At 36.4% G+C, this 72,089-nt stretch overlaps 2 protein-coding genes, 1 long non-coding RNA gene, 1 other non-coding gene and 1 pseudogene across 9 annotated transcripts in view; 3 read left to right on the forward strand and 2 right to left on the reverse strand.

The window, feature by feature from the left end:
* Window positions 1-1,436: 1,436 nt before the first annotated feature.
* On the reverse strand, window positions 1,437-28,729 carry LOC145581039 (uncharacterized). Its single transcript, XM_081638110.1, has 4 exons — window positions 28,489-28,729; window positions 27,915-28,227; window positions 27,692-27,818; window positions 1,437-1,628 (listed from the first exon to the last, which is right to left on the reverse strand). Exons 1-4 carry the CDS (start codon window positions 28,727-28,729, stop codon window positions 1,437-1,439), a joined length of 873 nt encoding a protein of 290 aa, XP_081494236.1.
* Window positions 28,730-31,535: 2,806 nt separating this feature from the next.
* LOC145582118 (uncharacterized) lies at window positions 31,536-43,913 on the forward strand. 2 transcript variants are annotated; one of them, XR_014099774.1, is made up of 4 exons: window positions 31,536-31,732; window positions 31,867-32,017; window positions 38,721-38,932; window positions 43,394-43,913. It is a non-coding gene; the product is annotated as an uncharacterized LOC145582118 (long non-coding RNA). The 2 variants fall into 2 exon arrangements; XR_014099773.1 differs by lacking the exons at window positions 38,721-38,932; window positions 43,394-43,913 and adding an exon at window positions 32,575-32,822.
* Window positions 33,326-33,409, forward strand: LOC145583628 (small nucleolar RNA R71; annotated as a pseudogene).
* Window positions 43,914-45,216: 1,303 nt separating the features above from the next.
* On the reverse strand, window positions 45,217-45,322 carry LOC145583503 (small nucleolar RNA R71). The gene has a single exon (XR_014100146.1). It is a non-coding gene; the product is annotated as a small nucleolar RNA R71 (small nucleolar RNA).
* Window positions 45,323-68,028: 22,706 nt separating this feature from the next.
* The window catches only part of LOC145582119 (uncharacterized), a 13,845-nt gene continuing 9,784 nt past the window's right edge, over window positions 68,029-72,089 (forward strand). For all 5 annotated transcript variants that reach the window (XR_014099775.1, XR_014099777.1, XR_014099776.1 and 2 more), the window contains exon 1: window positions 68,029-71,496. The gene's annotated coding sequence lies outside the window, so the exon portion shown is untranslated. The remainder of the gene's footprint in view (window positions 71,497-72,089) is intronic.

Below are 72,089 nucleotides of genomic sequence, written 5' to 3' on the forward strand. Positions count from 1 at the left end.
GTGAGTCTTTCCGTGTGTTAACGGATTGTTTGCTGATTATGGAACGTAATAACCATTTATTTGTTCCAGCCTTAACTTAAAAGGTTTTTAAACATAGCATACAACCTTACAACTGATGTAGCTCTTCTTGCTTCATTCTAAGCTTGTAAGTCAATAACTTAGCTTAAATTCAATAGTTTGAGGTCACTTTCAAAGTGGAACATTCAAGCAGTATCCGATACTTGTGAAGATGATGAGTTGCTAAGTTAACAGTAATAACATGAACTCTTTAGTAGAAATGGAATCTTATTCCTTTTCTTTGTTCCTTGTTTCCTATACTCATAATCTTTAAGAACCGTTTCTTTAAGTGTTTCGACTTTTATACTTTGTTAGGCATATTTAAGCATCCAGTGCGCCGTAAAACAAAGTTCCATCTTTTCCTTTAATTCGTACTAGAATTACTACATCAATGAGTTGTACTCATTAGTGTATGAAGCGAAAAGATATGTTGGTTGTCAACTTCTGATAATTTGAGTTTCAACTCAATACTTCATGTCCAACCGTCCTTACGGAATTAGTTTATAAAAGTCATTTATGAGAATTGTATTTTAGAAATGCCTTTCCTTTCTTTGAGAACTATTCTCAAAGATTTCCTTTACCAATCATTGAAAATAATATAATTTGATTTAGAATTCTACGAATATAAGTGCAAAGTATTACCATTTATCAAGATAATAACATAATAAGTTTGAAATTTAAAAGCATTCATGCAAAGTTTCAATCTTATTAGGCGTCTTATCCACGCATTTAATTTGTCCCCATTTGGCGAGAATAAGGTGATTCCAAGATCGAAAGAATCAATGAGTGATTAAGCATGCTTTTGGCTTGTCTTAACACTTATTACTCTAAGGTAAGCAACTCTTTGCTAATGGCCTCCAAGCCACTCTTGCACTAGCACAAAAATGGGAATATATAACGCCTAAAACAAGTAATATAGAACGGCTCAAAGGCGTTCTTCTGGTGGGGTGCCTTATAAAGTCTACAGAACGCCTCGTTGAGGCGTTCTTTATCTAACACAATACACATCATATATCAAAGATAGACGCTTCTTATTTTATGGAAAAGCTAAATAAAAAAAAAAGGAAAAGAGTCCTGTCATCTTAGCATAGGCGCTCTATAGCTTATAAAAACAGAACGCCTATCATAGATAGGCGTTCTCTATTCCTCACTTTATTAATAAAAAAAATTATTATTATTATTGTTATTATTATTATTTATAAATAATAATAATTAAGTTCATAATAATAATTCATACGTAATAAATAAAAAAATAATAAAAAAAACCATAACAATAACATTTTATTTATAAAAAAATTAAAATACAAGTATTTGAATGATACTCGTAACAACTAAATTCCGTAAGAAAAAGAAATTACATTATAAGTTTTCTAACACAACTAATTAATTATCAACATGCTAACAACTTTAGAAGTGCACCGACTTGAATTACCCTTGAAAGTCGAAACCTCCACACCAACCACCACACCACCAGCAGTGTTTCCACCAATCTCTACAACCGCACAGCCTCCACTAACCTCAATCACCTTTTTCATTAATAAGGCACAAAATAGAGAAGCCGCACCAAACACCTGCAAATCAAAAGATGAAAAATAAGACATTAATCCAAATTATAACATATAAATCAATTGATAAAAGAAAAAAATCAAAAATTATAAATGAAAATCTATTGATAAGAGATGAAGATCAAAATAAGGACATGAAAATCAGAAAATAAAACATGAAAATCAGTTGACAAAAGATAAAAATCAGAAATTATAACATAAAACCAAACACCTACCAAAAGATCTAAAATAATTGAGAAGCAATACGAAATTTTAAAATGAAGATCAAAATTTTGAATTAGAATTAAATCATGTACTATAGATCGATAGAAAAAACATAAAAATCGTATCAATCACTTTAAAACAACCAAAAAACAAAATCAAACATTGAAATTCGAACACAAATGAGATTACATTTCATTTTCTGGCTCCAAACCTTCCACATTCCTTCGATCTTTAATTCTCAGATCTAGATTGAATGCATTCGAATTTAATTTTTGAAAACTTGAGGGAAATTATACGAATGACCACGTGTTGATCTTCATTTTTAAACCGAAAAACGGATTTACATGCCCAATTATGATTTTTACCTCATAGGGTAAGAATTTTATTTTTAGTTTGAGAAGATGAGAGGAGAAAGAAAAAGAAGAGAGGGGAGAGCGGAGAGCGGCGGGTTGAGGGGTAGGTTTTTATTTCGCAATTCATAGGGTAAGACTTTTATTTTATTTTTTATTTTTTAAATTATGCTAAAACTTATAGATCGGTTATCAAAGAAAGGCGACCTATAACTATAATCATTTTTTTTATACAAAATATATAGAACGGTTAACATGACAGGCGCTCTATAAGTCTTAACATACAAAGCGCTCATCTTACATAGGCATTCTATAGAATTCTAGGGATCACCTATCTAACTTGACAGCTCTATATTGTGCGTTATGTATTCCCTATTTTGTGGTAATGTTGGTTTGACAAATCGTCGCATCTAATGCTCTCGCGACAATTTATCTCTTTTTCCATGACATGTTAGGACTCCATCACTAATATCATTGAGTTTAACCAAAAACAACATGCATACCCGGTATACCTTACGTTCCTAGGAAAGTAGTGATGCCTCGCTTTGGCATAACCCATCACTATTCTCATTAGTTCGGTAAGTGTTGTTTTAGAATGACAAGTTTTACTCAATATTTTAGGGACCTAGGGTTTCTATGTTGGTTTATTTAAGTGAACTTAATTAATCATCGCAACATTTTGAAATCCTAAGCATGCATCTAACATATCATTCATAATATAAGCATAAATATATATCAAAGACATAAGTAAATGATGCATTTGGCAACTATAATGACCCCTTGAATCTTCAAGTCTTCAAGGGTCTTCATTGCAACTTTAAGGTTTCGTCTCAAAAGAACGCCGTCTTCAAGACATCACCATCATTTATGAAACTACTAGTATCTACGATTAGGACTAATCTAAATATAAAGGTACAAAAATACGCAACGGTTCGCAGACCGTATTTAGATTTACAAAAATACATGACGGAACGCAGTCCGTATTTTCTATCCTAATCGAGCCCTACTACTTTCCATTTTCATAAACCTAATATACATTCCATTCATCCATTCACTATATGTGACTGGCCCATGCATTTTACAACGAAAAACAAGTAACAATGCAACATTTTGCGCAAACTAGTAACTAATTACGGTGGTTAATTCGATTAACGCGCCTAATTAAAACTATTCAAAGTTGTTAATCAATTATGTGATTAAACGCGATAAACAATGAAGCTCCCACTAAATTCCGCATCCAACTTAATTAATCCGATTAATTAAGCCGGTAAACCCATAATTTTGCCAAATAAAATATTTTGCAAATGTCGCTCACAACCTGAGGCCTAGCCTCCATTTTTAATTATAATAATTTAAACACAATTAAAATAATTAAATCGGCAAAAATATGCAAAAGATATAGCCCCTACGACGCTTAAGTGCTAGCTGCTGCCACACATTGCAGCACTTCACGCACCAAGTGCATCATCGTAACACCAAGCATGCGGCCCCACGCACACATCGCTCAAGCAACGCAAAGCCCAGGCACCAGCCCGCATCCCTTGGCAGCCATATGCGGGCTGCGCAAGCAGCCCAGCTTGGCGAGAGATTTTGTGTGGGTGAGTGCTTCGGTTTTCGTGCTCTCACCTCGGATTTTTATCCCGATTTCGTGTAACGTATACAATTAATTCTAAATTATTTTTAGAACTAAATTTGGGCAAAAATGAAAAATAAAATAAGTTTAACCCAAATAAATTCAATTTCAAGTGCATAACCAAAATTAATTCCAAGAACCAATCTTTAATAATTTTGCTTTAATTTGGTGCAACAAAATTGATAAGGGCTAATCTCATAATTTATTTAACCATGCATAAATTAACAATGAGTTTTTGAAAAAATTAAAATAAGATGGAAATATGAACTCAAACAAGTTTGAAAAATTACATCTTCCAACATGAAGACTAATTACATTTTATTCACAAGTTTGAAACTTTATGACTTTAATCAACTTGAATAAATGATTAAATCAATAAATTTCAATAAACAATCATAGAATCTAGTAATATATAACTTTCCCACCACTTAAAATAATTAAAGATTGAAACATTAATACTTTGAAAACTTCAAATTCAAACCTTTTCACACACAAAGCAATTAATTTGCAATTTGTGAAAAAATAGCTAACTACTTGAGCACTAATTATAACTTGCTAATAATGCTCAAAATAGGCTAATATATGCAGTAGGTTAACAATAATAACCAAACATATAATGAACAATTAATATGTCATTAAACAATCAAGGTTTAAAGATTCAAAATTTTTGATAAAACGAAAAAAGCCTCGAAAACAGTGTTTCCGAGCAGAATTTGGCTTCTGGACTATTCTAAAAGGGTCAAAAGAGTTCCAGAATATCGATTCCACCCAAACTCACTAGTCTTGGGTCGAAATCTGGGTTCTTGAGCCAAAATTTGATATAAATCGAGCTTAAAATAAATAAACGAGCTTCTAATCTAATTAGCGAGCATAACAAGAAATTAAATGCCATTTTAATCATCTTGATAAAATAGTTACAAAAATTAAATGAGCGAAGCTCCGTTACCGCTGTTGGGTTTCGGAAAGTCTGACTTTCTGCGGAAATAAAACCCGACCCCAAGACCCGCACATAAATAAATGCAACTAAATATAAGCATACTAATTAACATAATTAATAACATAATTTATAAGAGAAAAGAAAGACGATCTTACCCTTGTAGCGTGCTTCGCTCACCAGATCTTTTACTTAAACGAACACGGACTCAAGAACGGAAAGAGCCCCAAATGTGGCCCCTCCAACGGAGTCCACCCTCAAGCATGACCCGTACGACCCCTACCCCGGGGTTTAGCCGGGGCTAGACCAAGAAAGACTAGAGTATTACGAACTTAAAGGTTTTCTCACCTAATGGGAGATGCCTTATTGAGTTCATCTCAACTGACTAATTCCCAAGGTATGGCTTGGGTACTTATACGGAATGCTTCCTTGTGAAATCCTCTTATTTTTCAATGTGGGACTTTTTCTCATAAATATCTCACATGGAATGAATGTTAAATGCAATTCCTAGTTAAATTAACCAAGGAATCACTAAGTAACAAATATCACATGGTTAGGTGAGGACTAGTTCCTCACTTGCTCCCCAAGGAAACTCACATCCATTTCGAGTTAACCATGTGGCACCCAACCTTGAACCCTAAGATGGGTTTGGTTGGGCCGCCACGCATTGGCTCGCATCCATGACCTATCACCCGGGTTCGCGGCCAGCTGCCACGTGGCGCACCACCGCTGCCACTTGGCGTGCTTCCATTTGGCGCGCTTACCTAGACTTTCACGTGGCTAGGCCATTGCGAGGCTAGGGTTTTACTTGTTACTTGAAGCATTTTCTCGTCTCGCCAATTCCTAAATTTTGGCTCGACTCTTGAGATTCGGTTCCGACGCTCTAAGATCTGAATCCGACATCTTTCTTCGTAATACTCTAATGACTCACTAATTCCTTTTGGATTAATTCGTCGACACGGATCGTTAACTTGATTGGGTGTGACCCGAAGGGTTCAGTCAAGATTAAGTTGTATTAATTATACATTAATATTACTGATTGAAAGTGGCCTCTAAATAGGCATTTTGATCACTTGACCTTGCTGAATAATTAGCTCTATAATTGATTTCGAACCCTTTATTGGAATAATACACTTGTTCGAAGGATACCATTCCTTTCAAGTACTTACATTGAAAAGGTATTGGCACGATTCAAAATGGAGGAAGCCAAGAGAGGTCACCTACCTATGTCACATGGCATAACCCTAAGCAAGAAGCAGTGTCCAAAGACACCTGATTAGCGAGAAAAGATGAATCAGATTCCATATGCTTCGCTTATTGAATCGATCATGTATGCCATGATATGTATTAGGCCAGATGTATTGTATGCCTTGAGTGCTATGAGCCGATACCATTCAGACCCAGAAGAGGCACATTGGACAGCGGCCAAGAATATCCTAAAGTACCTGAAAAGGAACAAGTATAAATTCCTAGTATATGGTGGCTCAAATGAATTAGTTATTGAAGGTTACACCGACATAAGCTTCGAAACAAACAGAGACGATTTCAAATCGCAGTCAGGATATGTATTCTATCTAAATGGAGGAGCATTTAGTTGGAAGAGTGCTAAGAAAAGCACAACTGCAGATTCTACAACTAAAGCCGAATACTAAGCAGCTAAGGAGGCAGTTTGGATTCGTAAGTTTGTTGGTGAACTTGATGTTGTACCCTCCATCAAGAGTCCAATAGCCCTCTATTGTGACAACAATGGAGCTATTGCTCAAGCCAGAGAGCCAAAGGAACATCAGAAGGTCAAACATATCAAGCGGCGATTTCACATGGTAAAGGAATGGAAGTCAGAGGGTGAAATCAGAATTTGTAAAGTTAGAACGGACGACAATATAGCCGATCCACTTACTAAACTTTTGCCTCAAGTGAAACACAATAAGCACGTTGAGGCAATGGGAATCAGGCACATTGGTGATTGGCTTTGATTTCCTTGTTTGGTGTTTTAATTAATTTTAGAATATTTTAATGTAAAACACTATGATGAACCATTCAAATTTTGGAGTAATTTAATTTCATGCAATTTTATCACTCTATTTCTACTTAATTGTGGTTCAGGATTAAATATTGAGTCCATTCGATTTTGAGAATATTCAAAATAGGGTATCAAGACCAGTCTTGGATAAAGAAACACCTATTAAGTGAACATTGAATATTGTAATCGAAAATTATCCTTCATCGAAGTCATTTAAATAATGGACGATTAATGACCACTTGAGATTAGTGTGTAGTTTGATTGTCATAAATCATATGCACTGGTATTGGTTTAGAACCATACCGGATCGACCTATGAGAATACTTTAAGAGATTTAAAAATCGTCATAAGTATTCCTCTCATTATGGCTATCGGAACCTCTTCCCTCGACCATGAGTATTGTGAGTTCTCTTGTTTGAGTATTAGTTCGTTTTGATTTTTGTCAAACGTCTGCCGTACATGGGGATTATAACGGCAACACTCGGGCGGCTAGGTCCTCTTAGTAAGAGAAGCTGACAGTACAAGACTGGGAATGTCGCCCTATTAACAATAGGGAACATGTCTTTGTTGTTTACAAGGCCTATTGAAGAGCGAGACTGTGAAAATACATGGCCGTGCTCAGATAGATTTTTAGAAATCATTAGCTTATTGACAGTCGAACTCCGATTTCGAGAAACACTTCTGGACATTATAAGGATGACGAATAATCTTACCTTATAATTCATGAAGAGACATTAAGTGACATAAGAAATATGGCTATACACAAAAAGCGCACTTGCCCGGAAGGACAAGTGGGAGATTGATAAGAACGATGTCCTTTGAACAAGTGTATTATTCCGATAGAGGGTTTGGAATTATTAGAAAGATAATTATTTAGTGAGGTCAAGTGATCAGAATGCCTAGTTGGAGGCCGCTTCCGATCAGTAATATTAATGTATAACTAATATTACAGCTTAATCTTGATTGAACTCTTCGGGTCACACCCAAGCAACTAACGATCTGTCACGACGAATTAATCTGAAAGGAATTAATGAGTCACTCGAGTATTATGAACATAGACGCGGAAATCGAGCTAAGAGCGTCAAGATCAAGCGTCGCAAGTCGAGTCGAATTAATAAAAAGACGAGACTGTAAAAACCAATTAATCAACAAGTCAGTGCTCGAAAAATCCTAGCATCGTATTGGCCTAGCCTATCAATGTCAAGGGTGACTGGCATAGGATAGCCAAAGCCATTGCCGCAAGGTAAGGCTTGGTTGCAAGCTCAACATACCTAACATGGCCGAGCTAGCTTTCCGTGCAAGGCTAGGCTACCGCAGCCATGCGCACCAAGCTAAGCATGGCTAGTAGCCAGCCCGCACATCGTAGCAAGGCCAGCCGCATTGATTGTTGGGCCTTGTGTGCGTAAATGTGGAGTGTTGGGCCGAGCCAAGCGCAAGCACATCAGTAGCACCGCAAGCACGCAATGCGTGCGGGCTGCGTGTTGTGCGATCCGGCGCGCTTGGCTTCTAGGTCGAACCCGCACACGCACACGCCGACAGGCCCAGCCAAGCACAAGGCCGCCAGCTGGGCGCACCTTGGTTCCCAAGGTTGGGTGCCACGTGGCGTCGTGTGAGTGAGCTGGTTGGTTAGGCTTGGGGAGCAAGTCTTTGGTCTCCCCATTGTGGTCCTCACCTACTTTCTCCCTCCTTACTTGACACTTGTTGATTAATTATTGCATTGCTTTTTCTTTTGACTTAAAAATAAAAGGGAAAAAAGATTTTTACCGACTCTCCCACAAATGTGTAGAGTTGAATGTTAGTGGAAATTCTCTATAAATACTAAAGTATTGGGATTTGAGAAACCGACTTTAGTTGAACTCAATAAGGAATCTCCAAAAGAGAGAAAACCTTTAATTTCAGAAAAACTCGAGTAAGTTTATTTTTTGTCTAGCTCGGCTAAACTCCAACTAGAGACCGGACGGGTCGTGTTGCGGGTGAATTTCCGTTGGAGGTCTACGCACTTGTGGGACTTGAAGCTTTCGAAGTAAGAGCTCGTAAAGCGAGGGAAGCGCGCATTAAGGATGATATTGTCTTTCTCCTTATCTTGTTAATTATGCTTATTAGTTATAATAATTGTGAGCGGGTCTTGGGTCGGGTTTTGTTTCCGCGGAAAGTCGGACTTTTCGAAACCCAACACCAGTTTCTCTTGTATATTAAGTAAGTGACATATCTTTTTTCTTGTGTCGTAAATTTTTTTTCTCTCCTCCGTTTATATATCATTCAAATTAATTTATTAATTGTTGTTATTTATTTTCTCTCTTCAATAATACTATATTGCATTTTTTTTTTCTATTCTCTATTGTAGATATTCTAATCTTACCTCTCTTTAATATAAATACACCATAATCTATCAATTTAAAATGAACTTGGAATCACAATCAATCGAAATTCATAATAAACTTAGTATCTCAATTGAATTAAATCAATAATTCGAAAGTGTATGGACCAGACAAGTGCAGCACCATCGTTGTCGACCTCCGTTGAAATTTAAGCTTTTTCCATGTATGATTCAATAACTTGTATGAGTTATGTGTAATTTGTTATAAGTATATTTCGTATGAGGTTATTATTTCATAGGGGTTGAGTACCCCATATATGTTCATGAATCATTGTTGAAATTAAGATTCTGCCATTTTGTGTACTGAATTTCTCTCTTCTCCATTTCTCCATTGCATTTTTCTACAATTCTCTCTCTTCTAAATTCTTGTTATTTGTTTATTTAAAAAAAAAATCATGTTTTTGTTATGAAATAAGGGGAATAGAAATAAATTGGGAGAGAATAGATCAGTCATTCTTATTCCATCGAGTAGAGATATATATACATACAATATAACTAGGGTTTGGTTGAATAAGAATATAAACCCTAGTTCTATATTGTTCCGAAATGATACAAGGGAGGATAATGGATATCCACAAATATTTCATAGCACTCCCCCTTGGATGTCCATTATCGAAGATTGTGCCTCGTTAAAACCTTAATAAAAAAAAACCCTATGGGATAAAAACCTATTTAAGGAAAAAGAGTACAACATTCCTTATAATACGTTCAAGGTGCTGCCTCATTTAAAACCTTACTAGTAAAACCCAATGTGGGACAAAACCTTGGTAAGGGAAAAAGAGTGCAACACGTATTTTTTCCCCCTGATGAATACATAAGTAACATAACTTGAGATCTTCTAGTCCTGCATCAATGAATCCAAATTAGTTGAGTATCTTCTCACAAAGCGCAGAATAGTATCATTCCTTGATCTTCGATCCTCCTAAATCTTCACATCTTTCACACAAACAAGTGAGTCTTCATATCACCATAATTATGATAATAATACATGTGTTTGTCCACATTTCATTCGAAATCTTTGTTTAAATTTGCCTTAACCATTATACTTTATGCCTTCTTTTGGAGGCCGTGAATAATAGAAATATATATTGATGATCATTATTATTTGATCAAACATTTCTTAATAATTATATGGCAACACATGCTATTATTAATGTTATTCTCCAATCTTGTATGAATTAAAAATATAACACATGTAATTATATACATTGATCATGGTTCTTCTGGATCATAATAAAACAATCTCACGCATAACTATCCCGTTGATATTCTTTAGAATTTTCATAATTGGCATGATAATTCTCATGCAAATACAAATAGTAATTCTCGATCTCACTAATTCTCATATGCTCAAACTTCAGGTTGAGATGTCAACAATATAGTCACATAGACCAAAGTTTGATATAATTACAATATTCAAAATATAAAATTTGTAGGGCTGGATATATAAGTACGTTGTACATAAGTTTTTCGGGAACTCTAATTCATAAGATGCTATAAAATCCACGTCATCAATAATTTCATTACAACTATAAGCCCATTGGAATATAAATATTTCTTCGTAATTTTCCATCAAAGTTACAAACATTCACACATACCACAATAATCATATAGAAATTAGTGCATGCAATATGAGATATAGAAATCATGATAAGATATTGAACAAAATATACCATGAGTAATGCATCTAACAACTTCCTACACATGCAATAAGTATCCATTAACCTATGACTCACAGATGCACATGAACATAAGACTCAAAATAATGCAAGACATTGTACAGTGTAGATTTTAAAAATCCATATTTCATTGGACTTCTGGTCTATGATAAACTTTAATTATTATTATTATGTCGATATTAAAATGGACATATATTCCAAATCCCTTGTTCACTAGTCCATTATATCATGCATATGCATTATTTATCAGTTCCATCATATACCGGTATCATCATATAATTCCTCAAGGTACAATTTTAATTTACATGCTATTTTGACAATGATATCTGGATACATTTTTCATTGGTACCATCATAATTTTCTTACATCATAGGCCATCTATTGTAATAATTCAAATATCTACACAACTTCAAGAGTATTTCATACACCTGGTATTAATATACTATTACACTATTAAAAGTGTCAACTGCACTATCTTGCCCTATATCACATCTTTATTTTGGAACCGATCATATAATCTACACTTCAGGTGTAGTGATTCAAGTATATACAATTGGCAAGCTTTATCTCAATGTGTAACATATCTTGATAACATATGGATGAAAGTTGGCTAGATAACATTTCAAATTACCATTATATATATAGGGATCATCAGTTTAATTAATTTTTGCCAACTTACTCCAATTCTCCCCCTAAGTTGGTATAATATCTCATATATAGGGGCATCACAATTCTTCACCAACTTAGTATACAAATTTGCAACAAAATTCATTTCATGGGAGGATCATAATCAACAAAATTTATCTCTCAGAAGAATTATATTAAACAAGTTTTTATCTCTTCTAAAGAGCAATTTTAAATCATTTCTTCCTTAACTATACGTTGCATAATGCATATGTATTTATTATTAAATCTTTCATAATTTGTTCTCTTCAGGAGATCAATAATTCAACATTAATGGGGAGACATATGTTAAGCAGGTGAATTTACTTCTTTTCTCATTTCTTATGTGCTGACATATAATAGCCCAAATCAAAAGAATTGTTATACACGCATAAATCACTTGCTTGTAATTCTACTAGGTGGTGATCTTTTGGATCTTTAAAAACTTAAATAGTGTATTTGGTGAGCTTCTGGTCACTTAATAGTTGACAGTAATATATAAGTTATTTTGGTGAACTTCTGGTCACCCATTACTATTTTATATTAGAAATCAAAACCTATTAACTCTAGAAATTTTCATCAATACAAATTATTATGAATCACAACCCAAATATAGCCCAATCTCAATGTTATGTCTTGTCATTCAATTCATTTCATATAATCTAACATTGAGAGAGCGTCAGCACATTACTTCAGGTTTTTATAACGGGTAATTATTAAACCCGGATGGCCTATTTTAGTTATCACATCCAATCACTTCTCTAAATTTGAATTAACTCGATCTGGTCATTTTTAATACTAGTTATCACTTATCAAACGAACTTTATGCATGGCCATGATATGATGTGGTATTATAACACCAACATGTGTTTTTTCATACAATTGGCAAGACAATCAATTAATATTTTATCCAATAATTACTTATACTTTGCTGGAGTTTTGACTATAACTTGATACATGTCAATCTTGTTGGACATTTCTTGCTCTTCTGGAGTCTTTATATAATCATGGAGCATAAGAATTTTACAAACAGTTATTTCTTCTAGAAATGTTGGGATTTATCACTTCCTTAAGTTTGTCATGTCCTGGCTCCTTTTCTTTTCGAAGATACTTAATTATCTTTAGAACTTATTGATCTATCATGCTTCAGGCGTGCTATAGGTTTATCAGTAATCGATGTTGTCCTCCTTTTTGGACATCAATTTTAATTGGAGCATTTGCAAATAGTATATATACGATTAATGACATTTATTTTTTATCCATCTTCAGGATGGTATCATTTCGAAATATATGAATTAATATGTAGCCACTTCTATTAAATAAATCATTGACATAATGTATGTACCAAACTAACCATCAATATACTTTGTTATTGATGTGCAAGGATTACATAAAATAATGGAATAGATATAATCTCCCCCCTAATCCTTCCATAAAGGGCATGAAATGAATCCAACAATATTCAAATCTCTATCACCTTTAAAAGCGTAAATTCTATTAGCAATGTTGTATCAAGCATAATAAAATTATTCATATAAACTCTTGCTTGTAACTCTTGCCCAATTATATTAATCTCTTATAGGTATGGGCATAATAAGTATATTTTACAGCTAAGTTTGCCACAACGTCATCCATCTCTTGCTCAAAAAAAATATTGTGCAATCATGTTTAATTTACAGATCTTATAAGTTTTGCATGAATTATATTCATCACGAAAACATGCATGTATCATTTCAATCATACAATTATTTCTCATTTATTTTTGGGAATAAGATTCTAGTAATCTATGAATCAATAATACTAACCCAAAGTGTGATATCTATAATAACTACCAAATTAAAAGACAGTATGTCATCATTTCTAAACTTTTGTACTTATGTAGTGGACATCTAAGCAACATGCTTTACCTTTATAGATCATGCAAATTTCATTATAATATTCTTAAATCATAATATATTAGCAATAAGTTACAAGAAGGTGAGAAATTATATTGTTGTTTATGTACAATGAACGTCTAAAACATCAATTGAAGTTAAATTGAATCAAACATGATCATTATGTAGTATAAATATGAAAATCCATCACTCCATCGTCAAAGTTACATAATTTTCTCCAAAGCATTATACTAGTTTAATGTATTATAAACTTATATATATATATAGTCCAAAGACTATGCATAATATATAAGAAAATTGTCATACAAATATACCACCCAATTGAAAATATATATCTAATTAAACAAAATTAATTAAAACATAACACAGATGAGTAGCGCACGAGAGTAAAGGGTGAAATTCATAATAAAGTTGATTTAGAACAAATACGGCTTAGTAATGCTAAATTGCGGCAAGACATGAAATTTCACTAATAAAAAGTTATTAGTAGGCGTCTTGCGCTTTCGAGGTAAAATAAATAAGACATCAACACCTTAACAATATATCAACCACTATCCAATAATACTTACTAAAATTATCTATTATAGAAGAGTTACTAACAATAATGATAATACGATAGATATAGTACATCAAACATATTAATCATGAAATCAGTTATTAATACCTATGCAAAGTAATTAAGAGGTGCGAAACTACAAATTACATTCAGTGAATATGAGGGGAGTCAAGAGACTATACGAAATAAGGTTATTTAATCAAATTCAATAAAATTAATGAAGTATTCATTAAAATCAATAAAGTATGCAACAATCATTTTTATCGGCAGCGGCAGTAGCACATCAAAGAGCAAACCCCTGACTTTACTTTGCATCAATGAAATAACACGTATATCTTACTTGATCTACTCAACTATACTTGCCAAAATAAAGATTAGGAAACAAAAGCAATCACATGAGCACATAAGATTAACATGTCATATGTTTGTGGAAAAATCTGTCATACTTGAGATATCAAGTTCACACATAAAAATTTGTAGCACATAATTCAACATCACCCATAATAAGGTATGACAACTAACTTTAACGTAATATACAAACAACAAGAATGATTTATTTACTACCCCAGATTACAATAGTTCACGCACAAAACATTCATAAACATTTAAGGTTTAATACCAATAATAATTCTAAATTTCTATAAGAGACAAACTAGTAGGGATAATCACATACTACGCTTCATGCTCAATAACCATTGTCCAAGAAGACTATCAAGAGATAACAAAAACATCTGAATCAATTAGAAAAATTATAGAGTTCATGATCATACAAGATAACAAGATTTAAGAAAGGATACAACAAGTATTACGTATTAGAAAAGCAAATAACCTACCAAGTATACAAATCAACAAGTCAACTATATACTTGCCACGTACGTATATCATAGAAGAATTCCTCCTAACACACTCACCGAGATGAGTTCAATTCAAAATCTATCAGTTGTCTGCATATTCACTAGCATAGCACTATATAACTTCTTGCAAATTTTGATTTAAATAAAGTAACAGTTCTTTTACTTCTTTGTGAAAGTATATCTAGCGAGGTTGTAGAATAAGAAGAAAGACTGGGTTGGGATGATATTGTTTAATCATCAATAATTCAAGATGCCAATAAAGCTGCTTTGATATTATAGACATAGAATATTTTAGAGCTTTCAAAAGATTAGATAATAATAATAATAATAATAATAATAATCAAAACGAACTAAATCATTGAAGCTGCTATGATATTATAGAGAAACATACTAATGTTTACCTTTGTTTTTGAAGGCCACGAGGAACAAGCCTTTGAAGACCTAACCCAAAACGCTTTCCCTAAATCCAACGCAACCACCAAGTAATTAAGCTGCATCTGCGAGATTCCGAGTATCACCTTCATCTTCAACGAATTCGCCGAGAAATCGGAGTTTGTTCTGTTGAATGCCTGCAATCATATCGTTGCTAATAGGATCGCCCATTTTCGAGTGCCCTGCCATTGATAGACACACTATTAAATTTACAAAATATAAAAGGGCGTTGTTTTTGGGTTTGAAATCAGGATTGCTTCAACTTCGATGATGGTGATGGTGTTGCCGCGGTGTTGGATAACGGAACATGAAGAAATTTGGGGATTTTAATATGGTTTTCTTGGCTTAATTTTAAGCGTAATTTTGATGCTAAATTGATTGCTTTTCAAGGTCATCAATTTTTTTTTTCTTTCTTTCGCAAATGAATCAACAGTATGATAATTGTGATTGAAATATAATCTTAATTGATGGTTTAGAGCTATGGTGCTGATAACGAGTTATGAAATAAAGGGAATAGAAATAAATTGGGAGAGAATAGATCAGTCATTCTTATTCCATCGAGTAGAGATATATATACATACAATATAACTAGGGTTTGGTTGGATAAGAATATAAACCCTAGTTCTAGATTGTTCCGAAATGATATAAAGGAGGATAATGGATATCCACAAATATTTCATAACAGTTCTTCGTTTATTCAAAATAAAAAATAAAAAACTTCTTGTTCTTCGTTACACTATGACTAAATATAAGGATTACTTGTTTACAAAAATGGGGTTACTCGTTAGTAAAAGTGAGGTACTTGGTTACTTGCTAATAAAGTGGGGTTACTTCTTGTTAGTAATATATAGGGCTGGCAAAAGCTGACCCGACCCGAACTCAATCCGAATTAAATAGGTTTTGATTAAAATTTTCAACTCGTTTATGTAATTGGATCAACTCAAATCCGACCTGAAAATAAATGGGTTAGGTTCAGGTTAGAAATCTCAACCCGAAAATAACCCGCCTTAACCTGTTTAACTAATTAGGTCAGTTTTAGGTTGGGTCAACCCGAAACACACCTGTCTAAACCAATTAGTTTAAATTATCATTAGTTATTTTTTATTTAAAAAAAATAAAAAATTGGGCCCAACCCATAAGTGGCTATCTCTATTCTCTAAAGTAAAATAGCTAACCCGAATTGTAAAACGCCGTTCTCCCTTAATCTCTCCTCCCTTTCCTTTCTCCTCTTTCCTCTCTCCTGTTTTTAATTTTCCTCATCAATTGTTGGTTTAAGGTAAATCCAAACTTGTTAATCTTCCTCAACTAACTCATTAAGGTAATTCACTCATAAACTTCATTCTTTTTAAAATTATGTCGTTTAATCTTGTTAAGAAACATTAAAAATGCTTATTATTACCTTGTTAAGGGGGTGAAGATTCTAAAAACGAGGGAATCCTTGTATGGTTTTTACTTTAAATAGGCATATGTTTCATTTTATTATTATTATTCTGAAAGATAAAGGGTAATGTGATTTTTTTCATTTTATATTTCACCTTTCATCTGCTTTAGTCTGAGTTTTGATAATTTGTTCTTATTTTAGGGTTTAATTTATGGCACAAATGGCTGGCTTTCCTCCTGACACCATTGAAGTTGGACCACAAAGAACAATACTCGTTGATTCAAAGAAGAAGATTTTAATATGATTTTTCAACCCAGACTTCACTATATTTGTAACTTTTACTTGTACAGTTTGATACTTTATCATCTGTTAATGAAAAATATTTAGTTCATTTATTCAAGTAGTATGTTATTGGACCATAATTAAAGGGGTTGTTAAATATCGCCCTCGAATATCTAACTAACGCCCGCAAAATAAAATAAAATTACCTATTTATCCTTATAATAATGATTATAAAAATAATTAAGTTTACCTCAATTTCACACTTTTACTGTACACAAAACTTTTTACTATTCTCTCTAGTGGTCAACGGCCACTAACGCTCATCGAACAACCACCCCAACCACCGTGAGTTTCAAAATCAAACAAATTTTTAAAATTTTGCAAAATCAAATTCGTTAGATCTTATGGACAACGACGAAATACCAGAAACACAACCTTAGACGCTCTCCAAAGGCTCGTCGAATTGTACGAAATCAGTACGTCGCAATAATTTTTTTAAAAAAATTAGAAACGCCTAGAATTCTCGAATACCCTTGGCTAAAACGCCTAGTTTTTTCGAAACATCCTAGGCTATTCGAAAAAACTAGGCGTTTCAGCCTAGGATATTCTAAAAATCTAGGCGTTTCACCTCAAACACCCAGATTTTTCATACAACCACATGGTTGTTTGTACGAACAAGGCGTTTGAGCCAGGACGTGCGAAAAATCTAAGTGTTTGCAGCAAATTTTGAAAATAAAAAAAAAATAAACATTTTTCTCCGCTGGCGATCGACTTCCCTTTGTCCTCACTCGTCATTACCGCGGCTGTGTAGATCGTGAACCGGAGGTAAGGAGTTGGTGGTTAAAAGAGGAGGAGGAGGAGGAGGTGGTGGTGGTGGTAGTGGTGGTTAGTATGAAGAGGTGGTAGTGGTGGGTAGTATGAAGGGGGGTAAATTGAGGGGGTAATTTTTTTGATTAAAAAAGGGTAAATTTGTAATTTTAGTTTATTTTGCGGGCGTTAGTTAGATATTCGAGGGCAACGTTTAGCTTTCCACTAATTGAAAGTTAAAAAATTAACACATAAAATTAGGTCGGCTTCAAGTCAACCCGTTTATTAGCAGGTTAGGTTTGGGTTCCATTGTCTAACTTGTTGTCATAAACAGGTCGGGTTCAGGTTGGGGTTGTCGACTTGTTTATCTAAACAGATCAACCTGAACCCGACCTGTTTGCCACCCCTAGTAATATAGGGATAACTTATTTAATTACGTTACTTGCTAAGTTAAAAAGGAGTTACCTACTTATAAGTAATACATAAGTTAAGTTAGTTAGTATTTATGGGGTCACTTGATCAGTAATTGTAGGGTTAATCCCGGAGCAAGTAAATACCTTGGGTTTCAAGCAAGCCGCTGCTATATCCATTTCATTAGGAATTGATGATCTTTTCACAATACATTCTAAAGGACGGCTAGTCCAAGATGTTGAACAACAAAGTTTTCTCTTTTTTTGAATTGAAAAAATAATTTATTAATTAATTAAAAGCCATACTACATCTGCAATAGAGATTCGACATTAACAAATACATAAGATATTGAATCAAATAAAATTTTACTTCATAAAAATTATGATCGTCGAGTAGACCTTGCACCGTGGAACATCTCCCGCTAATATCGTAAGAAAACACAGTCTTGTTAGAGAGACAATCTAACGATCCTTTGTAGCCGTGAGCATGTTTTCCTTTTGATTCATCTGTCTGAATTTTAATACTTGATAACTTTTTTTACCAACGAAATAATTTCATGACAATCCATTAGATCTAATAACATGGATTAAAAAATAAGAACTTTCTCCCTCGAAAAGTGGAGATAAACCTTGTTTTTTTTAAGGAGGTAAAAAAACCTTTGTCTTTTGAAGGAGATCGAAAACCCTTTCATTTGAGAGAGAAATGTTCCTCCCAAACGAAGGAAGCATTTTTATAAACCTAAAAAACTTTAAAGAAACAAAGAATGGGGCGTTCCACTGGTTAAAACCGATGGAAGCCCCTTCAAAAATCAACAATATAATGGAGGCTAAGGTTTTGGAGAGAGGAAGGAGGAGAGAGGAGAGAATAAACATAAGGTGATTACATTATTCATGCAATAATGCGTCATTTAAAACAGATCCAGCCATTACTATTTAACCTATTAGACATCAATGGCATTGGAGTGCATATCTTCACGAAGGTGATTTAAGTACGAAATGCCTTAAAATGGAATATAGTTGGCAAAGTATACGACTTACTAGCAATCTCCCACTCCCATCACCAAGAGACTTTTCTAACTATAGCATGCCAGAAACGGAGAGTTAATTGATGTGGTTAGACCTATACCCTAAAATGCTCTTAATATAGAGAAAAAACACTGCTCAATTAGATACATTTACTTTGAAAAACGTGCAATCGAATGTCGATTGATTTTATTTAAGTTTTAACGATTCTCAATATTTTTAAAATTTATTTCTTATTTCATTATGCTAGTTTTAAACACATCTTTCGTTCCTATAATATTACGTGTATCATTTTATTAGGTATTTTTGACAATAAGTCCTTACTTAATACCAAATAAGAGAGAAAAACAGTCACAAACATTGCACCAAAACTCTAAGTCACCAACTCACCCACTAGCACCACGGCACTCGCATAGTCGAACTCACTTAAACCCTAAGGTTCGAGCCCTATTTTATTTCATTTTACTTTTTGTTAATTTTAATTTCTTATTAATATCTTTTTGTCATTTAATAAATTTTTATTTTTATAGATGACATTACCACTTAATATCAATAGCATTGTTAGATTAACTACCCAAACTATAGAGGAAGAAAAAGGCAAAGCTATTTCGATGAATAAAACTTGTACTGACAATATTCTTGTGAAACAATGATACTATTCTGATTTTTAAGTGCGGTCATGTGGTAGATGCATTAATGATGCACAAACCAATTCCGCTTATAGTTTAGTTCAAAAATGATGTAATTTCAAGCAATTTTAAATATAAATTCACTTGGACAATGCTAATTAAGAAGTTGCTCTAATCTACGGTTATGAACCCAAACAAAGCACTTAATATGCTTGAATCAAATAATTTCAATTTCGATAAACAATATATATGATCATTTATCTTTATTGGATCGTATCCTTACAACTTTCTATTTCTAAATTAGCAATGATATAATACACATAAAATTTACGTTTCATGTAATTTGTTAATTTTTTAAAAATGTAAACGTAATTAGTTTCAACTTTAAATCTAGAATGTCTTTTAATGATTACCATAAATAAATTTATTTATATTTTATTATAGAATTAACTTTTGTTGATTTGAATCAATAATAAATGTTTCTCATATTGTCATTGCAAAATATCCTGTGTTATTTTATGGTCAAGAAATTAGTGCTCTTAATTTGTTTAAATAGAAAATATTCAATTAGGAGTACCCATCACTATGATTAAATTTACAATGAATTATTTCTAATGTCAGTGTTCATGCTAATTAAATAAAAAGGAATGATATAGAAACTCTAATTGTCATGGATATTTTTAATGTTACCGAATCTTCTGGTGCATCCGTTTTCAATTATTATGATGAAATCATAGGGATATACGTATAAAACATAATGCCTTTATAAATTTTTTTTTCCAACCCACATGATTTCCTTAGCTATAGTGATGGTGTGATCAAATATCCTAAGAAATATGTGGATGTTATAAATCACATAATATTATATTAGATGCCTAATTGTATAACCTAAATGACAATTTTAAGAGATTACTACTTTGTATAACTTAAGTAAAATAGTTAAGTGATGCAAGTATGAAAGATTCTTCTGAAGTTTGATTTGATGATTTTCTTATACATGTCAAAAGGTCTAGGAGCAAGGATAATGTATCATTTTGACTATTTTGGGATACTGATAGGTATTTACTTTGTTTAAATTTATTTAATGTTTCTGTGGTAAACATCCACGATTTTATAAAATTTTTGGTGGTTATTCTTTAGTTATTAATGTGAACATCTATGGTTGTCGTTCGGGAGAGAATGGAGAAGGATAGTTGCAAAGAAGAGATCCTTCTATATTCAATAGGATCTAATAGAGTACCATGAATCTTTTTATTCTCCTACAATGGAGATTATGTTTATGTATTCATATCTAAGTGAAACATTTTTGCTCCCTTTATGGAGTGATGAGAAAAATGAATTTTGGAAAAGTATACAATAGACGATTAGAGCACTCAACATCACCAAATTGTGACTAGGTACAATATATGACTAGGTTCACGTTCATTAGCTAATAATAAGAGATATCTTTTACTATCAATCTAAATGTGTTAATAAAATAATTTGAAATTGATGATCATTTTCTACCATCTTAACTAGAGAATAAACTAAGATGTACATTCTAATCACCGCTAGAGAAATGAAAAAAACAAAGCATCTCGGTTGCTACACACTATTATATACTTCGCATATATCTAGAATTTTTATTGCTCTTGTTTATGTCTAAATTACAAGGAGATAAGATACTCTAAAGCATATAACAAATAATGTTGGCGCCGCTGTAGAGAGTTAGAATTCTCTGCGAGCTGGTTATAGAGTTTTAACTTTCCATAATAATCGGAAAAGTGTAACGCGTCGATTTCTCATGAAAAACATTTATGAGGACTTTTCTTATGCCACTGCAAGTTACATCATGCAGAATCACGAGTTGAAGTAATCAAAACTAAGGATCGATGATGTCAAATTGGCGAAGAGTTCTGATTTTTAAGCTGGGAATCTGATAGCAAATTGCAGTTGAATATTAACGAATAGAGTAAAATACATTATAGGGGATTCACCTTTTCTACTTTTCATCATTTGGGAACTCACCTTTCACTTTTCTTTGTTTGGGGATTGTCGTGAGGTATTAAAATTTTTAAGTAGATTATTTAATATTTTTTTATAGCTAGCTCCATAAATAGTTTAACTTAGTTAAATAAAAATTACAACACATACTCCTAATAAAATAAAGGAAAATTGATTTTAATAATCCCAACTTTAATCGATTTTCTTTAAATAATACCAACTTTTGATTATTCTAGAATAATCTCAACTTATATAGGTGTCTTTCTAAAATAATTTAAAGTGTTATTTATGTTGTTTTTGCTGATTCCTTTTGGGACTATAATTTTTTTTTTAAAAAGTTGGGATTATTAAAACCAATTTTCCTAATTATATTTCATAAAAAATGTTTTAAAATAAATTAGAAAATAACACCACAAATTTCTAAAAAATTTGATTATAACACCACAAAATCTCAAAAAAAAAAAAAGTAAAAAAAAACCACCCCAATAATTGGATTTCACCACCATCTCACGGTTTTTTTGGATGAAATCCTTTAGTGGGACCCATCAAGTGAACGTATCACACATTGATTGGTTTTAAAAAGAAAAAAAAATTAAAAAAAAATCGAAACCCTAACCTAGGACCAGCCCAACCACGACACTACCGCCGGCAACCCAACTCCAGCCGAAAACCACCACTGCCCCACCTTGACCGGCGAAATCGAGCGACAACCACCCTACACTGGTGGCTTTACCCGTTCACCCCTTCCTTCACCCCGAAAATAGCTTAACTTCTGCAAACCACAGTGCAAAACTATCATGAAAAACCACCCCCTTCTGCCCCACCCTTGAAACGACCAAATTGACCATCGAAATTTACCATTTTGGGTTTCCATGGTCGATTCCGGCCATTTTAAGGGTGAAAGGGTAAAGGAGAGGTGGTTTTTGGCCGTTAGAAATTCGAGCGTTGTAGTTTTTGGTGGCTAGGTGTTTCAAGGTTCGGTTAGGTGGATTTTTCAGTGGCTAGGGTGTTTCAAGGTCGGCTAATGTGAGTTTTTTGTAGAGGATTTATGTCTTCAGCAAGTGCAATTACTAAATATATAAATGGATCAAATCATGGAGATAATAAGTTCCTTCTATTGGGTCGTCATTGTCTGTTGCTAGACGTGATAAATAATCTTTAGACTAGTCAAATAGTTCAATGCCTAATAGAATGGATCCTATGAGGTCACACATAAGGCTGATAGATTAGATAGAAAGTATTTTGGGCTTGGTTTGGACTCTAATTATACATGTGATGAATAAAAAAAGGCCTTGCCTAGGGTTTGATATAACACACTAGTAGTCAATTGAGAATCGACTAGCTAGCAACCGAACCCTAGCCTCACTACTACTTAATGCTTATATTCTCGACGCTTTACCTTCGACACTAGGGAAGACCGTCACAATTAAATTGAGAGTTCCGTGTTTCATCGACGCTTTTAAGCGTCCTTTGATTTTCTCGTCTATTTTCCGCGTCGAGAAACATAATCACATGCCCTGCACGTGATAATACGTTGCAGCTTAGGGTTATCATTTCTCAATCTTTCTATTTTCAACCACCGCCCCTCTCATCTTCTCTATTCTCTCTCTCGCTCTTGTCACTACTCAAATTCTTCCCATTCTTTGCTTCCAAATTCAAGATCTACTTATAAAAATTAATGAATTTATTTGTCTTCACAAGATCTGTACTTCTCAAGGAATTTCTAGCAGGTGCAATTTTTTTTCCACATCTCGATTTTTGATTCTAATTGTTGAAGTCGATCGACAATCCATTTTTGTTTGTCTTCTAATTTCTATAGTTTACCCTTAACTTCACTCGTTTTAATTTGTTTTCTGGTGTGATTCTTTAGTTTCGTGTTTTAATTTTGCCATTTTTAAGGTTTTCTCTAATTTGTGTTTATCTAGGCTTCATCGATTTCATTTCAGTTTACAATGCGTAGAAATAAATACACATTTATTGTTCAAATTCAATTTTAAAGTCTAAGGTTTGGTTAACCAATTTCTTTGTTAGTAATATCATTGACAACTTTTAGCCTCCATTGCAGTTTTAGAGGTTGGGCTATAAAGATGGGTAATTGACTTTCCGTTGCTTTTTTTTTTTAATTTTTAATTTTTTTTTGTTTTTTTTATTTTATCTATTGTATATTATTAGGTTTAACTATTTTCTATATCGATATCATATAGAGTAGTATTTATGGTGAATGGATGCTCTGATTGTATATTTCGGTCTTGCAATTGTCTGTTGAAAACCACTATGATTTTTATGACCAAGTGTATTAATACAGTGATTGCTAGGAAGTTAGAACTATAAACAGGCCTAAATGTATAATATGTTGAGTTTTTCACTCCGGTCAAGCAAGCAATAGATGATTAAGATTTGGTAAGCAAATAGATGTCTCAAATTTGGTGTTGGTGTTGTTCTTAATTATTTGTGGTTATGGTAGATAGGATAAAGTGTAGGTGACTAGGTGGGTTGCGGGATATGATATCTTGTTGCTTTTATTATGAATTATTCATTCTTAGCTTTTAATATACCTTCCTATCAATATTAATGATGTAGTTTCTTTGTTTATGTATGATCTTTATCAAAAATTCCCTTCTATTGGATCAGATTTGAGGCTAGAACACTAGCTATTGGTGAAGCAATTGAATTAGGATCAGCTATATATAGACTATATATCATTCTATCTAGAATCGGCATGCAAAAAATCCACGACTACAAGGTAGATTATTGTTTTACACCTGATATATTCCTGGCCTGTCGCTCATTGATTTCTAATATTTAGGAAGCTATGAATTTTGAAAATTTAACCTCCAATATTGGTTATCATAATCCTAGTAATAGTACTACTAATACAATTATTAATTATTTGTTATTGTGTGATTGTGTGTATGGTTGATTAGATGTGCATGATTTAATGTATATTAGTTTAGGATAAAGTAAGATTTGTCTTTTATCTTATTTCACAACATCTTTTAAACTTTTAATGCTCCTTTTTTTAATGGTTTGTAGCTTTTAATCTGTTATTAGATTAGATGTGCATGCTCTTATATTCGTGGTGTTGTAGGGATGATAAACTTAATGTTAGTGTTAATTTTTAATCTACTATTATAACCAGAGGTTGACACTGAAATTTAGTACCTTCTTGAATGCAGCTCTCTTATAAGTCACATTCTTAGTTCTTACGAAGGTAGGATATTAATCAATATGACTTCTGACCTTCTGAGCATAAAGTATGGATTCCTTATATTCTTGCATATAACTTCAATTCCTTTTTTTTTTCTACGGACCTCTATATCTGTAGGTCTGGAACATTTTTCCATGTTCCATGTAAAAAACTTTATGATTCATATATGCAGAACTGTAGATAATAATTGGTGTTATTATATGAATTTCACATGTTTTTAGTTCTACACCATTGCTTTGTAAGAAACAAGTGTATTTATGTAGGTTTGTTCGTGTCAGCATATGGTATTAAGGGGCCTGCTAATTAATTTTTATTCTGAGACACTAATTGTAAGTACTATATCAATCCATATTATTTCTCTCCATCTTCTTAAATTTCTAATGTGTTGGAGTTAATTCTTTTAATTAGTTAAAAGCTAGACTAAACTTTTTGAGGTATGACTGGATTTAATTTTCTAAGATTTAGATTAGCTAGCATAGATATTTGGTTGGTGCTTCCTGTTGAAATTTTGCCTCTTGGGTTTGCACAGATATCTGAATAATTTGATCTAGTATTCTTTATGTTTTAGTTTTCTAGAATAAGTTTGTTTTGTATATAATTACCTACATTTTGTTTATATTAATTTTAGGTTTCTAATGACTCTGCAGGTCATGGTAGCGGAAGATCCGAATCAAGAGATGCGTATTAGCTCGTTGAACCATTGACTCACATATCGAACAAAACTTGTAATTATATTAATAAGCGTTAGTTTGAATGGTTTTCGTTTGGTGATGACGATTAGATTTAACTGGTTGAACTAAGACTAGCTACACCCTATATTTTAACCTTTAAGGTTTCCTTTTGGATTATTTAGACATTACAAGTACTAGATAAGCTTTATATCAGACAAATTATGGTGTAATAAGTTTAATTTTGCTTATATGTTTTTGGATACAATGTATTATTGTAATTATTATTATTATTACATTCCTTTTGACGTATAACATTATTAATTTTATTTTCTACTTTGCACATTTAAATTATTGCTTGGTATATAAATAAATATATATAATTTGTGAACATTAATAACATCAATAATATAATCATTTCATTATGGATGCATTTCATTATGAATTTAGGAAAAAGAGGGAAGCATCAAATTCTTGACACTTTTAAAAGTCCAAGATGTATACTGCCAAATTTGCTATGACCCACGAAAATAAAATTGTCCACAGTTAATTGTGTCGACAAATAAATATTTCGACAATGAAAAGTGTCGAGATTCTCGACGCTTTAAAGAATCAAAGAAAATTGTAGACATAAAAAACTATCGACATTATTGACGCAAAAAAGTGTCGAGAATTCTCGACAACCAAATTCTCGACGCTTTTTGGCGTTGAAATTTAGTTAAAAAAGTGTCGAGACTTAGTTTTTGTGATTTAAATAAAATTCCAGCATACTTATATAATATAAAACATCACTTTTAGACTAGGAAATCACATTTAAATCATTGAAACCTTTTTCCCTTTTATGGGTGATCAAACCCTAACTCAATAATTAAAAAGTAGTGTGTATAATTAAATTAAAGCATCAAATTGCGGGCATTAAACTCATTAAAAACATGTTTAAACCATGAATTAATCAATAACAACCTAGCATAAATCCCTAGCCAATTACATAAAATCTCCAATTTATAGGGTTCATAATTTAGGGTTCTTCATTAAATAAAAATTTGAAATTCGTATGAATAATTTAACATCATAAACCCAAAATCATTCCAAAAATATAATTAAAATCATGCTTTAAAAACAATAAAACAATATAATTAAATTAGGAAGAGAAAGAGGTTTTTTTTTCTTTTATACCGAAAATCGAAAATGAGGGAAGAGGAGAGTGAAGGTGGACGGCAACCACGTCGCCGGTGCTGCTGTTGGCCGTCAGTGGTCATCGGTGATCGGTGGTGGCGTCGGTGGTCCTCCTGTGGCGACGGTGGGAGAGAAAGAGAGAGAGAGAGAGAGAAAGGTGTGGGAAAGAGAGAGAAAAAGGAGAGGAAAAAGAGAGGAAAATAAAGAGAGAGTTTTTGGGATTTTGTGAAATCTGACAATTATGAATCTTGAGTGGAAAAATCTTGAGGTTTTAAAGTATTTATACTCCCCTTTTAAAGCAAAAATTCATAATTGCAAAACTGCAATTACTAAATCCTACTCCCCCTTAACTTTTCCTTTGGGGCCAACTTATCAGGCTCTTAAGTTTCCTTAATTTCTCAATAGGTTGGTCCAATTATTTAAATAAAATTGACTCAATTCAAAATGTTTTTATTGCCTCAATTCATAACCCAATTAATTTATATACACTTACATATTCTTTAAATAATTAATTCCTTTTAAAATGAAATGAATTATTTTAATAAATAAAATAAATAATTTATATATATATAAAAATATTATAAAAAAATTGAGTATTACTGTCTACCCCCCTTATAAGAAGGTTCGTCCTCAAAACTTGGGCACGAAAAACATGAAACTTTGTTCAAAACTTATTTAAAACCGTACTTTTTCATCCATTTAATAAAAAAACTTTTCCTAATACTTATAGTTGCTGTACTTTTTGTAACCTTTCTCGATTTTTTTCTTTCTACACTTTGAATGAAATTGTGCAAATTATACTAAAAATGTACAAAAATGCTTGAAAATAAGGTAAAAAGCGCGAAATTCTACCGCATTCTACCCTCCTTAAAGAAAACGAGTTATGTCCCCGTAACTCAACTAACCTCAAACAATTCTGGGTATTTCTTTTTCATTTCATCCTCAGTCTCCCAAGTCGTTTCCTTAGTCTCTTGGTTTGACCACAAAACCTTTTCTATCTTGACATCTTTCTTGCGTGTACTACGCACTTTACTGTCAAGAATCTTTACAAGTCTTTCCTAATTGGTTAGGCTTTGGTCTAGTTCTATAATTTTATGTTGTAGGACATGCGACTTGTCTGGGGTATACCTTCTCAATTGAGAAACATAAAACACATCGTGTACCTTTCTGAGGTCCATAGGTAATGCTAACCTATAAGCAACTTTTCTTATTCGTTGCGAAATCTCATATGGTCCAATGTACTTTTGACTCAACTTCTTTTTCTTCCAAAATCTCATTACTCCTTTCATTGGTGAAACCTTAAGCAAAACTTTATCACCAACTTGGAATTCCTCTTCTCTACGCTTCAAATCTACGTAACTCTTTTGTCTATCATGGACAGCTTGAATCTTAGCTTGGATTTCTCTCACTTGCTTTGTTGTTTCTTCTATCAATTGAGGACCTAAAATTATTGTCTCACTAATGTCACTCCAACACAGTGGACTTCTACACTTCCTTCCTTATAAGGCCTCAAATGGTGTCATGCCAATGCTTGCATGGTGACTATTATTGTAAGAGAATTCTACCAAGTCTAAGCTATCTTCCCATCCACCTTGGTAGTCTAATACACAAGATCATAGCAAATCCTCTATGTTTTGGATAGTCCTCTCAGATTGTCCATCCGTTGCAGGGTGGAATGATGTACTCATCTTCAATGTCATACCAAAGTTCTCCTTGACACTTTTCCAGAATTTTGAAAGAAACCTAGAATCCCTATCAAAAACGATATTCTTAGGAACTCCACGTAACCTCACAACATTTTTGATGTAAGCCTTTGCAAGTTGTTCCATTTTTGAGGCCTTAAGGAACTCGAGCAGTTGCACAGTTCCTTGAGGTCTCTTATGCTCTATCTTAACTTTCTGACAGGTTAGACACTTAGCTACAAATTCCGCTACTTCCTTCATAGGCAACCAGTACACCTTTTTCAAATCCCTGTAAAGCTTATCTCCTCATGGATGAATTGAATAGGGTGTATTATGCCCCTTTTCCATCAACTTCTTCTTTAACTCCTCACATTTCTGTGGTACACACCACCTCCCCTTAAATCTAATACTTCCATCATCATGGATATTGAAATCAGTTGCCTTCCCTTGCTTAATTTTCTCCCTTATACGATCTAATTTCACATCGATCCCCTGCTTGGTTGTCCTTATTCTCATCAAATATCGTTGGTTGGATACTCAAATTATTATGAATTCCTTCCAACGTTCCATGTGGCACTACCTCAAGGTCCAACTTGCTCATTTCTCTACACAATTCATCTGCCACTACCAAAGCATTCACCTCCATGAGTTGCCTTGCGACTTAAAGCATCAACAACTACATTAGCTTTACCCTCATGTTATTGGATATCTAGTTCATAATCATTGAAGAATTCTATCCACCTACGTTGCCTCATGTTCAAGGTTTATTACATTGTGTGAAAAGATACTTCAAACTCTCTACGAATGGATTCAAAGGAAAATCGCAAAACAAGATCAATCGATAATAATAGCTTCCAAATCAATTTGTCGTATCATTGAAAACTAATATGCAATCTAGCTTGATAATCAAGGTTAGCTACTCCTCATCAAATCAAACACATGCACAAATTCCATCAACCAATTTAATAACATTAACCAATCAATCAAAACCCCCAAATTAGCAATAGCTTATCATTCATACATGCTTCACCACATCCCTAGTAAAGGAACTACACACTACACATTGTAAAATTGAAAAGCATAACTAAACTAATCATCAATTTCATCATCAGCATTGCAATCGAAATATCAACAATCAAAACAAACAAACTATAGAAATTCAACAATATATCAAGAATAAAACACTAAATTTGCATTAAAGAGGAAAGAATTCTTACAAAACCTTGATCAATATCAAAGTGAATAAAGATCAAAATGTAGCAATCATCGATTACCAAGTTTCTCTCTCTAAAATCTAAGAACAAAGTTTTCCAAAATCTTGAGCTTTTCTCTCTAAAACTAGTCTTCTAAATTGATTCTAATTCTAAAAAAGGAAGAAATTCGATATATAGTAAAACTAACAAAGGAGGAGTTAGTTATATGTCCAAAAAAGAACCCCAATAGGCATGCCCTTTCCTCGAAATGTGCAGCCGCAATGAAATGGGTACAGAACAGGGGGAGAAAGGCTGTGCGGCCGCACGCGGCCGCGCCTTCTTCGTGCGCGCCCGCGCTTCGGAGTAGGGGAGAATTTCTCATGCGTCCGTTTATTCTTCCGTGCGCTCCACTTGATACATGTTGGGGGGTGGCAGTTTCTAAAGGCCTTTACGGTGGGTTCAACACCGATTTTAATGCCCACGTAGCTTGAGAGCGCGGCCTTGAAGACTTAGTTTTTGCACTAATTTACATTTGAGCTTCAAAGGGAGAGACCAGCTTGCATCTTGAGCCTTACAAATCCCGAGAAAAATCCATTGAGCTCCTTAGACATCACCAATATCCTGAAATCAAAGAAAAGCAAACAAATAAAAGAGAAAAAAAGCAAAATAAGCTATGAAATGCAATAAAATGGGAAAAAAACTAAGAAAAACCCAAACTAGAGAAATAACAAGTAAAACTAAAGAAAAAGAGATAAAAGAGCTATAAAAGCGATTAAAATCCATCCTAAAATAGGCTAAATGAATGCCATAACTGACCCCAATTTTGGTTTCTCCAATTACCTCGATTTTGATTTTGGCCATTGTTTTGGTTATGATTACAATAGCCTTGGTTTTGGCTTTGGTTTCCATACCCCTGACCTTGACTTTGATTATTATAGCCTTGATTGTTATAGTTGCCTCGAAAATTTTGATTTCCTTGGTTCTTGTAACCACCATTTTGGTTATAATTATAAAAGTTCCCTTGTTGGTGAGAATTTCTATTCCCAAAATTCCTTTGTCCATCAAATCTTTTCCCATTGTTACTGTTTGAAACAAAGTTAACTTGTTCACATTCATTGTTATCAACATCATCACAATTTTATAAAGCATGTGGACAATTAGAAGCATTATGGTCGTATGATCCACATACATCACAAAACAATCATCCATTTGGCATATTATTTGATGTAGAAGGAGGAGTTGAGTTAGAAGATGTACCTTTCCCCTTATAGTGGGAGGGAAGAATTGGTGCTTGTGATGAAGCACTCTCAAGCTTTGCTTTGATCGAGGTCATCTCCTTTCCTAATTTTGAAATTTATGAGGTCAAATTGTTGATGGCATTAAGATGGTCGATTGAATACACCGTAGAACCACTCTTGCTTGTCGACTCTCTCTCACCTTATTGCCAATCCATGTGATACCTTACCACATCTTCAATTAAGTCCACCAGCCACTAGTGGAAAAATTGTCATTTGTAACAGGTTATTTGTAACGGGAAAAGCTATGCCCGTTACATTAGCTATATTTGTAACGGGCAAAATAGCAGTCCGTTACAAATATATAATATTCGTAACGGGCAAAATACTGCCCGTTACAAATACTATATTATTCGTAATGGTCATTAGGTGCCCATTACAAATACTATGTTATTCGTAATGATCACCAGGTGCCCGTTACGTATATCAATTCATTTGTAACGAGCACCTAATGACCGTTACGAATAATATAGCATTCATAATGGGAACATGGCCCGATATAAATGTTTGGTCCAGCTGATGAGCCCATTACTTATTACAGTATTAGGGTTCATTCTCCAGCCGTCAAACCCCGCCCTTTCTCTTTGTCATCTCTCCTCTTTCATTTCACTCATCCTCTCTCTCTTTTCCTCACTCAATCAATCTCTTTCTCTCTCTTCTCCTCACTCAATGTCCTCCATTTTTGTTTCGATCTATGAACAACTAAGGTAGTAGCCGTGTTTTGAACAACGAAGGTCGAATTTTGGTCTTGAATTTTCCATTTACGAACAACGAAGGTCGAATTTTGGTTTATCTGTGATATAATCGTTTTTCTTCGTTGTTATTTTGAGGATATAGATTTTTTTTTGGCTTTTAAGTTAAGTTTTATTTGCATTTTGCTCTTCGTTCATAACATTAGTTTAATGTGCAGGGTAGCGAACTCGAGTATGGGTTTGGGTTTGGAAAACCCTTCAAAACACAGCCACCACCTTCGCAGACTCCGCCACCACGACCTTCGCAAACGCCGCCACAGCTACCTCCGTAGTCTCCACCACCACTACCTCCGCAGGCCGCCACCACAGGTGTGTAGATCTATGGATGTTCATTCAAAATTAGTAAGATCTATATTTCCTTCGTATTTTAAGGAATCATTCATGCTGGGTGTTGTTCAAATCAATGAAATATGCTGATTGTGTTTTATCATCCATTTTTTACTCAATTTTGTTGTCTTTTTATTCGAATGTTCATATTTTTCAAAACCCATCTTGATTTTTTTTTTTGTTTTTGATACTTATTTTACATTTTGAATTTTTTTTGGATTATCAAATATACGAACAAATGAGTAAGATATTTTGTCTTGAATTTTTGGATTTATAGTTTAATAAAGCTAAATGTTCTGTCAAAAAGTTGGATATTTTGTAGTTGTGAATTGGGATTTATAAGTTTTAAAATTCTACGATTATTAAACTTCTTTAAATGAGTAGTTTCAATTTATATAATGTATACATAATTTTCAGATATGGGAATTTTCACTGCTTCTAATTATTAATAAGAAATATGTATTTATCTCCTTAGTTTAACTTGTAATTTTTTTATTGCTTATGCTTATAAAGTTTTATCTTTTTTTGTTTGATTTAAGAATTATCCTTGCATTCAAGATAGATGATGAGAGATATTAAGGGATGTAGAGTTTGGGGGTATGGTGATAAGATAGATGATGAAGAAAAGGATACCAAGTTGCAACTCTGATGGTGGAAGATGTAAATTATTTAATACAGTACCAATTTAAAGGGAAATTATTTATCAGTAAACTTGTTTTATTATTATAACAATTAAGATTTGTTTTTTGCTCTTTTTATTTTATTTTGTCCGATTGTATAATTTATGTGTATTTAAATGAATAAAATACGGTTTCAACAAAAAAAAACAAAAATAAATAAATAAAATATAAAATTTTCTAGTTCATTGATAAAATGGTCCAGCATGTGCTGGATATTTTTTTTTTTTAATTTGGATCACACACTATTCGTAACAGGCAGATATAATGCCCATTACAAATAACCCTTTATTCGTAACGGACAAAATAAGTGCCCGTTACAAATAACCCGTTATTCGTAACAGGCGTTTGACATGTCCGTTACGAATAACGGGTTATTTGTAACGGGCAGTGCCCGTTACAAATAACATCGCCTATCCGTAACGGGAGCATACGTAACGCTTGCTGCCCGTTACGGATGGGCTGCTTTTGCCCGTTACGGATAGCAATTTTTCCACTAGTGAGCTCATCCTCCGGTTTATTCATGATAGGGCCTCCGGCACCGGCATCTAAGCAAGATTTTTCTTGAGGGCTTAGACACCCATATAAGATTTGGATGATTTGATAGGTAGGAATCCCATGATGAGGGCACTCTCTTTGGTATTCCTTATACCTTTCCCATGCCTCATAAAGAATCATTAGGCTTTTTCTTGAAGTTTTGAATGAGAGCTCTTACTTCGGCCATCTTCCTTTGTGGGTAGAACCGAGATAGAAACTCCTTAGTCATTTCATCCCATGTTCTCAAAGAGTTAAGCTTCACCTCTTTGTCCAACCACTTTAGAGCACGTCCAATAAGAGAAAAAGGGAAAAGTTTAAGTCGAATGAACTCTTGAGTAAACCCATTCACCTTGATGGTGTTGTAATACTTCTCAAACTCCTTAATATGTTTGAGGGGACCCTCATGCTTGGATCCACTAAATTGATGCCTCTCTATCAATGTAATCATCGCCGGTCTTATCTCAAAGTCATTTGCCGGTGTTGTGGGAGGAGCAATTCCGCTTTCAAACCTATAGGCTCCCGAAGTTCCCAACTCTTTTAATGCTACTCTCGAATTAGTACCCATGCTTTCTCATTCTTCTTCTTCTTCTTGATGGTTTTCCTCTCTTGAGGGACTTAAGCTTGAGGAACGATTGGCAACCTTATCCTTGTTATATCTTAATTTTCGAATCAAATGGCACTAAATTTCAATCTCGTGCCCTACGCATACAAATCTCAAAGGAAAATATTAGTAGTACGGCTACAAATGTAGCCTGAAAGAAAGAAAATATTTTCGTATTTTCAAATTATGTGGAATAAACTCAATCACCAATAACAAATAACCATGCCATTCCCCGGCAACGATGCCATTTTGGCTGGAGGAAAACCTAGGTTGTTGAGTTATAAGAATCCCCTGATTAAACTAAATTTATAACCAAACCTAACCTTATGTATAGGGGTAAGTCTAGGTCGAACCTAAGGGAATGAGGTATAAGCTAAAGTCTCTAGTTAAGCTATTCTAAAGTCTTAAGCAATTGGTTTGGTCTAAACTAGCAAATCAACACAATCAAAGCTAACAATAGAAATCAATATCAAAGTACTAGGGATTTAGGATCCACTTGCATTCACGATAAATAATGCTAATTTGTCGGGAAATTGATCAATCAAGCAATACGAGGGAAACGGTATTTGCAATCAAAATCACTTAAAGAGCTATTTCCTAGGGTCAAGCTAGAGCTCGCTACGAATGACTTCAAACGAAAATCGCAAAACAAGATCAATTGATAATAATAGCTGCCAAATCAATTTGTTGTATCATTGAAAACTAATATGCAATCTAGCTTGATAATCAAGGTTAGCTACTCCTCATCAAATCAAACACATGCACAAATTCCATCAACCAATTTAATCACATTAACCAATCAATCAAAACCCTTGAGCTTCTCTCTCTAAAACTAGTCTTCTAAATTGATTCTAATTCTAAAAAAGGAAGAAATTCTATATATAGTAAAACTAACAAAGGAAGAGTTAGTTAGACGTCCAAAAAGAACCCCAATAGGTGCGCCCTCTACTCGAAATGCGCGGCCACAATGAAATGGGTACGGAACAGGGGGAGAAGGGCTGCGCAGCCGCACCTCCCACCTATGCAGCCGCGCACAGGCCCTGCGTGCTCGCGCCTTCTTCATGCGTGCCCACCCTGGGAGTAGGGGAGGATTTCTCATGCGTCCATTTATGCTTCCGTGCACTCCAATTGATACATGTTGGGGGTGGCAGTTTCCAAAGGCCTTCACGGTGGATTCAACAACGATTTTAATGCCTACGCAGCTTGAGAGTGCGGCCTTAAAGACTTGGTTTTTGCACTCCTTCACATTTGAGTTTCAAAGGGGGAGACTGGCTTGCATCTTGAGCCTTACAAATCCCGAGAAAAAGCCATTGAGATCCTTAGACATCACCAATATCCTGAAATCAAAGAAAAGCAAACAAATAAAAGAGAAAAAAAGCAAAATAAGCTATGAAATGCAATAAAATGGGAAAAAAACTAAGAAAAACCCAAACTAGAGAAATAACAAGTAAACCTAAAGAAAAACAGATAAAAGAGCTATAAAGGCGATTAAAATCCAACCTAAAAGAGGCTAAATGAGTGCCATAAATGACACTCATCAATGAACTTAGATTCTTTCTTCATCAACGAAGTCATAAGCCTTGCTATCTTCGAGAAGTCCTTCACAATCCGCCTCTAATACCCCGCTAGACCAAGGAAACTTCAAATATTAGACACATTCTTTGGTGTAGGCCACCCCTTCACTGCTTCAGTCTTAACAGGATCTACCTCACTCCGTCTTTGGTTATGAAATGTCCTAAAACTCACATCTCAAGAATTTGGCATACAACTGGTTAGTTCTTAAAGTAGCTAACACCGCTCTCAAATTCTCTGCATGGTCCTCTTTAGTCTTTGAATAAACCAAAATATCATCAACAAACACCACCACAAATTGGTCCAAGAAAGGTTGAAACACACGATTCATCAAGTCCATAAAAATTGCAAGTGCATTTGTCAGCCCAAAAAGCATTACAGTAAACTCATAGTGTCCGTATCTCGTCCTAAATGTCGTTTTTGGAATGTCCTTTTCCGAAATTCGTAGTTGATTATACCCCGATCTCAAACCAATCTTAGAAAACACTGCTGCACCTTTCAACTTGTCAAACAAGTCATCTATCCTAGGCAAAGAGTATTTTTTCTTGATGGTTACCTTGTTATACTCTGTTGGCTTTTGTGATGTCTGACACCATTAGGAACTAAAACCCATCCCATGCCTCGCACACAAATTAAAGCAACTAAAACATCCTAATTAATTAACAACTTAATTAATAACATAATTAATTGATAAGAAAGAGAAAGACGGAATTACCCTTGGCACGTGCTTCGCTCAACTTGAGCTCTTACTTGTAAGCTAATCGAGCTTCACACTTGCGATAGCCTCCGATGGATTACACCCTCAAGACTGATCCGAACGACCCGTAACCCAAAGCTTAGCCGGGACTAGACCAAAAAACTTAAGAGTATTAAGAGCGAAAGTGTTCACGCCTTTGGTGATTCTTTCAAGCTCACAACTCAAAGTAATTTTCTCAATTCCCAAGGATGGGTATTTATAGAGAAATCCCTTGAGAATTCCAATCTCCCATCAATGTGGGAGAGTTGGTAAAATGCCATTTCACAATTTAATTTTTAATTCAAAAATCAAATAAAAAGCAAAACAATCAACAAGGCCTCCTTGCTCCCCACGTAAACCACTCCTTATAAACCGGCATACGGCCCGCTAAGATCGCACCAGCTGGCGGCCTGCCTTGGTCACCAAGGTTGCCTCGCTAGAGCCTGGTCCCTTGGCAAGGCCTGCCACGCGGCACACGTAGCAGCAGCCCCGCACACGCAGGACACGCATCAATTCCAGCTACTGTGCGCTTCTCTCGCTAGCGAGGCCCAACTTTTGCTTGCGAGGGCATGCTGGCCATGCACCTGCCCGCACATGTGCGCAGCAAGCCACGCACGCAATGCGGGCTGCTGCTTGTGTACGTCTAGTGCTACTAGCATTGCTAGCAAGCCCGCACAGCCATGCAGCCAAGTGCGAGGCCCAGCACGCATATGTATGTTGCTAGCCAAGTGATAGCGCGGATGATGCTATGGCTTGCCTAGCATGCTTGGCCAGCCATGCCTAGCCTTGTGATGCACACATAGCATGCTTGGCCAGCATGCTCGGCCATGCTAGGCATGCTGAGCTTACGGTTGAGCCTTGCCTTGTGGCATTGTCTACAACTGGTTATATTTCCCTAGCCCTTGGATTGATCGAGGCATTCCGAGACTAGGGATATATTTATAACTTCTTGATTGCTTGATTTATAGTCTCGTTAATTCCTAAATTTGACTCGACTTAAGACACACGGTTTCGATGCTCCTAGCTCGATATCCGACATCTTTGCTCATAATACTCTAATGACTCATTAATTCCTTCAGATTAATTCATCGTCATGGATGAGTTACTTGATTGGGTTGACCCAAAGGGTTCAGTCAAGATTTAGCTGTAATATTAATTATGCATTAACATTACTAATCGGAAGCGGCCTCCAGCTAGGCATTCTGATCACTTGAGCTCACTGAATAATTAGCTATCTAATAATTCAAACCCTATATTGGAATAATATACCTGTTTGAAGGACACCATTCCTTTCAATCTCCCACTTGTCCTTCCGGACAAGTGCGCTTTTAATGTATAGCCTATTTCTTATGTCACTTAATGTCTCTTTATGAACTATAAGGTAAGATTATTCATCATCCTTATTATGTCTAGAAGTGTTTCTCGATATCCGAGTTTGACTGTCAATAAGCAGATGATTTCTAAAATTCATCTGAGCACGACCATGCATTTTCACAGTCTCGCTCTTCGAGAGGCCTTGTAAACAACAAAGACATATTCCCTATTGTTAATAGGGGGACATTCCCAGTCTTGCACTGTTAGCTTCCTCTTACCAAGAGTACCTAGTCGCCCTAGTGTTGCCGTTATAATCCCCATGTAAGACAGACATTTGACAGACATTAAAACGGACTAGTACTCAAATAAGAGAACTTACAATACTCATGGTCGAGGAAAGAGGTTTCATCATGAGAAATACCCGTGTGTAGACACCCAAATGTGTCTCCCCAAAACCAAACCCAATGATGAATACCTTTTGCGTCGAATGATTATCGAACATGGTGAAAGTATGAAAGGTCAAGTGTTGCGGTTAGTTTTTATTAAATTCTTTCTTTCTGTTTTCGAAAAACAACTCTATTTTATGAAAACAGCCAATCCAGTTTAGTTTGGTCCATGAGAAGGGTCCAATAATAGTGTAGTTGGATGGGGCTTGCAAAGAGCTTTCCAATGATATATTATAAGCCCAATTCCGATGAATAATCAGGAAGTTATGGCCAAAATACTAAACTGGGCCCGGTTTGATCTTTACATGCGGCCCAATGATCTATGGGAGGGCCCAATATTAATTGTTATTCCTAAAGTTATTATAATTAATTATAGTCTTCTAAAATTCTCTAGAAGGTTCTCTTCAATCTTAATAAGTTTAGAATTAATAATTATATTTTGATAAGTTTTATTTGGAATAAAATATTATTTTATGAAAAATACGATTTCAGTTTTCATACGGACTTTACAAATCAATTTTGATTCATATGTGGACTCCGTGTTTGAAAGCGCGTAGGAATCCAGGCTGTCGCCAACGACAGGCCTGTCGCCACGCGACAGACCATGTCGCCTAGCGACAAGGTCAGTTTTGCAGCGACAGCGTGGAGTTTTTTTCCTTATCAAATTCTACCTATTTCCGGACTGTTTTCTTATAAATAGGGTCCTGAACCTCCGTTTTTATTCATTCACAATCATCATTCAACAATCTAAAATCAACAATCATCGTCTACATTCATTAATTCTATGCTCTCATTCCTCTAGCTTTTCATAAACAAAATTCCGCATACACGAGATCTAGAAACACCTAGTCGAGTTCGAAGTTGCCTTCGCCCTAGACGTGAAAGGTTATAATTTCTAAGGGTTTGGTCCCTAGTCTTGATTTCAATTATTTAATTTGATTGTTTGATTTTATATTTTCCTTGAAGTTACTAACGCGTGTATTTTGTTATTAGAAAGAAATACGTGGCATCCAAGTAAGTGCTTTAATTGTTTATTGATATATAGAAATCATGTTTAGGTTCCTATTTTGATTCCTAGTATCATGTTTAGGGAAAAGGTTATAATATCAAATATGCTTATTATGATTCCTGCGATGCTCCCTATTCTCTTTTCTAATAGCATGTTAGTATCATGCTAGGGTTAAAGCTTTGATCTTTATTGCTTAGTGACATGCTAGGGTTTGTTATTAATCTTGTTAGTATCATGCCTAGGATCTTGCTATTATATTTAAGCTTTATTATTAACATGATTATAATTGTTATGATTATCATGATTATTTCAATTATAATTGTTATCATGATTATAATTATTGTAATTATTATGTTGCTTGGTATTTATTATTATTGTTATTGCTTGATCACGCCTTTTATGCATGTTTAAAGGGAATTTGTACTTGTAATCACGCTTAATAAGATAATTAATAATCTTGTTTAGGGCTAATATGGTTATAATTCAAGTGATCGCCAATAATAGATTTATCTGTGCATTAAGTTCAACCAACATAGATAAACAGGTTTAGGGTTAACCTATTGATTGCATGTTAGTCAGAAAGCGCACATGAATACGAGAAGAATGAAGTAGAGGCCTATTTTATTAGGGCAGGTTCAATCTCTTTTAGGTTGGATTTGTACCTTCATCCCCGAACCCTATTTGGTTCAAGACCTTTTGGAGTTTACGATCTCCTGGATCGTTAAGGGGTGTAATCTTCACCTTGTGAATGGTTTACAAGTTCCTAAAACTTGTTGGCGACTCTTTTTTGCTCTAGCTTCCTTCCCTTTGGACGCCACCATGCTTAAGTGTATGATCACAGTGGGGTTAAAGCTTGGGGTTAATGGCTTGAAATATTCCCTACAGTTTTTGGCGACTCCACTGGGGAGGATTTCTATTTTAATTCCTGAAAATTATTTCGGCAATGATTTAGAATGAGTGGATGAGACTCGAAAAGTTCTAAGTATTTCATGTGCGTAATTTTGATTAGCATTATTGTCATATGCATAAAAAAAAGGTCTTCATTGGATAGACCATCCGAATTGAAATAACGCTGCGAAATCTGGAAAATTCTAAGAACGTAGATACGTGATAAGGCATGTAGGAACTAGCGCCTAGAAAACAAGGCTGGTCGCCTGTAAAGTGCTTCTGTCGCCTGGCGACAGGGGTACTTTTGCGGCGACAGTCCCTGTAGTCTGGCGCCAAGTTCTTCCAATACCGAGCCAGAACTCTGCCTTCTTGTTTTGACCATTTCTAGCACTGTTGGCTCAATTCTACTTCCTGATTGAGTTTTTCTCACTTTTCTGAAACCCATATGTGTTCTACATATGGACATAACCTTCTGGGGGTTCACGCTCCATCTACCCAATCGAACGCTCATGGCAACGACGGGTACATCCGAGTTTGTGAATCCACCAAACCATGGAAGCAAGTTTTTAACTTGCGGGGTCCCATCCACTCGCGCCAACCCTTCCAAAGGTAAGGCTTCCGCGCGGTGCATCCGGACTCATAACCATGGACCCTCTATGACTAACCCATATCCTGAACTTTAGAGAACTAGAGCCATGGTTAGGTTGCAAACTCATTGCATCATATCTACCTAATCATCCTTTTAGATCTATCCCTATATATCTTGATGCCCAATATGTACTGTGCTTCACCCAAGTCTTTCAATGAAAAACATTTTCCAAGCCAATCCTTTACGGATTGTAACATTGGAACGCTGTTTCCAATGAGCAATATGTTATCAACATATAAGACAAGGAATGCGATGTCACTCCCACTGACCTTCTTGTATACACAAGATTCATCTGGATTCTTGATAAAAGAAAACTTACTGATGGCTTCTTCGAATCACATATTCCTACTTTTCCTTGCTTGTTTTAACCCATTAAGGCTATGTCATGTACACAGTTTCTTCTAAAATTCCATTTATGAAGGCTGTTTTGACGCCCATCTACCGTATTTTGTAATCATAATATTTAGCAATTGCTAGGATAATCCGGACGAACTTAAGCATTGTAATTAGGGAAAAGGTTTCATCATAATCAACGCCGTGAGCCTGTAACCTTTTTCCACCAGGCTAGCTTTGTATACAAATACATTTCCATCTTTGTCAGTTTTCATTTTGAAAATCCATTTACAACTAATAAGTGTGTAACCTTCGGGTAAATCAACCAAGTCCCATGCTTGATTTTCAAACATGGAGTCCATCTCGGATTACATGGCTTCTTGCCATTTTGCAGAGTTAGGGCTCGTCATAGCTTTCTTGTAGGTCGTTGGCTCATCTCTATCCATAAGTAAGATGTCTTGATCCTCGGTTAATACAACACGGAGATATCTATCTGGTTGAGATCTTGGCCTTTACGACCTACGAAGGGTAATGGACTAATCATTTACATTGTCATTTTCACTTTGCACATTGTCAGTTTGAGTCTGACCAATGTCAACAGATGTTCTTGGAGCACTTTGACTGTCAATTTGACTTTGTTGCTCGTCCTTTCGAACTTTATCGAGTTCGATTTTCCTCCCACTTTTCATTTTGGAAAGATGTTTCTTCTCCAAAAAGACACCATTGCGAGCAACAAACACTTTGCTCTTAGATTTGTTGTAGCAGTAATACCCCTTGGATTCATTTGGATATCCCGCAAAGAAACACTTGTTAGATTTTGGGTGAAGTTAGTCAGAAATTAATCTTTTGACATATGCTTTGCAACCCTAAATCTTGAGAAAAGGCAACCTTGGAGGTTTCTTCGTCCATAATTCATATGGAGTCTTTACGACAGCTTTTGATGGAGCTCAATTTAGTGTTAATGCCACGGTTAGAAGTGCGTGTTCCCAGAAAGAGATAGGAAGATCGCTAAGACCCATTGTTGACCGTACCATGTCTAGCAAGGTTCGATTCCTCCTCTCGGACACTCCATTCCATTGAGGAGTTTCAGGAGGTGTTAACTCTGAAAGAATACCATGATTCTTTCAGATGGTTATCGAATTTATGGCTCAAGTATTCACCACCTTGATTCATTGAAGGGCTTTGATTTTCTTGCCAAGCTGATTTTTAACTTCACTTTGAAATTCTTTGTATTTCTCAAATGATTCAGATTTGTTCGACATAAGGTAGACATATCCATATCTACTATAGTCGTATGTGAAGGTTATAAAATATCGATAACCATTCCTTACAGGTGTGCTCATTTGTCCGCATACATTGGTGTGTATTAGGACAAATAAGTCACCTGCCATTTCTCCCAACTTGGAGAATGGCTGCTTTATCATCTTTCCTAATAAGCATCCTTCACAATTTTCAAACAATTGTAAATTAATTGAGTCAAGAATACCTTCTTGTAGAAGTTTCTTAATGCGCTTGATGTTAATGTGGACAAGAAGACAATGACACAAGTATGTCTGATTTGACTAAACGGTCTTAGATTTCTTGGTGGTATCATTAACATTACAAACTTGTTTGTCTAAAGAAAGCACATAAAGATCATTTTCAAAATGTGCCATACCATATAAAACATTTTCGAGATAAAACGAACATGTATTGTTATTTACTCAAAACTCAAATCCTTTGGCATCCAACGCCAAAATTAAAATAATGTTTTTGGTAACTTTCAGAACATGATAACAATTTTAAAGTTCTAGAACTAGCCCAGAGGGCAAAGATAAACTGAGAGTTCCTACGGATACGGCTGCAATTCAGGCTCCATTGCCGACCCGGAGTTCGACCTCTCCCTTCTCTAGCATTCTAGTTTTCCTTAATCCTTAAGAATGGAAAAAAGGTGTGAGCCACATCCGGTATCTAATACCCATTATGTTGTGCTAGTGAAGTTTAAGTTTATAACGAAAATACCTAATACGGAAGCAACAGTTCCATTCTTCTTATCTTCCTTGAATTTGAGGCAATCTCTCTTCCAATGTCCTTTTTTCTTGCAATACAAACAATTCCGAATCAGATTTAGAAGAGGCTACCTTCTTGTTCTTGTTGTCCTTGGTAGCTTTTGACTTAGGCTTAGGCGGAAAGGTCTTTCTACCCTTCCCCTTAAAGCCTTTCTTCTTCTTGCTTGTGCGCTTAAATAGCTAGCCCTTCTTGACCATAAGCATGCCATGCTTCCCCTTATCCTTGAGCATTTGCTCGGATTGCTTCAACATACCATGAAGCTCGGTGAGGGTTTTCTCCATGGTGTGCATGTTATAGCTCATCTTGAACTGATCATAGCCTTTGTGCAGCAAATGGAGAATTAATACTGATGAGTGTCATTTATGGCAATCATTTGATCCCTTTTAGGATGAATTTCATTCTCTTTTGTGGCTCTTTTTCCCTTTTCCTTAATTTTGCCCTTTATTTCTTTAGTTTGCATTTTCCTTAGTAGATTTTCCATTTTCATGTATTTCTTGGTTTATTTCGCCTTTTTCCCCTTTATTTGTTTGTTTTCTTTTATTTTCAGGAGAAGATCGTTCCCGAGGTCTCTTCTCTTGTTTTGCGTTGATTGGGATGCTTAGTGTCTTCCATTTGAAGCCCAAGATTAGAGATGTGCAAGTTCTAAGCTTCCTTAGGCCATGCATTCAAGCCGTGGGGGCACCAATTTTGGTGTTGAACCCACCATCATGGTGTTTTAGGATCTTCCATGCTCCGTGTTCATCAAGAACACCAAGTGGAGCGCACGAGGAGCATCAAGATGAAGGGGAAGGAGGCTGCCCTGTTCCTAGGCTTGGGCGCGCGCGGCCTAGTGGCGCGGGTGCGCGTGGCCTTGGCGCGGCCGCACCTGCTGGTCCCCCTATTCCGTACCCTTTCTTTGCGGCTGCACATCTTTAAAGTAAAGGCCGCGCTTGAACGGGTTCTTTTGGGATGAGTAACTACTTTCTCCTTTGTTAGTTTTACTAAATATAGTTTTCTCTTTATTTTTAGAAGGGGGTAGAATATCAATTAGAAAGCTTAGAATTGGAATGAGGTTTGATTTTCTTAGAGAGAGAAACTCTAGATTTTTTATTTGTAGAGAGAATAACATTGAAGATTGATGGTTGATGATTGACGTTAGTTGCAATTGGTTTGATTTCAAGTACATTTCCTTTGATTTGATCAAGTTTGTAAGAATCTTCTTTACTTTAATTCAATCTTTAGCTTTTGATTTTAATTGTTTTGTTGATTGTTCAAGTTTATTGATTGTTTGGTTGAATTGGTTTGATTGGAATGATGTTGATGAATTTGATGAATTGTATAGCTTTGTTCTTTATTTCTTTAATGGATTGTGAGTAGTTTGCTTGCTGGGGATTTGGTGAAGCATGTATTAGTGATGGATCATCAGCTAATTGGGGGGTTTTTGATTGATTTAGCATTGTGATTAAATTGGTTGATTGATTTTGAGCATGTGTATGGATTGGAAGGAGTGATCAACCTTGTTCTTCATGCTAGATTACATTGTGTGTCTACATTGATACGGACCATTGATTTGTAGCTCACATTTATCGATTGAGCTTGGTTTGTGATGTACCTAGTTAGAGTCTTTCGTAGTTAGCGCTAGTTAGACCCCTAAGAGATAGCTTGTCGAGCTCTTTTGATTGCATTGTCTTTCTTCCCTCGCAATACTCGAATTAATCAATCTCCAACCCGATTAGTGTGTGTTCATTGCAATACATGTGGATCCTAAATCCCTAGTGTTTGATATATTGATTTACTTTGTTTGTTTAGTTGAATTAGATAACCTACACTACCTCTTACATTTCGAAATATCTTGACTTTGGCCGTAGCAAACTTTCCCCCATTCCTAGTTGTTCGACCCGAACTTTCCCTATTACTAGGTGTAGGTTCAGTTACAAATTTAGTTTGATTGGAGGAATTTTATTTTCAAAGACCTAGAATCCACCTCTCATTAAAATGGCGCCGTTGCCGGGGAAGTCCCAAGGGTGACATTGAAGGAGTTGGGAACTTCGGGTGCATATAAGTATGAGAGCGATATTGCTCCATCTTCAATTCTGGAAAGTGACTTTGAAATCAAGCCGACAATGATAACTTTGATTGAAAGGAGACAATATAGTGGTGGAACAAATGAAAGCCCCCTCAATCATCTTAAAGAATTCGAGAAATATTGCAACACAATTAAGGTGAGCGGGGTCGCACAAGAATTCATAAGGCTCAAGCTATTTCCTTTCTCTCTAATTGGAAGAGCTCAAGAGTGGCTAGACAAGGAAGTGAAGCCTAATTCCTTGAGAACTTGGGATGAAGTCACTAAAGAATTTCTTTCCCGTTTCTTCCCTCAAAAGAAAACGGCGAAGGCTAGAGCTTTGATTCAAAGTTTCAAGCAAAGGACTAGTGAAAGCCTCTATGAAGCATGGGAGAGGTATAAGGAATATCAAAGAGAGTGTCCTTACCATGGAATCCCCACTTACCAAATCATTCAAATCTTTTATGGTGGTTTGAGTCCTCAAGGGAGGTCAAGTCTTGATGCCGGAGGCGGAGGCCCAATAATGAACAAGACCGAGGAAGAAGTTGTTGATATTATTGAGGATGTAGTGAGACACTACATGGATTGGCAAGAGGGTGAGAAAGAGCCGACAAATAAGAGTAGCACCGCGGGATGCTCGATTGATCAACTCAATGCTATTAACAATTTGTCCATGTAAATTTCGGACTTAGGGAAAGAGGTGGTATCTATCAAGGTTAAGCTCGAGAGTGCAACTTCACAAGCATCGATTCTTCCCTCCCAAATTAAGGGGAGAGGTACACCTCCTTACCCTAACACTCTTCCCTCTTCTTGTTGTATGATTAGTGAATGTTGGTTTTGTGATTTATGTGGAATGAATGATCATGATTCTTTTTTTTACCCCAATGTTTCTTGTGATAGAAATGATGGATATGATGGAAATGGGAGTAAGCATGTGAATTATGTTTCTAATAATGATTTTGGACCTAGATTTGATGTTCAAAGGAATGTTGGGAATAGGAATTATCACAACCACGGGAACTATGATAATTATAACCAAAATAGTGGTTATGGGAACCAAAGAACCCAAGGGTTTCGTGGTAACTATAACAACCATGGTTATAGTGGTCAAAGTCATGGCCAAGGATATGGAGATCATAACCAATGTTACGGTAACCATAATCAAAATCATGGCCAAAATCAAGGTAGGGGTAATTAGAGTATTCAAAGTAGGGGGAATTTTCAAAATAATGCTCAAAGAGGTACCCCACTCGGATTTATTCCAAAGACCCAAGGCCAAAGTGATAGTTTCTATGATCAACCATCTTCATCGAGGAGTTGGATAGAGGATGTCATTGAGAACCAAACCAAGGTGTTGAATACTCATATAACCCTTAGTAATGAGAAGATTAATGACATGATGACTTATAGTAAGGGGTTAGAGAACCAAATTTCTCAATTGGCTAGTATGTTGAAAGAGTTTCCAAATCTTTCTTCTTTGACTTCACAAGGCTTAGATCCTAAGAATTCTATGAATGCAATTATAACTAGGAGTGGTAGGATTCTTTAGAGTGGAGTTTCTAAGAAGAGTGATGCTAAGGAGAGTCCTAGGGAGAATCCGATTGAGAATGAGGGAGATGAGAGTCCCTTAGTTGAGAAAGTTGATGAGGAACAAGTTGAGAAAGTGAAGGAGAAAGTGAGTGAAGTTATCAAACCTAAGCTCCCATAACCCCAAAAGTTTAATAGGCACAAATTAGATGAACAATTTGTTAAATTCATAGAGATGCTTAGGCAACCTCATCTTACCCTCCCAGTTACCGATGTCATTGACCAAATGCCAAATTATGAAAAATTCCTTAAGGAAATCTTGAGTGGGAGGAGAACTTGTGATATGGCGGAAACGGTTAGTTTGACCGAAAATTATAGTGCCATTATAATGAACAAGATGCCGCCTAAGTTAAAGGATCCCGATAATTTTTCTATCCCTTGTGCTATTAACAAGACACAAATTGATAATTCCTTGTGTGACCTAGGAGCTAGTGTTAGGCTTATGCCATACTCGGTCTATCAAAGACTTGAGCTAGGAGAACTTTCACCTACCAACATTACCTTACAATTAGCCGATAGGTCCATTAAAATCCCAAAAGGTAAGATAGAGGATGTTCCCTTAAGGGTAGGGAAGTTCGTGATCCTAGTAGATTTTGTTGTGGTTGATATGGACGAAGATTCCAATATCCCCATCATTCTTGGTAGACCCTTCCTTGCAACATCGGGAGCTATGATTGATGTCAAGAGTGCCAAAATTTCTCTCAAGGTGGGGGAAGAAGAGATTGAGTTTAATTTGAATGAGAATATGCAATACCCTTCTTCTTCATTAGAGAATTCTATGAGAATCGAAATTTTAGATGACATTGTGAATTCCATGCATGAGCACTTGGTCGCCTCTAATGATCCTCTTGAGTGTGTTTTGTTGAACAAAGAAAAGATAGGTAAGCATGTCAAGGAAATGGATTTCATTGAAAGAGTCATTGATGAAAGCTTGGAAAGAAGTGTTAAGCAAATGTGCATGAAGATCTCAAGCCAAGAAGCTTTGTAAGCGGCCTCAACCAAAGAAGGTAAAGGTGTTCCCACGGTAGAGCTCAAACCTCTACCATCACACCTTAGGTATGAGTTCTTAGGCCCAAATTCTACTTATCCCGTGATTGTTAGTGCATCTTTGAGCAAGAGCCAAGCTCAAGAGTTATGTGATGTTTTGAGAAGGAACCAAGGTGCTTTGGGATATACTATTAATGACCTCAAGGGTATAAGCCCCGCTTTATGTACACACCACATAACCCTTGAGAACGGTGCTCTTCCTTCTATTGAGCGACAACGGAAACTACATCCCAAAATGGGGGAGGTAGTGAAGAAAGAGATTACTAAGCTTCTAGATGCAGGAATCATATTCCCCATCTTAAGCTCTAGGTGGGTCTCTCCCGTTCATGTCGTTCCAAAGAAGGGGGGCATGACCGTCGTCAAGAATGAAAAAGGTGAGCTTATTCCGATGAGGACGGTCACGGGTTGGCGAATGTGTATAGACTATAGACGTCTAAACACATCCACCAAGAAAGATCACTTTCCCCTTCCTTTCATTGATCAAATGCTAGAAAGACTAAGAAGGTACAAGTATTATTGTTTTCTTAATGGTTACTCGGGGTTTTTCCAAATCCCTATCCACCCCAATGACCAAGAGAAGACTACTTTTACTTCCCATATGGTACATTTTCTTGTAGGAGAATGCCATTCGGACTTTGCAATGCTCCCGCAACATTTCAACGATGTATGATGAGTATCTTTGGGGATATGTTGGAGGAGGAGATGGAAGTGTTTATAGATGACTTCTCCGTAGGCGGAGTTTCTTTTGAGGCATGCCTTGAAAATCTTGAGAAATGTTTGGCTAGGTACGAGAAGGTGAATTTGGTATTGAATAGGGAGAAGTGTCACTTTATGGTTGAGGAAGGCATAGTACTTGGGCAAAAGATTTCTCACAAAGGCATAGAGGTGGACAAGGTAAAAATTGAGGTTATTGAGAAGTTGCCACCTCCGGTTAATGTGAAAGGTGTGAGATCATTCTTAGGACATGCCGGGTTCTATAGAAGGTTTATCAAAGACTTTTCTCTCATAGCAAAGCCTCTCAATGATCTTCTCCAAAAGGATGTTGAGTTTGTGTTTGATGATAAATTTTTGGAAGCATTCAACAAATTGAAGAAAGCTTTGATCTCTACTCCCATTGTCCAAGCCCCTAGGTGGGATTTGCCTTTTGAATTGATGTGTGATGCTAGTGATACGTCCATTGGGGGTGTATTGGGTCAAAGAGTTGATAAGAAGGTTCAATTCATTTATTACATGTCGAAGACTCTTAATGGTGCTCAAAGGAACTACATAACAACGGAGAAGGAGTTCTTGGCAATTATTCATTCTTTTGAAAAATTTCGTTGCTATTTGTTAGGGTCCAAGACAATTGTTTTCACCGATCATGTGGCCCTAAATTATCTCTTTTCCAAGAAGGAATCAAAGCCAAGGTTGATCCGTTGGGTGCTTGAGCTTCAAACTTTTGAGCATGAAATTAGAGATAAGAAAGGAGCGGAAAATGTGGTTGCGGATCATTTATCTAGACTAGAGGATTTCCAAGTTCAAGATGATGGGTCTCCTATTGAAGATAGAATGTTGGATGATTCTTTGTATGCTATAGATGTGAAGGAACTCCCATGGTTTTCCGATTTGGTTAACTATCTTGCTTGTGAGGAGTTTCCTTCTTCATTTACCAAGAATCGAAGAAAGAAGCTTAAGAGGGAGGCTAGGTGTAGACATCTACTTTTGGCCTCCCGTCCCGACAGGAAGTGCAATGACGATAAATAAAACCATCTTCGTGTTGGATCGAAGTGAAGAATGCTTATGGATGACTGGCTAAACCGCAAAGACAACAAAAGACTAGCCTAACCCAAAACAAATACAAAATAAGTTCCAATTAACTAAACCCGATCATAATTAGGCTTAGGCCCGTGCTTAAGACCCAATATTGACGGATTTAGAGGCGCCTAGGTTAAAATTAAAGTTGCCGCAGAAAAATCCACGCGCATCTCAATGAGTCGCGTTGGTCTAGCGCATGCAACTAATTCAGTTATGCGCAATACCCAGCGCAACTTCAAGAGATGAGCTCGCGGAACATTCAGAATTTTTTAAAATATAGAATTGAATCTTACCATAAAACCGCACGCAAGACATTCAAGCAGCGCAACTAAATCACTTGCGATGGGATGCCGCGCGCAACTCATCCAGATGCGCGCGACACTTGCTGCAACAGAATGCTTAAAACCCTAATTGCACCCATTCCCTATAAATAGGGGCTTAATACGAGGCTTAAAGACACATAAATTAACCTAAAATCCTGGCAGAAACTCTTGTGAACTTGTGCTTCCAAACCCTCTTGTCCTAAACACTCACCCCTCTTGATCTTTGTTACTACGGTGGAGGTTCCTGAACAAGAAGGAGTCCATAAGTGTTCTAAACGGAGATCTAGCAAAGAGGAGTAGTAAATTCTCGAGCACTTAGATAAATCACAATTATTTTACTTGTTTAAAAGAACTTTAATCAATAAAATAGTGTTGTTTGTCCACTTTAAAAGGACATTTAATTAATCGATTCCACGTAGTATCTTGTGTTAAATAAGATTAAAATTGAATAATTAATTGATTGATTGATCCCCTTAGCTAAGGCGAATCTTGTTCATTTTTTGCTCCTTTCACGAATTTGAATTAAATAAAGAATAACGACTTTGCAATGTAATTCCTACGTGATTAATGCTTGTAAATAAAATCAACTAACTTAGTTTTAGGTATCGAGTTGCATATATTGTTTGGTGATGAAATTGTAAATAAGGAAGAGCTAGTAGAGGCCGCACTAGGGTTAGAATAGCGATTCTCCTTTAAAGGGAACGTTATTTTAGTACCTTCGCTCCTGAACTCATTTCTGGTTTATGTAGACCAATTTGGGCATGGGTAAACTTATGATTTGTGCTAAATATCCCATGAACTCCACATGGGAGAAAGGCATGAACGAGGTTTTTGGGTTTTCCCAAAACTCATTGGTGACTCCTACTTGTTTCTTACAAAAAAGCGTGATGATGGAATCAATTCTAATTCAAGGTCCCCCAAACAGTCAAGAATTCAAATCCTAATACACCCTAACAAGTGTAAATTCCTAGGCTTTTAAATGGCCATGGACATCTAAGGAAGGACCCCCTACGATGGGATCACCCTCCTTACAGTGGCGACTCCACTAGGGATTTAGAGGTAACATGATTAGTTCTTAGTTAGAGAGCGAGACTTGAACGCATAACATCATCCTTTTGCACAAAAGTAAAAACCAAACAAGCAACATTGCATCATGCATAATCATAGCAGTTTTTAACCTTTGGGGATTGGCTCATGGACTAGGGGCTGCCAACACCAGGCTTCTATCTCGAAATCAATAACAATCATCCCACCCATATCGTCAACAAAATGTTGAGAGAGCGATATCATGAGTCAACACGTTGAGTGATTGATTTGTGCATCGTTTCTTAAGATATGGTACCCTTAGACACCCAAGCCTTTGACCTTAGAATGACATTATGTGTATCTTGGCTTATGGTATGCTTATGTGATTACGTGACTATATGCAACGTGTTAGGATAGCTTTCTTTTTTTTTCTTTTTTTTTGGTTTAGGTTCCCAATTACGAAGTTGTCTCTTCATAATTTTGAGTCATATTCGAAGGGTAACATAAAAAAAAATCGAAAAAATGATGGCAAGTATAAAAAAAAAGCGCTTGAATTAAAAAAAAAACTTTACGAGCAGGTGGCGCGCGCAACTCAATGAGTTGCACGACCCCAGCCAGCGCAAGTGATTCTGATGCGCGTGCCAGCCGCGCGCAGCTTAGTCACTTGCGCGCGCCTACTGTTACGAGCCCTTTTGATTTTTGCGAAAATAAATTGGCTCGTTCAAACAATATCTTCATTGAAGAATTGTTTGAAGGTGATGTTATCCATTCGAATATATTTTACGTTCTTTCTCCTTCTTTTTCTAAAACAAGCGTATCGATTTACTTATCATTTCGTACTTCTTTTAGGGCCGGTTTTCAAGCTTGGGAACGAAGACTCCCAGGCGCTCGCATTCTACGTTTACCATCAAACAATCCACCCCTTTCAAACTACCTTCCCTCGACAACTAGTCCTAGTCCAACAACAATGTCAACCATTGAGCAACTACAAGAAGAGATTGCTCGTTTGAGAGAAGAAAAGGCTCAAGAGGCCGAAGAGAGAAGAATTAAGAAACTTGAAAAGGCTGAAAAGAAAAATGCCGAGACTCTAGCCTTGCAAAAAAAGATGGAACAATTATCCGTCAAAGAAAAGTCATTGGAGAAGCTTGTTCTTCGTTCCACCATGGGGAACAAGTACTTCGACGCAGAAATGTTTGCTCCTCCCCCAAGACTTGCTTTACCGGAAAAGTTCGTAGCTACGGACTTTCCAATATTTAAGGTGACCAATAATCCACAAAACCACTTAATGTGTTTTACTGGCACCATGGCATTAAAGGGAGTTGATCCTAAGCTTTATGCTTTGACTTTCCCTTTATCTCTAGACCCAACCGCGAGAGAGTGGTACTATGGGCTTGATCCGAAATTCAAAACAACATGGGAAGATGTAGTTTCGGCTTTCATTACCCAATATGAGAGTAACGTGGAGTTCAAATCGACTCTACGTGAACTTAAAATTCTAAAGCAAGGCGACGATAAAGGTTTCCTTGCTTTCTATGGTAGATGGCGAGAAAAGGCGGCTCACCTTGCCCAAATGCCACCTGAACTCGAGTTAGTACAAAAGTTCATTCACAATTGTCATGAAAAGTACAACAAGCATCTACGTTACCTTGGTTTGGACACTTTTTAAAAGGTCTATTCTGTGGCTACTAGGATTGAAGATGATCTTGCTAAAGAAAAAGCAAACAAGTCTTATCATCATCAACCTAGGATTAAATACAAAAAGGGGAATGATAATACTTCATCCTCTATTGATGTATTTGCGACTTCCACGCAATATAATAACAGTAATGATCCACGAAGAAGATGGACAAAAGAAAGAAAATTTACACCATTTCCTGTGAGCTATAAAGAATTATTAGAAAAATTGAGCAAAAAAGGTCTACTTACACCAACAGGGCCAACACTACTCACTCCACCAGAAAAAAGGTACGCTCAATGGGATGGTAGTGCTTATTGTGCTTATCATAGGGGCGTTGGGCATGATACCGAAAGTTGCTATGTCTTAAAACATAAAGTACAAGATCTAGTAGACGATGGGAGAATTCCCACGCCTAAACCTAACAACAATGTATCCCCACTAGGGGTATTTCACATTAATGAGGACCATATGTGAAATGATACGTTCAGTCCTTTGGACTATATCACACCTATAGAGAAACCTCTAACCATAACACTCATAGGGGCAACTAATGAAGTGTGTGGGTTATGGGACGACAACTTTCAAGACTTATATGTCCCTAAGTATGCCGCCGTCCCACCTCCATCTTGTCTCCAAAGTGAGACAAATGGAGCGCTTGATTGGGATCATTTCTTGGGGAAGTCACAAGACTTATCAAATCTCTCCTTGGATGAACAATGGCATCAAGCACAACTCATGGAACATCTTAAAATGGAGGCACATTCAAAGCCTCTAGAAGAAAGTTGGTTCACGAGTCCTACAACTAACCCAAACGAAATAGATCATCTAACTCATTCTAGGCGAGTTTACCAAGCACCACCAAATGGATCTTCGACTACACAGAATCAAACTCAAGGTCAAGTACAAAACCCAATACCACCTCCACTTGAGGCGGAAGATCCATTGGTCAAACAACTTCGCCAATCTAAGGCGAATGTTAGCATTTGGGAACTCCTAAGTACTTCTAAAGAACATAGGAATTCTCTTATGAACGCTCTAACGGCTTTGTCTGCAAGTATAGACACAACCCCCCAGGATCTCGTTAGGTTGCTTACTAGCAAGAAATCCGACAAATCAGTCATTTTCACTAATGATGATTTGCCTTCAAAAGACACTACCCACAACAATGCATTATACTTAACTCTAGGGTGCAAAGGGTACAATATCCCTCTCACTTTAGTAGACAATGGGTCAGCTTTAAATGTGTGCCCACTACGAACAACAAAATATCTAGGCCTTAATCTAGAAAAAGATTTTCATTCAACAACACAAAGCATTAGGGCCTATGACAACTCGAGGAGATCGGTGTATGGAACTGTTAAGCTACCAGTCACTACAGGCCCAATTCAAAAGATGGTTGAATTCCATATCATGGATTTTAAACCCACATTCAACCTTATACTTGGACGTCCTTGGATACATGAGCTTGGTGCAATACCATCTTCACTTCATCAAATGATTAGGTTGAACTATCAAGGGCTTCCTATGACTATACATGCTTCTCCTCTTAAAATAGCTATAAATGACCAATCACTTCTAGAAATAAACCATGATAATAATGAAGTGGACATGTGGGGATTTTCCGCCGAGCCAATTTACACAATCAAAATGGAAGAGAGCCTTGAAGGATCATTCAAGCTTGATCCATATTCTACCCGGATAGTAAACAACATCTTGTTTAAGAGTAGTTACTTTCCTGGGATGCCTTTGGGAATAGGAATGAAGAAATCTCTTTTACTTCCTATCCCAAAGAAAAGTCTCTCTTTTGGATTGGGATACAAACCAACCAAGGAAGAACTAGAGTCTCACGATGCTAAAAACAAAGCACGTAGAGGCAACAATAAAAAGGGGATAATTACTTTGCTCCCATCTTACCAACAAACCCTTAATGGACAATTCATTAGGGAGGGAGAAGATTACCCTTGCTATGACTTTCCAGAACCATTAGTTCTGGGAGGAATCAAGAAACCTGGATTTGAGATATTTCATGATTGCTACTTCTTGAATAACGATCTCGAAATCGTTGAATCAAAACACCCAACCCCAGGGTACTATGATAGGCAAGCATTCAACTTGCTATTTGAACTAGAGCAAAACCATGTTGCTACCATGACTAATCAAAATGCCATCCAAGATGAAGCTTTTGACCCAACCTCGTTGATTACCCCTTCTAATGAAACCTTCGAGCATGGATGGAGGAAATCTTTCAAGTGGACTAATCATAAAGGTGATAAGCTGGAGATCATCATAGGAGAAGGGAAGATGTTCGAAGAATCAGATGATGAGTTTAGCTTAGACTTTAAGGAAGCTGAAAATTTGAGCCTTGTGGCTATTACTGAGTCTTTATTTTCTAGTTCTAAGGACGAAGATCCCAAAAAGGATTTTTCGCTTAATGTACTCTCTTTTGAATTCAATAATATGAGCTTTATTTCTGAGTATATGCCTTCTCTCGAATCTTTTGAATGCTATAACAATCAATCTAATGAAGATGATAACATTAATAAATTAGTTGAACTAATGAATGAAGGAGAACAAAAGAACTCTATAATTGAAGAAACTAAAACAGTCAATATAGGGACTAATGAAAACAAACTAGAAGTCAAGATTGGCTTAACTTTAAATCCGAAAGAGTGATCGATTCTTATATCGACGCTCAAAGAATTCGAAGACGTGTTCGCTTGGTCATACAAGGACATGCCTGGAATAGATAGGCAAATTGAGGAACATACCATTCCCTTGAACCCTACCTCTAAACCAGTAAAACAAAAACTTCGACGAATGAAACCTAATGTTGCTTTAAAAATAAAAGAAGTACAAAAGCAATTAGACGCAGGTTTCATTCGAGTATGTAATTACCCAGAATGGGTAGAGAACATCGTCCCAGTCCCTAAAAAGGATGGACGAGTTCGCATGTGTGTCGACTTTAAGGAACTTAACAAGGCTAGCCCTAAAGACGATTTTCCTCTACCTCATATTGATATATTGGTAGATAACACAGTTGAACATGCAATGTTATCCTTTATGGATGGATACGCAGGTTACAACCAAATCGTAATGGCAAAAGAAGATGAAGAAAAGACATGCTTTATCATCCCTTGGGGTACATATTGCTACACAGTCATGCCATTTGGTCTAAAAAATGCAGGAGCTACGTACCAAAGAACGGCTACGACTCTCTTGCATGATATGATGTATAAAGAAATAGAAGTGTATGTGGATGATATGATTGTAAAGTCCAAAGATAGAATGGGACACATAAAAGCTTTACGCAAATTTTTCACTCGCATAAAAGAATATAAAATGCGATTGAATCCACAAAAATGCGCCTTCGGAGTAACTTTTGGTAAGTTACTCAGATACGTAGTAAGAACACGTGGTATTGAGATCGATCCCTCTAAAATAAAGGCAATTGTTGATATGCCTCCCCTTCAAACAGAAAAAGAAATTAGGGGGTTTCTTGGCAAACTACAATACATTAGTCGGTTTATCAACAAATTGACTATGACTTGTGAGCTATTTAAAAAATTGAAAAAAGAAGAAAAAAATGAATGGGACGATCAATGCCAAAGAGCCTTTGAGAAAATAAAAGATTATCTCAAAAGTCCACCAATTTTAGCACCACCAGTACCCAAACTACCTCTTAGGCTATACATCACGGTTACAGACACGACCACAGGTGCCATGCTAGCACAAGAGGTAGAGAAAGTCGAGCGTGCAATATACTACATAAGTAAAAAATTCATTCAATATGAAACAAAATATAGCACTTTGGAAAAAACAAGTTTAGCATTAATGTGGGAAACTAAAAAACTACGACATTATATGTTACCACACACTACTCATGTGATTTCTCAATAAAATCCGATAAAGTATTTGTTTGAACAACCACCCATACAAGGAAGAATATCCAAGTGGTTGGTGATGTTGGCCGAATTTGAATTAAAATATATTCCTGAAAAATCAATAAAAGGAAAAGTAATTTTCGATTTTCTGGCCCAACATCCTATTCAAACAAGTCATACAGAAACTACTCATCTTCCTGATGAAGAGGTTCTCATGACACAAGATGACAAATGGGTAATGTAATTCGACGGTGAATCCAATCAAAACGGATGTGGCGTGGGAGTGTTACTCATAAGTCCAGAGGGAACACATACTCCAATCTCTGTCAAACTAGACTTTGAGGTTACTAATAATGCCGCGGAATGTAAAGCGTGTATTATTGGATTAGAAGCAGCAGCTAGCATAAGTGTGTAAAGATTAGAGGTATATGGAGATTCTAGTTTGATTATAAATCATATACTAAAAAAACTGGAAAATAAAGAACTCCACAATGATATTATACCAAGCACACCTAGAGCAACTCATCGAGCATTTTGAACATATTGATTTTAAATACCTCCCAAGGGATGATAATCAATTTGCCGATGCGCTAGCAAAATTATCCTCAATGATCAACATTCCAGATCATTTAAATAAGATGCCATTATGCGTTGATAGAAGAGGAGAACCAGCATATTGCAACGCAATAGAGGAAATAAATGACATTGAAGGAGACAATCCTTGGTATGATCATATCCTCCAATATATTACCCATGGCACATATCCTGAAAATACTTCATCAAAAGACTAAAGAGCCCTAAGAACACTTGCGGCCCAATATGGTCTATTAAATGGTCAATTATGCAAAAGGGGCCTAACAGTCAAAGCTTATTGTGTGTAGACCAACCTGAATTCACACGCCTTATGGAAAATACTCACAAAGGCGTTTGTGGTCCTCACATGAATGGTAAAATGCTTGCTAAAATAATTTAACGACAATGGTACTATTAGTCCACCATGGAACATGATTGCATACAATATGTTAAAAAATGTCCAGAGTGTCAAATGTTCGCTAACTTACAACACCTTCCACCATCCGAACTACATAATCTCACTTCCCCTTGACCCTTTTCGACTTGGGGAATTGACATAATTGGAAAAATATCTCCAACAGGAGCAGGAGGGCACGAGTACGTATTAGTAGCCATCGATTACTTTACAAAGTGGATCGAGGCCGCCTCTTACGCGAACATCACTTCTAAACATGTCGCAAAGTTTCTCGAAAGAAACATATTTTGTAGATATGGAGTTCCACACGAACTAATTAGTGATCAGGGATCTCAATTAAAAGCTGAAGTTGAGACCCTCTTAACTCGTTATAAAGTAAAACACCATCATTCATCCCCATATAGACCTCAAATGAATGGAGCTGTAGAATCGGAAAATAAAAACATAACAGTCATCATTAAGAAAATGGCAGAAAATTATAAAGACTGGCCAAATAAACTACACTTCACTCTATGGGGTTATATAACGTCCATACGAACATCAATAGGAGTAACTCCATACTCCTTAGTTTTTGGAATGGACGCAGTTCAACCAGTCGAACTGGAAATACCATCCCTACGTATCGTACTTGAAAGTAAGCTACCGTAAGCTGAATGGGTAAGAGCGAGGTATGATGAGCTGTTATTCCTTGATGAATGACGATTAAGAGCTTTGCATCATGTACAAGTCTACCAACGACGCATTGCACGACATTTTAACAAAAGGGTACGACCCAGAAATATCAAAGAAGGAGACTTTGTACTAAAAGAGGTTAGAGGCTCACCAACCGATCCAAGAGGGAAATTCAAACCTAATTGGATAGGGCCCTACCGTGTAATTGAAATTCTATCTAGAGGAGCTGCCAGATTAATGGATATTCGAGGTGATGAAATTCGCCAACTAATAAACATTGATCGACTTAAAAAATATTACATTTGAAATCCGGATAAACTCGTTCATTCATTAAATAAATCATTTTTTTAGCATTCAATTAAAAGATTCTAAGTGTTATGCACTTTACCGAATAACACGGTAAAGTTCATAACACTTGGGGGGTAATTTAAAAACAAAACATATGCCATTCAAGTGCGAATTGTAGGGGGGTAATAATGCGAATTTTTTTTTAACACTCGTAGCACAGGTGCCGCGCGCAACTAAACAACTGCGCGCGGATGTCACGCGCAACTTAATTAGTTGCGCACGATAGGCTCGCGCAACCTAAGACTTTGCGCGCGCCACCTGATGACGAACTACGAGCCCAAAATTTTTGCGCGAGAATAAAATTGCGATTTTTATTGCGATAAAAAAGAGGGCGTTTCTCGAAAATAATATATACTCAAAAAATTAAAATTAAGCTTTGATTTAAATTATTAAACAAAGTTTGATTAATTTTTTCATTCAATTTCTATATAAGAGGTTGAAGAAAAAAAATATAGAAAAAAACATAATACAAACATTGCAAAGAACTACGCAAAGACCTGATTTCGAATACGAATACGTAGGCAATCTTTATGACTCGGTCATATATATATATATATATATATATATATATATATATATATATATATATATATATATATATATATATATATAGTAATAATAATAATAATAATAATAATAATAAAGTTCATTTTATTCCATTCGAAATTCAAAAAAAAAAAAAAAAAAAAAAAAAAAAGAGGCATTGTTGAACTAGATAATAAATTTTAAAAAAAAACATAGTAGTGATTACACTTTATTCGAATTAAACTAATGACATATTGTACACTCTAAGGCTTTACTATATCCTCAATTGTCACAGTAGACAGAAGAGTAGTTTCCATCGCAGTAATTTCAGCGACCTTAGAGCTTTCCCCTTCACTCTTCTTTTTAACCCAAACGTTGTTCTTCAATTTAGGGATTGGGGCCTTTGCAAACTGTTTTCCTTTTCCTTTAACAATTGTTAGGGCCTTCTTGCGAGTATTTGGTGAAGGTTCTTTAATCTTCACCCCTTGTTGCGCATGTTTAGGAGGAGCCTTTCTCTTTGGTTCCTTCGAACGAGCCTTAGGAGATGAGAAGTCTAATTTTCTTCTCACTCCTTTGTTTTGGCCACTAGGATGAGTAGTGGTGGCTGAATACATCAAAGGTTTGGGTGGATTGCGAGTCGAGGCGGCTTGATTTTGTGATCGAGCCTTGTTTAGCTCACCTTTGTCTGCCGCATTCATCCAAGCCTTGCAGAAGGAGGATAACACAATGCTCGCATTAGGACTTTGTACTACCCACCTAAGGAGACTTGACCAATATTCCATCCAACGAGGGATCCTTTCAGGTTTAAAAATCACATCTTTAGGGGCATCACAATCCTGAGGGGGGATAACTTGTTTCATTTCGTATTGTCTTATCACCCTACAAGGAAAAATGTAAGTAGTACTAGATAAGCCTAAAAGCCTAATATAGGGACAATTAAAACTATTTCCAACCATACTACTTATGTTCCACCAAGGAATCACAAAACGTATGTTGGGAACCCCATGACAGAAAAACAACGTCCATTTTTCTTCATTCTTGTGTTTGTAGAGAATTCGACGTCCGGGGAATGTTTTCACTCCATGAGCCCTTAAATTTTCTAGCTGTTCAATAATTCACAAGCGATCCATGAGCCAAATCTGAAAAAAAAATGAAGAAAATTAATTTGCGTCATTACACGAGCAGGTGGCGCGCGCATCAAAATCAGTTGCGCGCGCCATCCGCGCGCATCGGTGAAGATTGCGCTGGTAAGGCCAGCGCAACTTCCTAACTTGCACTGCTTTACGATAAAAAAAATGTACGTGTAATAGGAGTGAACTTCCCGTAAAACCATTCTCATTAGGGTCTCCTCTAAGGCGATTCAAGCATAGAACAGTTTCCGCCAAAGCTAAAGGAGGGGTGAATGACATCCCACTATTTGCTCTACTATGGACACCATGGAATAATCTCCGTATTCTTTACCTGTCCTAAGTAAACATTGACAACAAGACAATAACATAAAGCACGAATTTTAAAGCGTTGTTTAGTTAAGTTATCACGAGGGGCGACGAAATGTTCAATGAATTGAACTAAATCCACGCCTTCTTCTTTTCCAATGTTAACCATATCATTGTCACTCAAACAAAAAAATCGTTGAAAAACAGGTTTGGGATCTTACAAGTTAGGGGCATATGTCACAGGGAAAGTATTTGTAGGGAAGCCTAGTAGAGCCTCAAACTCGCCAGGTAATGGGACAATTTCATCCCCTTTAAAAAGAAAGAGATGGTGGTTCGAGTCCCAATGATTGACAGTAGTATGGAGAAAATCAAAGTTTATAACTAGTTGCATATAGTTCAATAGAGGGTCAAGGTGGTATATTTTGAAGGATAGTTTATCCTCAGTTGAAAGGGAAGTGACCCATTGCTTCAACCGTTGTTTAAAGGTTTTTACCATTGACCAATGTAGAAAAAAAGGGAGAGGGGAAGAATTTAGAGAGATTAGTTCTTTTTAATTCTTTATAACACTACTAAGCGAATGAATGCGAGATGATCAAAAGCCTACACAAAACCACGCTTAAATAGACCCAAGAGGGGAAAATTTTCGGCAATTTTCGCTCTAAGGAAAGTTCACCTGCAAGTGGCGCGCGCAACCGATTCACATGCGCACGACAGCCACGCGCAAGACATACAGTTGCGCGCGTCTGGTTTGTCGCTATATGTCGTTTTGATTTATTTCCGTATTTTGAACTCCATAATAACAGAATATTGACGAAATCTTATGAATAATCATATGCTTAAATTTTGTTAACTTTTGTGTCCTTTTTTATGCTTTATTTTTTATTTTTTTTTCTTTTATTTTCTTCTTATTTCCCTTTTCTCCTTCTTTCTTTTTTTCCCTTCTTTTCACTTTTCTTTTCGTGTCCTCTTTTCCTTGTTTCTTTTTTTTTGTTATTTTTTCAAGGGGGGTAAGTCGGGAACCCTTTCCCTCCCTCGGGAAAATTTTTTCTTTACTTAAACAAAAAAAAAAATTCATGGAAAAAAAAAATAATGACATATATATAAAATGTATGTTATATGTACAAAAAAAAAATGTATGTATACATATGTTTCCAAAAAATATATATAAATACAAAGGAAGTCAGGATGCTCGGCGACTCCCAGACGGCTGCAGTACATCCTGCAAAATCCAAAACAAAGATTAATACACAAAACTGTGTAATAACTTTGATAAAGAAAAAGAAATAAACTTACCGCGACCATCCGATGATCACGGCATGATAAAGCCACGAGGACTCTCATATAAGCAGCTCGGAAAGCACGTATAGTCCTCACCATGCCGTTCACGGTCTCTCGCGGTACCGATTCCAAATACAAGGACAGTTAACAAAAAAACATATATGAAAAAAAAGAAGGCGCGAAAGACTCACGATGCCGCGCCAACCCCTGATCGAGGCGTGATGGTCTAAGTCCCACTTGAGGACCCTAAGGTCCCAGTTGGGAGGAGCCTCCAAAACCACATCCTCCTGGCGACGACGATCAGCTCCGACGCGTCGCTCCCAAACCTCCTCTCGAGGACGAGTCACCCTCTTTTGAGGGAAAACCGCCTCGTCAGGCACGGGATCTCCTAGAATCTCCTCAGCATCAACTAATGGAGGCGAGTCCATGCTATGAATGGACAAAGTTTCATTACTAGTTTATTCTAAACTAAGCTAATATACATGTTTTGGACCCATTTCGGCAGCATAACGCCTATCGAAAGGGCAAAACACAAAAAATCGAATGCCACCCATGTTAGGGGGCTACGATACCTGCAGTTAAACTCAGTAAATGGGGGCTTCTAACACCCATAAAAGCCATCCTATACCACTTTCAACTAAGAATTCAAGGGATTATATTTTCAAAATCTCAAAGAATCAACTATGCCTAGGCGAATAATAGTAACAATGATGCAATTATCGTCTACCAAACAATCTTGAAGTTCGAACATGGAAAAAATAAGCTAAGTATATACTTCGCGCCAATTTTCGGATTAAAAATTTTCAAAACATTTTTTATGAAGATATAACTAGTTCTAATACTATAATTACTTCATAATCAATAAGTATAGCCAAAATGAGCAAGCAAAAAACAAGAAACAAGCCAAATTCGAAGGAAAGTGCAAAAAACGTACTCAAACAAAGAAATGCTTGTACAAGGTTCAATACTTAGCCATTGTTCATGAAATTTGTTGCAAAACACTCCTTAAACATAGCATAATAGCATGGAACAAATAATTTCAAGAATAATGGTCTAAATAAAAAACCCCCAAATTCAAAAATTGGGATTTAATGATTCGAAAAACACAAACAAACAAATTTAAACAAAAAACTTACATTGGATTGTGGCAAATGTGAATTAAGGGTGAGATCTGCTTCCTTTGGCTTCGAAAATCGCAAAAAAACCGAGTTTTTAGAAAGAGAAAGGGACGAAAATGGCGAAGGAAGAAGAAGAAGAGAGTAAAATGAAAATCGCGCTCGGCGATTTCTTTTTGCTGACTTAAATATCGTGCGCAACTGAAACAGTTGTGCGTGACTGACCAGCGTAACTTAGAACGATGCGCGCGCCTGGCCAGCGCGACCCACTGAGTTGCGCGCGGATACTGATCACTAAAAGGACCAGTATCCAGATTTTGATCCGTTTGATTATTTTCCAACGGCTTTTGCTCGTTATTAGACGTAATGACGCGCAAATTATCAAAATCTTTTTTAAAATTGCTTTGCATTTGGTAGTTTGTTTTCTTCTTTGATAGTTTTTTACATCATTTTGCATGCACACCGTGCTTTGTGCCTTCCTTAAACATATGTTTTGAACGTTTTTCGTAAAGTGTCTTAAGACGTTCCATGGTGGTGCTTTACGTAAAAGCTCCCATAGACAGGTTTGTCATTTTACTGTACTAACGTTATAAATGTCTGGCTTCTCTTCTTTTTTCACGTCCACAGCAAAAAGGAAGGCGTCACCATGCAGCGTAAAAATGCAAGACGTTATCATATAGCGTAAAATTGTATGGCGTAGGTATTGCGTAAATTTCACTTCTTCCTCAGCTTTGCGAGATCTACCTCTCGGAACTAAAAGGTAGAGAATTACTTTTCTTTAGGCGTTAGCTCACGAGTCGACAGGCACGCCGAACCATTCAAGAACAGACACTTCTTGATTGGAAGAAAATACGGTGGTTAAGTGCTCTTACTAGCTTACCGGACAGTTAGGGTGTCGTCTACCCCCTGTATAAAGAGCGATGAGACGATGTCGCACCTATGTAGTCACGTGCCCCCAGCCTTGAGACACGTGTACTCATCTTGTGGACAAAACTGCGTAGAGAGTTGCAGATTTTCTTCTCTCTCATTGGATTTGGATATATGCCTCCAGTCTTGAGACATGTATTTCTATCTTGTGGACATCGAGTATTGCGTTTTGATAAGCGAATTGTCAAGAACTCTATTCCGGCTGCGAAAGCCAAAATGTTTAGGCTGCAAAAGTCTAAAGGCTGCGAAAGCCGAAACATTCTTTTATTATCTTTTCAAATTGTTAAAATCAGGCTAAAGTTTCAATGACATATCGAGGGACTTTAGACCAACGATGACATGATTGGGAGGACATCATCCCCTTTTTTATCCTTCTTAAACCGATCTCTTCTCGTGATATGACATCACCCAGAACGCCTTTACTAAAAGTGTTCTACAATTGCAAAGGATCAATCTAGATTCTTTAGCGCGTTAAGACATAGAAAATACTTTTTCTAGCCTTAATAGCTACTTGTTTCAAAAACTTAACGAATCACGGATCGTTTCAACATCCTTCAACATTTCTGAAAGATTCTCTATTCTTTGAGAACTTCGCAGAATAAGTCTCGGATTTATTTCCTTGGCTACTTTGATCCTCGTCTATCCTAGACTCGATCAAAGTTGGGGCTAACTGTAGACATCTACTTTTGGCCTCCCATCCCGACAGGAAGTGCAATGACGATAAATAAAACCATATTCGTGTTGGACGAAGTGAAGAATGCTTATGGATGACTGGCTAAACCACAAAGACACAAAAAGACTAGAATAACCCAAAACAAATACAAAACAAGGTCCAATTAACTAAACCCAATCATAATTAGGCTTAGGCCCGTGCTTAAGACCCAATAATGACGGATTTAGAGGCGCCTAGGTTAAAATTAAAGCTCCCGCAGAAAAATCCGCACGCATCTCAATGAGTCGCGCTGGTCTGGCGTGTAGTTGCGCGCAACACCCAGCGCAACTTCTAGAGATGCGCTCGTAGAAGATTCAGAATTTTATAAAATATAGAATCGAATCTTAACATAAAACCGCGCGCAAGACATTCAGTTGCGCTGCCCATAGTAGCACAACTAAATCACTTGTGCTGGGATGCCGCGCGCAACTCATTCAGATGCGCGCGACACCTGCTGCGACAGAATGCTTAAAACCCTAATAGCACCCATTCCCTATAAATAGGGGCTTAATACGAGGCTTAAAGACACGGAAATTAACCTAAAATCCTGGCAGAAACTCTTGTGAACTTGTGCTTCCAAACCCTCTTGTCCTAAACACTCACCCCTCTTAATCTTTGTTACTACGGTGGAGGTTCCCGAACAAGAAGGAGTATAAGTGTTCTAAATAGAGATCTAGAAAAGAGAAGAGGTAAATTTCTGAGCACTTAGATAAATCACAATTATTTTTCTTGTTTAAAAGAACTTTAGTCAATAAAATAGTGTTGTTTGACCACTTTAAAAGGACATTTAATTAATCGATTCCACGTAGTATCTCGTGTTAAATAAGATTAGAATTGAATAATTAATTGATTGATTGATCGCCTAAGCCAAGGCGAATCTTGTTCATTTTTTGCTCCTTTCACGAATTTGAATTAAATAAAGAATAACGACTTTGCAATGTAATTCCTACGTGATTAATGCTTGTAAATAAAATGAATTAACTTAGTTTTAGGTATCGCGTTGCATATATTGTTTGGTGATGAAATTGTAAATAAGGAAGAGCTAGTAAAGGCTGCGCTAGGGCTAGAATAGCGATTCATCTTTAAAGGGAACGTTATTTTAGTACCTTTGCTCCCGAAATCATTTCTTGTTTATGTAGACTAATTTTGGCATGGGTAAACTTATGATTTGTGCTAAATATCCCATGAACTCCACATGGGAGAAAGGCATGGACGAGGTTTATGGGTTTTCCCAAAACTCATTTGCGCCTCCGACTTGTTTCTTACAAAAAAGCGTGATGATAGAATCAATTCTAATTTATGGTCCCCCAAACAGTCAGGAATTCAAATCCTAATACACTGTAAAAAGTGTAAAGTCCTAGGCTTTTAAATGGCCATGGGCATCTAAGGAAGGACCCCCTACGATGGGATCACCCTCCTTACACTAGGCATTATGGGTGGGATGAAACAATCTTGTACAAGAGAGGTGTTGATGGTTTGTTGCGTCGATGTGTGCCAAATGAGGAGATACCTAGTGTGTTGAAGATGTGCCACTCGGATCCTAGTGGTGGTCACATGGGTGTTTCTAGGACGGCTTCCAAGGTGCTTCAATGTGGACTGTGGTGGTCGAACCTTTTCAAGAATAGTTGGGAATTTGACAAGAGTTGTGACCGGTGCTAAAAAACCGGAAATATTTCAAGGAGAAATGAGATGCCCCAGCAACCCATCCTTGAGGTGGAAGTTTTTTATGTATGGGGAATTGATTTCATGGGTCCTTTCCCTTCTTCATATGGGAATCAATATATTCTTGTTGCCATTGATTATGTGTCAAAATAGGCTGAAGCCATTGCTTCACCAACAAACGATCATAAGGTAGCAATGAAATTGTTCAAGAAGATAATTTTCCCAAGATTTGGCATTCCCAAGGCGGTCATAAGTGATAATGGATCCCATTTTGTGCATAGTGCCTTCCGCAAGATGTTGAAGAAGCATGGACTTAATCAACGTTTTGGGCTCCCCTATCATCCTCAAACTAGTGGACAAGTTGAGGTGTCTAATCGTCAAATCAAGTTGATTCTTGAGAAGATGGTTGCAAGAAATAGGAAAGATTGGTCGGACAAGCTTGATGATGCCTTATGGGCATATAGAACGGCCTTTAAGAATCCTATTGGCACCACTCCTTACCGCTTGGTTTATAGGAAGTCTTGTAATACTCCGGTTGAACTTGATCATCTTACTCACTGGGCTATTAAGAAAATCAATTTCGATTTGGCAAGTGCGGGTGAGCAACGTTGGCTTGATCTTTATGAATTGGAAGAACTTCGTTTGGATGCATATGATTGTGCAAGCATGTACAAAACTCGTACCAAAGAGGTGCATGATAAGCTTATTGAGAAGAAGGAGTTTAATGTTGATGATAAGTTGCTCCTTTACAATTCAAGGATGAGATTATTTCCCGAAAAGTTAATGTCTCGTTGGAGTGGTCCTTTTGTGGTTCAAGAGGTTTTCCCCAATGGTGCTATTGAAATCTCTCCTTTGGATTTCTCAAGGTCTTTCAAAGTCAATGGCCATAGACTCAAGTGTTACTATGATGGAGTTTTTTTCGGAGTCATTCATAATATGACCCTCTATGAACCACCTTGAAGGGTGGGAACGTCAAGCTTATGACGTTAAACAAGTGCTTCTCTGGAGGCAACCCGAATTTCTAACTTTCTTTTCTATTTTCTTTGATTTTATTTTTCCTTTTTGATGCTTTTGATCTAATTGAGTTTCTTTCTTGATTGTGTTTTAGGGTGTTTTTTATTAGATGGAAGTAAGGTTTTCAACAATTTTGGTACCAAATTCGAGGATGAAGTGTTCAATTTGAGTACTTGGAGGCATATGTAAGAATTGAAGCTTGGTGGGTTCATAATGGTGGGTTCATGAAATTGTCATGTTGAACCCACCGTCAAGGCGTTTAGAGACTGCCTAGTCTCGTGTTCATCATGGGCATGTAGCTTGTGCCCACCAATGTGCGCACAAGAGGGTTTTGGAGGAGCAAAAGACCTAGGAGGGCGCAGGCGCGCGCGACTATGGCGCGGCCGCGCGGCCTGGTGGCGCGAGCGCGCCCACCTACTGCCCCCTTGTTATAAACGCACCATCTTCTTTTCTCTCTCTTCCTCCATTTACTTACTTCATTTCTCTTGTTGTGTTCTAGCATCATCATCTTCTTCGCTGCCATTTTATCATCATAATATCATCATCTTTCACTTCATTTAGTTTCTAAAATCTCCAATTTTACACTTTCCTTGTGATTTTCTCTCTCCAAAAGTTGGGATTTTTGGATATTATTTGATTGGGGTTTTGAGTTTGCAATTTTTGATTGATAGTGTGTGATTGTGCTATTTGTTCCATTTCATTAGAATTTCTCACCAATTCAAGGTATGATTTCTTCATTTCTTTTGGTTTTCTTGATAAATTTTCTACCTTGGTTTTTCATGAGAGATTTGACTTGTTTAGGTAGTTGTATTAATGGTGCTTTCATATTGCTAATTTCTTACCTCCAATATTTGTGTTGATGATGATTATTGATGTATATTTGAACTTGTGATGTTTGATTTTGCTTGTATTACCATTATTTTAGTATCATCATTGTTGGTCGTGTTGTTGTGTTGTTTAGTTGTAATGATGTTCATATTGATGGGTTTTAGATGATTGTTTGGAGTGTTGTTGCTCTTAGTGCTCATTTGTAGTTCATGAATTCTTGTTAGCATTATTGTTCAAGCGCATTTTTACACTTGTGGTGTGATATTTTTCTTATTTCCATGATAATGGTGGCCTTGAATTTATTTGCTCTTGATATGCACCATCTTTTCACATCATTTTTTTCATGATTTTGAACTTAGTTCTTGTTTGCTTGTGTGTAGATGGCACCTCTTCGCCGGGCCAAGAGGGCCCGGAGTTCTAAATCTAGGGAGGTTGTGCCACCTCCGCCCAATGTAAAAGAGACTTATGGCATCGAATTTACCAAGCAAGAGCACTAAGATAATTTCATTTGTCATTCATCTAGGAAGCTTCTATCAACTCGATTCTATGATGCATCGGCAACAACATCATTAGGAATTGATGAAGATGTGAGATTCTTGGCTCGAAATTTGGGTTTGGAAGATTCATTGGTCTTAATGCTCCGTCCTATGCCCGCATCACCTTCGAGTTTCTTTCATCTATGAAAGAGCATGAGGAGAAGTTGGATGGTGTGTTTACTCAAATGCTTACTTTTCAAGTTTTCAACAATGACCACTCGATTCCTCTCTCCTACTTTTATAAAGCCTTCAAGTTTCCTTCGTTAATAGAGGGTACTCCCTACATTTACCCGGCCTTTGAGGTTTTGCAACGAGATCATAATTATAAGGAACGTTGTTGGTGGAGACACATCTCGGTTGAAGATAGTTATCGTCCTCAATATTCCAAGTCGGCTTCCATCATCCACCTAACTTTGAGATACTTTAGTCGGCTCCTCACCTATGCATTTTTCTCTAAAGAGTCTCTCGGAGCCATTTTTAGGGAGGAACTAAGTTGGCTTTGGTTGGCGGACAAAACTCTTGAAGATAAGGTCGAGGTCCTTGATTTTGCGTCCCATTTACTTGATCGTTTCATCGGTATTCGTGATGGTGTATTTCTCTTCGGAAGCATTCAATTGGGAGGAATGATCACTATCTTGGCCCTCTCTCTCAACAAGAAATATGGGAATATGCTTTAGTCTCTTGAGCCTATTTGTGATAAACGAGAGAAAACTCCATCCCATCTACTTAGTATCTATGCTTTGATTAAAACGGCTTCTGGAGCGTACTTTTCAAGAAGACTTGTTTATTTGGAAAGTTTCAAGGACAATCGATTGGTGCCCCATCCCTTATCCGGAGGCTACCGCTCGATGCTTGGACATCGCTATTCCTTGGCCGCCAAACAAGTGGTCGGTTGACCAATCTCTCAAGAAGGCTCCTTTGCCAAATCTTCGCCACAATCCATATGCCCCCGTTCACTCTTTTGCTCCCACTTAGCCCCTAGTGTCACGGGGAGATACACCTTTGATTCCCCCATCTTCATCTTCTTTCTCTACTTGTGACTTGTCTATTTTGCATGCAAAGATCGATTCCATTGCAAATGTTTTGAATTGTTCACCTTTAGGGAATGACTTTGTTTTAGTCTATGATTACCATGCTAGGCAAGTTTATGATATGCATGTAATAGGGGGGAGATTGAGCCTTATGTTAACTACCCTTACCTCCCGGTTCAACAGGGACCCATACCTCAATGGACCCCATATGACCCTGCCCTTGGACCTAGATTGTGCTATCCCTATAGGGAGGGGCCCCATTACCTCCCCATGCCATTAAGGGGATCTCATCGACCTCTTACGACTATAAGAGGCCCGAAGGGTGTGACTTTGCTTATGACCCGGCTAACCTTGACCCATTCCCTAATCCCGAGACTTTTTATCGATGGGAGCTCTCGGGTGTGCCGGGTGTTCTTGATGATTGGTCTCACTATTTTGCTAGGGACAAGGCCATGAGGGAGAGTCGATTGAAGGGTAAGGGTCTAATGGATGTGGATGATGTCATTAGCCATGTTTCTTCTGAGGTTGGTGAGGGGAGTACCCATTCTATCTCTTACCACAGTGCCGAGTGATGCCATTTAGGCTACCCTCCCTTTTATGCTTGTTTGCCTTTGTGTTGTTATTTTTCCAGCTTGTTGCTCGGTTTTGGCTTAGGAGGGGGGGTAGCTCATTTTAGGCTTGGGGGAGTATTCTTATGTTTGTTGTGTTGCGTTGGTTTCCCCTTGATTTTATGGTTCACTATGGCTCTGTCTTCGATTTGATGTCTCTTTCTGCTGATGATTTATGATGGTTTCTGTTTACTGAGATTGTTTTCTGATGATGATGACATGTTGATGGTCTGTCGGTTGATACTTGATTCTCTGATTACCTGATGCTTTCTTAATGAATGCATTTTACCTCTGCTCTATGATTTCACTTCTCTAGTTCTATGATCATGTTTTTCTTTAGGTTGTTTTGGGTTTTTGTCTGGAAGTTATTAACAATTTTCTTTTTGTATATAGCTCTAAATCTCTCACTTGGGTTTTTATCCTTTCTTTTGCTGATGAGGTATCCTGACGGTTTTATGCTTGCTTCTCCTTTTTAGCTTAGTTTGGAGTACCCGGTGAGATCCTTCTATTTCTTCTCTTTCTTTTTCTTTCTTGATTTCTTAGAATAGGTTTAGTTTAGGAAGAGTTGATTGTTCGAGGATGTTTGCCTCGTAACACCTAGCGTGTTTGGGGTCATTGGCGATGTTGCCGAATGACTGCTTGTTTGACGATTGGGTTTTAGTTGTCTTGCTTGCATTCTTGTGTTTTTCTTTTCTTCTTTCTTTTCTTTCCTTTTTCTCTCTTTTCGTTTTCCTTTTTTTTTTCCTCTCTCATTTATTAAACAAAAACAAATAAAAAGATTTTGAGGCTATATTTTCTTTTTACTTGTTTAGCTCTTGTATTTAGACATACTACCATCCGAGCTTTTGCATTTGAATATGTTCCTTCCTATGTCTTATTGGTGTACATGCTTTGAGAGTCACTACTACATTTTTTATCAAATGCCACGGCCTAATAAAGGCTAATACAACGGTATTTTAATTGTCGTTGCAATAGAGTAGGCTAATGTGACGCATTCAACATTAATGTTGTAAGAGGTAGAGCTATTACCACGGCTCTAATGAACCGTTGCATCAGCCTAGATATCTCAACAAAAAGGAAAGCTGTTGCAACGGTTTGTGACTATGTAATGGAAAAAGTAGGAGTCGCGCCGAAAATTTCAGCTTCCCTCTACTTTTTTTGCCCAAATATTTTGAACCCTTACACTATTCCAAGGGCAAAAAATAAGGAAAAAAAAAAAGAAAAGAAAATCAAAAGAACTCGACTATACTATCATTTTCTCCATGCTATTTCCCCCAATTCTCCATTTTCTCCATTTCCCCCAATCGTCCATTTCCCCCAATTCTATTAAGCTATTTTAATTAAGCAATTTCAAAAAATTTAAATTATCAAGTTCCCCAAATCTCCATTTTTGAGGCCATAAATTACTCAAAAATTACTTATAATCTCCAAACCAAGGCGAAGTAGACGAAGGCGGAACTCAAGAGGTTGCTGGTTGTTCGAACTTCAGGTGACATTTGGTTGCTCAAGAGGCGGCGTAATTCAAGTGGAGAAGTTCCATTTTCGTCTTGCATGTCCCTTCCTTGTGGCTGATATCTCGAATTTGAGTTCAAGGTATACAATGATTCTTCATTTTAGAAATTTCTTAATTGAAATTTTTGTTGTTGCACTTTGATAAATTAAATTTTAAATTTTTATTGCTGTCTTTGGGAATTTGTATTTGAGGCCATGGAATATGGAATTTTCTTTATCTTTGAGTTTGAATTTCAGGTTTTTTCCCTCAATTTTTACTGTGAAAATGCTATACATTGTTGGGGTATGTTTGGTTGAATTTGTAGTTTTTTCTGCTCGAATTATATGGGGAAAAAATGCTGTGATTTTCTAGTGTATATTGTGCTAGAAATTTAGGGTGTTTCTGCTCGAATTTAATGGGTTTCTTTTAGCAGTATTGAATTTTTTTGTTTTGTTTTGTTTTTTTTTTTTTTGTTTTAGGGTGTTTCTGCTCGAATATTGTTGGTTTTTTGGGAAAATTTCATATAAATGCAATTATTTAGTTCTTTGTATTTACAAATTATATTTCCGAATCTTTTTTTTTTTAGTGTTGTTCGGATTTTACATAGCCTTTGTAAACCGTGTGTCTTCTATTATTTAGTTCTTTAGAGAGGAGGGAATGTGGGTGTCAAGGGAGTCCAATGTGGGTGTCAAGA

Source organism: Chenopodium album, chromosome 15 (assembly GCF_948465745.1).
Source record: "Chenopodium album chromosome 15, dcCheAlbu1.1, whole genome shotgun sequence".
Classification (NCBI taxonomy): domain Eukaryota; kingdom Viridiplantae; phylum Streptophyta; class Magnoliopsida; order Caryophyllales; family Amaranthaceae; genus Chenopodium; species Chenopodium album.

What these genes read in the sequence shown, in the direction of transcription:
- LOC145581039 (XM_081638110.1), bottom strand. Translation starts at nt 28,729, where the DNA reads ATGAAGGAAGTAGCGGAATTTGTAGCTAAGTGTCTAACCTGTCAGAAA. An exon ending in AAGTGTCAAGGAGAACTTTG is followed by an intron (nt 28,228 to 28,488) that starts GTATGACATTGA and finishes CAATAATTTTAG; the next exon opens with GTCCTCAATTGATAGAAGAA. An exon ending in AATACCCAGAATTGTTTGAG is followed by an intron (nt 1,629 to 27,691) that starts GTTAGTTGAGTT and finishes TTTGATTTGCAG; the next exon opens with GTGTTTGGTGCGGCTTCTCT.